Genomic DNA, 58,614 nt, shown 5'->3' on the forward strand with positions numbered 1-58,614 from the left:
TCGATGGCACAGCTGTGACAAAAGTGACGAGAGGATAAGGGAGATTTTGAATTTCTGCACACACTTGTGGACACTGGACACTTTTGGATTGTGTGAGGCCCACTGATATCTGAGCGCTATGTCACAGGCTCGATGGCACAGCTGTGACAAAAGTGACGAGAGGATAAGGGAGATTTTGAATTTCTGCACACACTTGTGGACACTGGACACTTTTGGATTGTGTGAGGCCCAATGAATATCTGAGCGCTATGTGACAGGCTCGATGGCACAGCTGTGACCAAAGTGACTAGAGGATAAGGGAGATTTTGAATTTCTGCAGACACTTGTGGACACTGGACACTTTTGGATTGTGTGAGGCCCAATGAATATCTGAGCACTATGTGACAGGCTCGATGGCACAGCTGTGACCAAAGTGACTAGAGGATAAAGGAGATTTTGAATTTCTGCACACACTTGTGGACACTGGACACTTTTGGATTGTGTGAGGCCCAATGAATATCTGAGCGCTATGTGACAGGCTCGATGGCACAGCTGTGACAAAAGTGACGAGAGGATAAGGGAGATTTTGAATTTCTGCAGACACTTGTGGACACTGGACACTTTTGGATTGTGTGAGGCCCACTGATATCTGAGCGCTATGTCACAGGCTCGATGGCACAGCTGTGACAAAAGTGACGAGAGGATAAGGGAGATTTTGAATTTCTGCAGACACTTGTGGACACTGGACACTTTTGGATTGTGTGAGGCCCACTGATATCTGAGCGCTATGTCACAGGCTCGATGGCACAGCTGTGACAAAAGTGACTAGAGGATAAGGGAGATTGGATTGCTTTTAAAAAAGCAGTTTGCAGAGCAGTGGGTGAACAGCAATGCCAGCCTGTCAGGAAGCCTTAAAAGGCAGCCCAACAACCAACACCACTGATACACCACAATATAGCCTCCCCTTGCACTGCACACACAGTGACTGGTTTGTTGTGCAGGCCAAATCGCTAGCAGCAGAAGCAGTTTTTTTTTCTTCTCAGCAGGACAAAAAAAAAAATTGGGATGGCTTTTAAAAAAGCAGTTTGCGGAGCAGTGGGTAAACAGCAATGCAGGAATGTCAGGAAGCCTTAGAAGGCAGCCCAACAACCAACACCACTGATACACCACTATATAGCCTCCCCTTGCACTGCACACACAGTGACTGGTATGTTGTACAGGCCAAATCACTAGCAGCAGAAGCAGTTTTTTCTTCTTCTCAGCAGGACAAAAAAAAAAATTGGGATTGCTTTTAAAAAAGCAGTTTGCGGAGCAGTGGGTAAACAGCAATGCAGGAATGTCAGGAAGCCTTAGAAGGCAGCCCAACAACCAACACCACTGATACACCACTATATAGCCTCCCCTTGCACTGCACACACAGTGACTGGTGTGTTGTGCAGGCCAAATTGCTAGCAGCAGAAACAGTTTTTTTGTCTTCTTCCCTACCTAACGCTCTCCCTACAGAATCAGCAGCAACCTCTACCTATACTGAGATCGGCAGAAGTAAGATGGCGGTCGGCGTGCACGCCCTTTTATACCCCCTGTGACGCCCACCAAAGCAAGCCAATCACTTGCATGCCCTTCTGAAAGATGGTGGTGACCCCTGCCTATGTCATCACGTTGCCCACAGTGTCCGTGGATCCTGATTGGCTGAAAAAGAGCGCAAAACAAACTTTTGAAACGCGACTTTGGCGCGTAAGTCGCCGACCTCATGGCCGACCTCATCCTAGGGTCGGGTTTCGTTTCATGAAACCCGACTTTGCCAAAAGTCGGCGACTTTTGAAATTTTTCGACCCGTTTCGCTCAACTCTAGTCCTGACATCTTCAAGTAGTTGTAAAAGACGAATGAACCGGAGCCGCCACCTGCTGGCCGGGAACAGTACAGCACTCGATTTACAGTAGAATCCAAGGCGTGCTACCAGCGACATCTTGCGGCCAGACTTGTTTATTGCATGTGAATAAATTGTATGAAGACGGGCGCCACCTACTGGCGCGGAATATGACTGCTGCTGTGCTGGTGATCGGACATGAGGCGTCACATATCTGAGCTGTGATTTGGGGTCACCTCAGGAGTCAGGTATAGGTGTAAGCAGGGCCAGACTGGGGCGAGAATTCAGCCGCGGCATTGTAGGTGCACAGGCCACGTGTGGGATGAATGTGAGACATCTCTGTGCACTTGTAGGTTGTAAGAAGTGAGGTTGGAGTAACACGACTCTATGGCCGGGGTCAGACTTGTGAGAAACTCGGACGAGCCTCGCATCAATACCCGGCTCTGCCGCCAGCACTCGGGACCGGAGTGAGCGCTGCATGTATTTCTATGTGGCTGAGCGCTCCAGGCCGAGTGCCGGCGGCAGTGCCGGGTGTTGATGTGTGAGACTCGTCCGAGTTTCTCACTTGTCTGACCCCGGCCTATAACACGGTCGCAGGTGGTCCAGTATCACAGCTCCGTCCTATTGCCGCTACTTTACCTACATATCGGGGTCTCGTAGCTAATGATGAGGACGCTGCGCTCTCCATGGTGCTGGGGGTCTTCATACAGCTCACGGGCCGGGATGTAGATACCCCCGGAGCTAATACTGATGACCCATGCTACAGACAGTGATCAGTCTCAAGTCCCCAATCATCACTTTTAACCCTTTCGAGACTTTACAATTTTCTGTTTTTTGCGTTTTCCTTTTTTTCCTCCCCTTCTCCCCAGAGTCATAACTTATTTCTTTTTCCACCAATACACCCACATGAGGGCTTGGTTTTTTGCAGAACGAGTTGTACTTTTGAACGACACCATTGATTTTACTGCTGCAGCCAGGATCATATTCCTCGCCAATCGTTACACCGATGCCTCTACCTTGTGCCAGTCATTACACTGGCTACCCATCCACTCCAGAATTCAGTATAAACTTATTACCCTCACCCACAAAGCCCTCCATGGCTCAGCACCACCCCACATCTCCTCCCTTGTTTCAGTATACCACCCTACCCGCGCCCTCCGTTCTGCTGATGACCTGAGGTTAGCATCAATGATCAGAACCTCCCACTCCCGTCTCCAAGACTTTACACGTGCTGCGCCATTTCTTTGGAATGCACTTCCCAGGTCAATACGATTAGTCCCTAATCCCTACAATTTTAAGCGTGCCCAGTAAGCACATTTATTCAGATTGGCCTACCGCCTCAACATATTAACCTATCCCTGTGTGGCACAGTCAAAAGTTTTACCATAACCAGGTTCCCCGCATCATGTTCCCACATGCTTTATGCATCCATTAGCCCTCTGTATCTGTACTGTTATGCACTTACCATTATGGCTGGTCCATACAACTAGGGCAACTGTTACCACCCACCTTTCGTGTCTACCTTTTTCCTCATAGATTGTAATCTTGCGAGCAGGGCCCTCATTCCTCTTGGTATCTGTTATGATCTGTGTGATTATTGTTATGCTGTAATGTCTATCGTCTGTACAAATCCCCTCTGAAATGTAAAGTGCTGCGGAATATGTCGGCGCTATAGAAATAAAATGTATTATTATGGGGGAGTGCTGCCTTACATTACAGTCTGCTTATTGGGGGCTGCAATATACTATACTACGTATATTGAGGACTATCTGGTGTGTTATACTATATGCAGGCTGTCTAGGGGGCCATCATACAGTGTGTAGATTACAGTAAGGGGGCCATCATACAATGTGGATTTTACAGTGAGGGGACCATCATACAGTGTTGGAGCCATCATTGGGGGATACTAAGGGGTCAGTATATATATATACAGTGAGGGGGCATTATACTGTGTATAGGGGAGCGGTACAGGGGGGATACTCAGGACATTATTAAATGTAAAGTGGGCACTTATTGTTATAGGGGAACTCAGGTTACTGTGACTGTCAAACGGGGCACACAGAGAGCATTATTACATTCTAGGGGACAAAATATGAGCACTGTTTTCTAGGTCACTTGCACCCGGCATTACTGTATTATAGAGGGATGCTTTAGAATTTAGAGGGCACACAGAACCACACAATAGGTGCAGTAATAGGGACACATACGGCAGCAGCGGCTCAGCATTGGGGTATCAGGTGCAGTAATAGGGACACATACAGCAGCAGCGGCTCAGCATTGGGGTATCAGGTGCAGTAAAGGGACACATGCGGCAGCAGCAGCTCAGCATTGGGGTATCAGGTGCAGTAATAGGGACACATGCGGCAGCAGCGGCTCAGCATTGGGGTATCAGGTGCAGTAATAGGGACACATACGGCAGCAGCGGCTCAGCATTGGGGTATCAGGTGCAGTAATAAGGACACATACGACAGCAGCGGCTCAGCATTGGGGTATCTGGTGCAGTAATAGGGACACATACGGCAGCGGTGGCTCAGCATTGGGGTATCAGGTGCAGTAATAGGGACACATACGGCAGCAGCGGCTCAGCATTGGGGTATCAGGTGCAGTAATAGGGACACATACGGCAGCAGCGGCTCAGCAGGATGAGGGGTTTGTGCAGGTTGGGGATACATGGTGATGGGGCTGGAATATTAGAAGTGAGACGTGTCAAATATTTTATATTTATTTATATGCATCTCCAGTTGGAGTACTGAGGGTTTTGTTTTGTTGTATAACTATATAATTTCACATTTTTTTACTTGTGGAATCTGCATAGCGATTATTTCCTAAATTGTGTTTTTTGTGTTGTGCCTCGGCTCTGGTTCTGTAGGAGGACCATGGGATTCGTAATGTATCTTATTTTATGCTGTTTTTGACTGTATATTAATTACTGCTGGTGTCTTTGTCCAGGACGCGAACTTGCGGTGTTCCTGCGGTGGTTCTTCTGAGCGATGGGTCCTGGCTTTCTTCTTCGGCGGTCAAATGGATATATTCCCTCTGACGCCTATTTTTTGAACTGACAATCTCCTCTTCCCCTTTAAAAGGTTATTTTTACCCAAAAAAGCTGATCCTTTCTATAATAATCTACAATATCGTCTTTTAAAATATTCCCCTATATTACAAATGGCTGAATGGTATAATTTATGTTTTCATATTCCCTTTCTATATATCAAAATTATCTCTGACGAAATTCTCAGTTATAATATTGAATTATCCTTCTCTTCTCTAAAATTTGCTTTTTGAATGTAACCTTAGATATAGATTCATTTCCATACGGATATTTTTTTTTGTCTACTAATTACTGATAGTCCTTTACTATGACATCATATATATATTTTTTATTGTTTTTAAAGAATAAGTTTTCTCTTTTGAAATGCTTTCACAATTATAAATATCTGCATGTCAGTACGTCGACAGCGAGGTCATTTCTCTCTGACAAGTCCATCTTTGTATACTCACACGCATATTATTTATACTTTTTAATTATGACGTTTTTTTCAACAATAAGTGATGATGGGTTTCTCCTTGGATATGATCTCGGCATAATATCGGCCCCAGTCTGGGAGTTTGCGATGTCTTGCGACTTTCCCTCACTCTAGAGCAGGGTTCCCCAACTCCAGTCCTCAAGGCCCACCAACAGATCATGTTTTCAGGATTTCCTTAGTATTGCCCAGGTCATAATTGCTTCACCTGTGCAATACAAAGGAAATCCTGAAAACATGATCTGTCGGTGGGCCTTGAGGACTGGAGTTGGGGAACCCTGCTCTAGAGCTTCGAACAGAAAAAATCCCCCTCCCCTTTTATATTGTCTTTCTCTTTTTTATATTGTTTGTACTGGGAAATTGATTTATTTTACATGGTAAAAACGATCACTTTATATTCATAATTATTAATGGACACAGTTCACTTAGATTTTTTAAATATTTATTAATTTTTTAATGTGTTTCTGCTCCGCAGGTTCTCATCCATATCTTCTCTTTTGAATAAAGCTGGGATCCACTCATTCATTTCTTCATTTTTTTCTTTAAATAATTTTTCAGTTGTTACCCGTTAATCTGTGAATAGAAATGAATTGATGATTAAGAAAGGGATCCTTAATGTATATGTTTAATTCTATACTGATCAAGACGTGTTAACCTTTTATCAACCATGAACTCTGACATCATGCGTCATTTGATCGTTAGGCGCCATTTTTTGAATTTAGCATGTGCTTAAACCTTGCAAGCACCTTGTCTCTTCATATTGTATGTGGTATTTCCTGACGAAGGGGTCATTGGAACCCCGAAATGCGTTGAATAAGCCACTGGAATATTTCAATAATTTCTGGAATTAATCTATTGCGGCAGCGCGGAGATAATCCACACTTCCTGCTATGCATATCTCTTCATAAGGTCGTGGATCGACCTGTGGATCTGCGGCAGCCGCCATCTTTACATGCCTGTAGTCACCTGCACCAGGTGAGCAGTTTTCTTGGTGTCTCATCTTTGTGATACGTGGGATAAGACCCTATTGCGCTTTGTGTCTCCCCTCTTTCTTTTTCTATATATAGCAAACTGATGATACCGCTTAGAGTTTGTAAATCTTTCAATAAAAAAATTATACTTACGTTTTATTTATTGTGTTCCCGCTCTGCTGAAGCAGCAGGTAAAAGCTCTGAGGAGCCAGCTGTATAGAATGGAGAAGAAAGGAAGGGAAGGTGTTGGTATCTTCCATTAAAAATATACTGTACAATATAGTATAAAGGGAAGAAACAAAGTATATCTACCCATATTATGGGCCTTAGTGTAACAACATGTCACATACAACAATGGGGGAAGCTTTTCCTTACTTTGTTGGACGTCTCTCTGTTTCTTTTTTATTACTTTTGCTGCTGGAGAAAAAGAAAAAGTGATCACAAATAAATATACAAATATAATAATCAGGAACAAATCCTAGTATCATAGGGATAGAGACAATAAATATAATGTATGCCCTGTCTCATATACTTCACCACATGATATAGATTGCTAATTATTAGCTCATTGAATACATTTCACATGCACTTGCAAGCGGACTGATCTGCCTGTGTAACTACCAGGACAAATCATGGTATAATTTTGCATCTAGAAGACAGCGTTTAGGACATAAGGGCACATCCATTTGTGGGAAGGGTTAAATACTTACATGTTTTTGATAGTAGTCTGGTTCTTTCTTCTATAGCATTTTGGCATCCACCATTTATGTTTGTGTCTTAAAAAATCCAAACAAACAAATTGAGACTCAGACAATTCACATCATCATTCTGATCAGTCTATGAGAATTTATACAGTGATATTGTCCTATGATAATGTCACAATTAGTGATGGGTGAACCTCTGGATGTTTGGGTCCTGCGTGTTATGCCAAACGGTTAAAAAAATGCTCGGTTTGGGTACCAGAACAGTACCCGAAACCGAACCTAGACCCCATTCAGATGCATGGTATGCCCGAACACCCATTGTTTGCCATGCTGTCATTTGCAGCACAGCACAGCAAACACTGTCTGTGATCAGTCAGAGAGCTGCGGTTTCCAACACCAGCTATGAAAGTTTACCTCTGTTCATAGAGGCGTCGGCTGATTAGAGAGTACTATTCCCATCAGCCTACGCCTGCTGCCGCTAATAACAGCGAGATCAGGTGTCGTTGATGGGAGTATTCATCAGTCAGTGCCTGCACTATAAATACAATTTTTTTTAAAAAATGACGTGAAGTCTTTCTATTTTTGATTACCAGTATGGTAAAACTGACAGCTGCGAGCTGCAACATTTAGCTGTCAGCTTTAGCAAAGATGGTTATCAACAATAGAGCGGTCCCAACGGCATTTAAAAAAATAATTAAAAAATATGGAATGGGATCCCCCCATTTTTAACAACCTGCCAAGAATTAATGCTTAGGAAACCTATGGATAAAGTTATTTGACTGGATATAACTGCTATCCATGTATTCTTGAGTACATTTTTTTCCAGGAGACTCGGAGATGTTCTGGGAGTGTTGGCAAATACATTATAATCTCACTATCTGTCTACTTACAAGCTGATATCCTCATTGCTGCCTTCTGATGTGGCATTAAACTTATCCACCTCTTCTTCCTCCTTTTCCTCCTCCTTCTCCTCCTCCTCGTCATCCTCCTCCTTCTCCTCCTCCTCGTCATCCTCCTTCTCCTCCTCCTCCTCGTCATCCTCCTTCTCCTCCTCCTCCTCGTCATCCTCCTTCTCCTCCTTCTCCTCCTCCTTTTCCTCCTCCTCCTCATCATCCTCCTCCTTCTCTTCATCCTCCTCATCCTCCTCCTCCTCCTCCTTGTCATCCTCCTCCTCCTCCTCGTCATCCTCCTTCTCCTCCTCGTCATTCTCCTCCTCCTCGTCATCCTCCTCCTCCTCGTCATCCTCCTCCTCCTCGTCATCCTCCTCCTCGTCAACCTCCTTCTCCTCCTCGTCATCCTCCTTCTCCGCCTCCTCGTCATCCTCCTTCTCCTCCTCCTCGTCATCCTCCTTCTCGTCATCCTCCTTCTCCTCCTCCTCGTCATCCTCCTTCTCCTCCTCCTCGTCATCCTCCTCCTCCTCGTCATCCTCCTCGTCATCCTCCTCGTCATCCTCCTCGTCATCCTCCTCGTCATCCTCTTTCTCCTCCTCCTCCTCGTCATCCTCCTTCTCCTCCTCCTCCTCGTCATCCTCCTTCTCCTCCTCCTCGTCATCCTCCTTCTCCTCCTCCTCGTCATCCTCCTTCTCATCCTCCTCCTCGTCATCCTCCTTCTCATCCTCCTCCTCGTCATCCTCCTTCTCATCCTCCTCCTTCTCCTCCTCCTCGTCATCCTCCTTCTCCTCCTCCTCCTCCTCGTCATCCTCCTTCTCCTCCTCCTCGTCGTCATCCTCCTTATCCTCCTCCTCGTCATCCTCCTTCTCCTCCTTCTCATCCTCCTCCTTCTCCTCGTCATCCTCCTTCTCCTCCTCGTCATCCTCCTTCTTCTTCTTCTCCTCCTCCTCCTCCTCGTCATCCTCCTTCTCCTCCTCCTCCTCGTCATCCTCGTTCTCCTCCTCCTCCTTCTCCTCTTCTTCCTCCTCCTCTTCCTCCTCTTCTTCCTCCTCCTCCTCTTCCTCACTATTGGATATATAACATAGACATTATTTAGCAATTCTCGTAAACTGCCATTGTTTTTACAATTACTCATTTTATGTGAGAATTTTCTCTAAAAATTTCTGAATTTCTATCCATCCTCACTGTTATCCTCCAGTTGCCAACTATTAGCAGAATGAAGGCTGCAATTTATAGTAGACTGTGTATGGAGGACATAAATGGTTTCATAAAACTCCCAGGCATGATCCGTAAAAATCTCTCTAAGAAAAAGTGTCCGTGTTACTGTCCGCCATGTCTGTCATGCCGCAAGATGCCTGGAGCAATGTGCACGCGCGCCTTACCTCATGGCTGTTGCTGGGTAACCATCCATCTCTGTCTGGTTTTGCAATCCGCTGTATTCCTGGAACACCTAATCATGTGACCTTTCCTATGTTCCAGCCCTGCTCTGATTCTGCAGTCCGCTGTATTCCTGGAAACCTCTGATCATGTGACCTCCTCTATGGTTCTACCCAGGCTGTTCTAGCGATGCTCTCTATGATCCTGGAGGATCTGAACACAAAGTTCCTCCCAGGTCCTGACCCGGAAGTACTGGTGCTATGGTGCTATATCAGACCGCCCCTCCCTATGGTCAGGGCCTGAGTATCGTGTTGCTTCCCTGCATGGCTGCTTGGCCTGCTGGGTCGCTCCTGTATTCTGTGCCCCTACACTTTGCTCTGTCGTGCGTCTCTGCACACGCTCTGTGCTTGTACTCTGACTCCTGTCTCGTGCCATGTCTTGTGTTGTTTCTCGTGACATGTTTGGCCTTGCCTTGTAGTACCTCCGCTGTTCTCTGCTTTAGCCTGTTTTGCCATGTCTGGTCTTTGCTATTCTGAGCCTTGTAGTACTTCTCATGTTTCTTGTCTCTGCCTGGTTTTCCGTACTCTGTCCTATCGTGCTCTCTTGCACATTTCCACGCTAGTCCCAAGGCTCTGCCTTGGCCCGGCTCTGGGCTTCGGCCTATGCTCCGCTGCTAGCTCTGTTCTTGCTCTGACCTGGCTCTGTTTCTGCCTATGTTCCGCACCCTGTCTTGCCTTGTTTCTCGCCTAGCCTTGTCTTGTTTCTTGCTTTGTTGCTTCGTGTGCCCTTTGCATGCACCTGGCATTCCTAGCTTCCTGCTTGTGCCTCAGCCGTGCCCGCCCTAGTCGTGCCCTCCTGCTTGTGCCTCAGCCGTGCTCGTCGGTCAGTGACAGCTGTGTCGCCTGCTATGCCTCAGCCGGGTTCGCTGGAGTCTTGCCTGCCTGTTAGTGCTGCAGAACAATCAGCTAGCCAGTGCCCCAGCCGAGCTCTCTGTGCTTCCCTGCACTTCACGCTGTTTCTGCACTGTGCTCTACGTGCTCTCTATAGCACGCGCAGGTCCTCGCCTGCCCTTGGCATACCTCCCTGTGCTTCTCTAAAAGTACGCGCAGGTTTTGCCATGTACCCTGTCGTGCCCTCTAGTACGCACAGGTCCTAGTCTGTACCATGCGAACATGAGGATGAGTGACCTCATGGAGATTAACATCCAACACTGCGGAGACACCATCACATGTTTCTCAACGCAGTGATTCTAGAGCAATGCCCCCATCCCTTATGGGAAATATGCAAAAACATGTAAATCAACAGCCGCGGAGACACCATCACATGTTTCTCAACGCAAGCAATGACTAGCCAGGTCTTTCACCGGGAAGGAACAACCACGGGAAGGGCAGTCTCCAATGAAGGAAACTACCTATGCCAAAACATGGTATCCATCCACAGACAGCTGTTTCGGCGTATTGCCCCTCATCAGTGTGTAGTAGGAAACTGGCTAGTAGGAGCAATGCCTAGTAAAAAGACTGCGAACATGAGGATGAGTGACCTCATGGAGATCAACATCCAACACTGCGGAGACACCATCACATGTTTCTCAACGCAGTGATTCTAGAGCAATGCCCCCATCCCTTATGGGAAATATGTAAAATATGCAAAACACTAGGCATTGCTCCTACTAGCCAGTTTCCTACTCCACACTGATGAGGGGCAATACCCCGAAACAGCTGTCTGTGGATGGATACCATGTTTTGGCATAGGTGGTTTCCTTCATTGGAGACTGCCCTTCCCGTGGTTGTTCCTTCCCGGTGAAAGACCTGGCTAGTCATTGCTTGCGTTGAGAAACATGTGATGGTGTCTCCGCGGCTGTTGATTTACATGTTTTTGCATATTTCCCATAAGGGATGGGGGCATTGCTCTAGAATCACTGCGTTGAGAAACATGTGATGGTGTCTCCGCAGTGTTGGATGTTGATCTCCATGAGGTCACTCATCCTCATGTTCGCAGTCTTTTTACTAGGCATTGCTCCTACTAGCCAGTTTCCTACTCCACACTGATGAGGGGCAATACCCCGAAACAGCTATCTGTGGATGGATACCATGTTTTGGCATAGGTGGTTTCCTTCATTGGAGACTGCCCTTCCCGTGGTTGTTCCTTCCCGGTGAAAGACCTGGCTAGTCATTGCTTGCGTTGAGAAACATGTGATGGTGTCTCCGCGGCTGTTGATTTACATGTTTTTGCATATTTCCCATAAGGGATGGGGGCATTGCTCTAGAATCACTGCGTTGAGAAACGTGATGGTGTCTCCGCAGTGTTGGATGTTGATCTCCATGAGGTCACTCATCCTCATGTTCGCAGTCTTTTTACTAGGCATTGCTCCTACTAGCGTTTCCTACTCCACACTGATGAGGGGCAATACCCCGAAACAGCTGTCTGTGGATGGATACCATGTTTTGGCATAGGTGGTTTCCTTCATTGGAGACTGCCTTTCCCGTGGTTGTTCCTTCCCGGTGAAAGACCTGGCTAGTCATTGCTTGCGTTGAGAAACATGTGATGGTGTCTCCGCGGCTGTTGATTTACATGTTTTTGCATATTTCCCATAAGGAATGGGGGCATTGCTCTAGAATCACTGCGTTGAGAAACATGTGATGGTGTCTCCGCAGTGTTGCATGTTGATCTCCATGAGGTCACTCATCCTCATGTTCGCAGTCTTTTTACTAGGCATTGCTCCTACTAGCCAGTTTCCTACTCCACACTGATGAGGGGCATTACCCCGAAACAGCTGTCTGTGGATGGATACCATGTTTTGGCATAGGTGGTTTCCTTCATTGGAGACTGCCCTTCCTGTGCTAGTCTGTACCATGTCTTGAATCCTGATCCTGGTGTGCCTCTCTGCATGCGCAGGACTCTGCTTTTAAACTCTGTCCCTGGCATGCCCCTCGGCATGCACAGGCCTCCGTCCGTGAACCTGACCCCGGCATGTTCCTTCGCAAGCGCAGGACTCTGCTCTGTACCTTTCTCTGGCGTGTCCCTCTACACGCGCAGACCTCCGTCCTTAAACCTGTCCCTGGCGTGCCCTTTGCATGCGCAGGCCTCCGTCCTTGAATGAACCCTGGTGTGTCTCCAAGCACGCACCCTGCCTTGAACCCTGGCTTGCCTGCCGGATTCCCGAAACCTGCCGACCGCTGCCAGAGGTCCAGAACCAGATGACTGCGGCCTGATGTCCGGACCTGATTTCCGTAGCCTGATGCCTGGATCCTGTCGGTCGTTGCCAGTAGTCCGGAGTCCGATGCCATCACACCCTGTCTTGGATCCTGGCGTGTCTCCTTGCACGCACCCTGCCTTGGACTCTGGCGTGTCTCTCGGCGTGCACCTTGTCTTGGACTCTGGCGTGTCCTAGCACGCATCCCTCCTAGGAACTCGTGTGGTCCCTAACAGGTACCCTGCCCTGGACTCCAGTATGTTTTCTGCACGTGTTATGTCTGAACTTTTGGCGTGCCCTTGCACGCACCTTGCCGTGTTTCACCGTTGGTGCCCTGCATCTGATTCTCTGTTTTTGCCTTGTATCTGATTAAAATGTGTAACCATGCTTGCTGATGAAATCCTGTGACTTCGCTTTATGTTTCGTTTCCTGTTCGCCCTGTTGCTAGACACTCAATAGTGTCTCCCTGAGCCGGCCGTCTGGTCCAGCTGCCGTGGTGGCTCACCCCCTTGGTCTTGCCCCTGACACTCCCTGTACACTCACTAGGTTCGCTCGCCCTAGGTGGGTGGGTGCCACGGCCCAGAGGGTTCACTCTAAAAGGAAAAACGACTCAGCGTAAGCTGACGCTTGTCACACTTACAGCAACCAACCAGATCACTGCTCTTCATTTTAAAGGAAATTGAGATGTTGAAATCTGGATTCTGATTGGCTGTGAAGGGTCACACTGATACTTTGTCTTAGAAGAGTATTTATACATGAGCGTGCCTGTGTCTGCTGATGGTGGCACAGTGACAATGAGGGGATGTGAAATCCTCATGAATTTCCAACTCTTTCTTACATCATTTCCCCTTGTAGATACAGTACATTGATTATGGCAATAGTATATCTGAGGGAACAGCTCAGAAATATGACTCTGTTTATAATACCAACTTACAAGATGGTCTCCAGGGTAGGCGCGCGGGATGCTCCTCCAAATTTGTTTTTCCTATAATAGAACATACAGCTCTGGTTAGAATCATATCACACTGGCTCATCATCTGCGGCTTTTTATAAGTCAATTTCCTTATATGTCTAGTGGTATTTGTTGCTGTTTTGGCACAGAATTCATCAAAATAATGTGCGTGATTCATGAATTTGTCGCAAAGTAAAAAATAGGCTTTTTTCGTCTTTTGAACTGCGTTTGTGATGTTTGGTCTCATATTTTGGAGTACTGAAAAACACACCAGAGGGAGGAAGAAGGAGACTAGAGAGAATCTGTGAAAAAACAGGTGAAAATATCTGGAATTGTTAAAAAACAGCCACAAAGCAGCAAAAATTAGTAAAAAGGCGAGCACATGTAAAATTGACTTAAAAAAGGTGCAAATAATGAAAAGGGTAAAAAACAACAAAAAAAGGTGCCAACACACAAAAGTAGACACAAAGGTGGTGATGAATCTGGGCCACGATCTATATAACCTGTCCCTCAGATAACAGCATGGACATAACCTCCAGAATCTCTCCAGCTCTGCCATCACATAGATTGTGCTACACAGAAGGATGATCCTTTAATCTCAGGCTCCAAGAAAACATTTGGTTGGTCAAGAGTCCGGATAAATTTGGGGCATTACTGTAATTGGCTCCTGACCGTATTGTTATTCTACGAATAAAAGGGATGAGGAACAGTATGAAGAATTAATTTGGGTCTAAGTTCTTTATTATTGAAAGCAATGTCATCCTTCTTATGGAAACAGTATAAATGCCCCTGAGTGGGAACAGTAACGCCATGATATCACCACCATGGAGTCCTCCCCTTATTGGGACACATACTACTCCTATATGAATGTGGAAGATATAATAAGATACATACTCGAATTCTACCTCCCATAGCTCTATGCTGACTCTCCATCTATTAAAGAAAAAGAAAACAGAATGAATAATATTACACATACACAGTCACCATGATGGTAGGAAGAGGAATGATACTATTGAGCCTTAATATAACCAATGCAGACTCATAGCGAACATCTCTGTGGTGGATCATTACAGGGAGAGTCCAGGAGGATCAATAATCCCAGTTATATGATATACATACAGCTCAAGCAGGAACTCCTTGTACTCCTTGTACTCCTCTTCTAACGTCATCCTACTGAAGAGAAGGAAGACTATTAGGAATTATTGTATCTGCTCAATAGCTGATAACAGATCATCAATGGTCACTAAAATGTACAACTGTTGTATGTCTGAAACTTGGCGTAGTGTAAGGCCCTGTTCACATGTACGTGTCTCCAGGGCGTCTGGCAGCCGTTTTCACCCGTACTGGAGACATATATCCACGCGTACCCATTACAACCTATAGGGCTGCTCATATGTCCGCGTTTTACCAGCAGCACAGATGACAGAGGCCAATAGCAGTCTATGGGTCCATGTACAACACATATAGCACACGAATGGCATCCATGTGTCATCCATGTGCCGTCCGTGTATATTTAACACTGCAAGTATAGAAGCTTTGGAATTGATTTTTATAAAGCCATACTGGAAAAAAACGGATGTCACATGGATGGCACATGGGTGACCCACTGACGAATCATTGATGATACACTGATAGCACTCGGGTGACACTGGGGACACACTAATGACACCAAGTCATCGCCAACTGTGGTACTTTACAAATCATTAAAATGTAATCTTTAATGCAATACTAGAAAAAATATTTATACAAAAAAACACTAATTAGAGTAATATGGGAGTAACTACTCCTTTTTTATACTATTTAATTAAAGTTTATATTTTAACAATTTGTAAAATATCACAATTGGTGGAGAATTGGTTTCTAAATAGTGTGTACTCTAATAACACAATAACGCTTTGAGCTTTCTGAAGGATGACACACTGATGGCTCACTGATACTACACTGACAGTACACTGATGGCACACTGACAGTACACTGATACTACACTGACAGTACACTGATGGCACACTGATACTACACTGACAGTACACTGATACTACACTGATAGTACACGGATGGCTCACTGATACTACACTGACCGTACACTGATGGCACACTGATACTACACTGACAGTACACTGATGACACACTGACAGTACACTGATGACACACTGATGGCTCACTGATTCCACACTGACAGTACACTGATGATACACTGACAGTACACTGATGACACACTGACAATACACTGATGACACACTGATAAGTACACTGATGCAAAACACTGATGACACCGATACTATTTTTTCCGGTATTGGTATTATATGGACGTGTGAAGGGGCCCACAGTTTCCTCCCACCATGAATGAATTTCCCAAAAATGGGACACTGTAAATCTGCCACATCTGAACTTGCCCTTCGGCTAATGCTCGGCAGTAATAGAGTCGCCCGGTCATTCTGACATGGAGCTGCAATGTTTCCCTGTGGGAAGCAGAATTGCAGGAGATTACGGGTGACATGGAAGGTGACTCTCCGCCATCCAGTGGCCCCAGTCTATCAGAGAAATTGCAGATTTAGGGTAAGTAAGCATTTACCTCATTCTCCTCACTAGATTCTCGCTCATAAACTATAAAATAATAGAAAAAGAAGAATTATAGCAGACATTGTATTTCATTCCTGTTTTGATATTTGTGAAGAATTGCAGGGATTAACTACATAACGATTCCATTATTAAAGGGAAGTGATGTCCTGACATTACAGGGTTAACACCTATACATAAAGGAGAACCTATCAAAACATAATAAAGGACATAAAAAAGAGGCTAATGCAACGTTTCCTTCCACTTTACTCCCGACTGCAGCCCTCTAGTGAGTGTCCCCTCGGCAGGCACCATGATGTCACTGTGTGATGTCATCCCATTTCATGGATTACTAATCCCCAGTAACAGCAGTAACTGTCAGGAGTGACAAAAACCTACAACCAATCCCATATCCATGTAATAGGGTTTTAAGGGATTGTGCAGGACTGGAAAAACATAACTGCTTCCTTCTAAAAACAGCGCCGCACCTGTCCACGGCTTGTGTTTGGCATTGTAACTCGGCTTCATAGAGATGAATAGAGCTGAACTGTAATACCGGACACAACCAACAGACAGGTGTGGCGCTGTTTTTTGAAGAAAAGAGACAGAATTTTTCAAATCTTGTACAACCCTCTTAGATTCTTTACCTTAAATCAAAATTTTATCAATGTAATCACCTAAATATAAAGCACATAGCCTCTTCACAGAGGAAGAGGACAGGAGCTCTAGAGCCACCCATTAGAGGAGGCAATCCTAAAAGTCAATATCGACCCTTTCATGAGCCTTGGCACATGACTTTGGATAGGAAACCAAACCAGAAGCTGCATTTACAATCAAGTACTTTGGATTTTTTACTCCTTATTAGCACAAAGCTATCGCCAATAGGTGGCGCTAGAGCTCTTGTCCTCCTCCTCTGAACAGGCGCCCTGCATATTAAAATTACAAGAGGAGCATTACTTGGCCTATAAGTCTCCCCACACCAACTTGGCGCCTCCACAAGGGACAACGTTACCCCTTAGACCCTCTAAATGTTATGTAACTGTTACAAAATGGTAAAAATTAAATATTTATGGCAGTTATTTCTATATTCCTAATTATACCTAATCTATACATTGCACTGTATTGTTCACATGGATGGTGGATGATACAAAGAGAGAAGGCCGGTTACATAGATGACACAGTTTAAACATTAGCAAAAAATAAAGTTGAGATATTAGAGAATGAGGGAAATGAGGAGCGAGAGTCACAGACACATGGGATATAATAGGACATAAATCAGGAGCGAGAGTCACAGACACATGGGATATAATAGGACATAAATCAGGAGCGAGAGTCACAGACACATGGGATATAATAGGACATAAATCAGGAGCGAGAGTCACAGACACATGGGATATAATAGCAATTAAATCAGGAGCGAGAGTCACAGACACATGGGATATAATAGGACATAAATCAGGAGCGAGAGTCACAGACACATGGGATATAATAGGACATAAATCAGGAGCGAGAGTCACAGACACATGGGATATAATAGGACATAAATCAGGAGCGAGAGTCACAGACACATGGGATATAATAGGACATAAATCAGGAGCAAGAGTCACAGACACATGGGATATAATAGCACATAAATCAGGAGCCAGAGTCACAGACACATGGGATATAATAGGACATAAATCAGGAGCTAATATAAATGATGTTACTCACACTCCACTGACTGAAACCCTCAGAGAAGTTCCGTTCGGCAGTTGATTCTATGTCATCGTGATGTCACAACATTCCGTGACCTCATAACCGGCAGCCACCTATAGCCGATGCTCTATACATGAAATAGGCTTCTCACGACTTATGGGCACAACTGGTTTTGGCCTTAAAGGGGTTCTCCGAGAAATGTAATAAATAAATAAATACACAAATAATAAACAGTTTTCTAAATACTTTTATTTAGCAAAAATCTATGCTTTATGGACTGCGCCCTGTCAGGATTTTTGCATGAAAGAGTGGTCCAAAATTCAAGTTGAGAGGTGTAAGAAGCTCTTGATGGTTATGGGAAGCCACTGATTGCAGTTATTGTTTCCAAAGGGTGTGCAACCAAGTATTAAGATGAGGGTGCCAACAATTTTGTCAAAACTTCAGTTTCTGGAACAATTTCAAGGGTTCCAACACTTTAGGCCATTATTGTGTGTGTAATATGTATACACAGCAGTCTCTGCGTCTCCTATGTGATGTAGCCATATATACACCATTCTAGGTGTATCCTGTCCTGTGTCATGTACAGTATATAGCTATAGTGCGGTGTTAACATAGTGGGTAATATTTGTATATTGAGCTTTTTTTCTCATACCGAGTCAGTATGGGAAAAAAATATTGCACTTCCTCATTCAATAGTATCTGATAAAAGAAAAAATCTGATAAAAATAAAATATCGAATAGCACACACCCAATTTATACGTTTGTGTGCATAAGCCCTTATTCCATGTATATATACACTGCACAGTACGGGTTATCCTGTCCTGTATACTGGGTATAAGGGCTCATTCACACTCCTGTATAAAATATTGATCTGATGTTGCTTCAGAAAAGTTGGACAAGTGGAATCCGTATGGCTGAACTTATGCCATGCGAGTGTGCAATTTGTTTTCTCCCCCAGTCTCCGTGTGACATCTGTGCGACATGCATATGCAATGTGTTCTTAACATCATCTTTTACATACTATAATTCACTATGTAAATTAAAACTAGTTTACAAACTAATGAAGCAATCTTATATACAGATATAGATAGAATAGATATAATAAACTCTAAAGTTGGCTCTGAAGGATCTTTAGCCTTGTTTAACCCCTTTCTGACATCGGATGTAATATTCCGTCCACGTGCCCTGGGCCAATTTGACCATGGACAGATCATTACTTCATCGAGATCGGCCGCGCTAACGGGGAGTACGCGGCCGATCACAGCCGGGTGTCAGCTGATTCTAACAGCTGAAACCCGGCATTAGGTGCCAGGAGCGGTCACAGAACGCTCCCGGCACTTTAACCCCCAAAATACTGTGATCAAACAAGATCGCAGCATTCCGGGAGCCGACGCAGTGCTAACAGCCCCTCTGTCTTTATATCAGAGACCCCGCAGCGTAACATGGGGTCCCGATTGTTGCCATGGTGAGTTACCAGAGCTGGGAAACTTGTTGATCATGCACAGTGCAGCGCTGACAGCTTCTATGGCATGCAGATGCTGTTTCATCAGGATGCTATAGAAGCGATCAGCCTGCAAAAAAATGATTGTCCCATAGTGGGACAAAGTGTAAATGTTAGGAAAAATTAGAAAAATATTTTTAAATAATTGAAAAAATATTTAAAAATAGAATAAAAAATAAAAATAAAAAAAATCAATATACAGTGTGAGCCATTTATATAAATACACCAAAATAAAATGGGAATGGTTGGTGATATCAACTTCCTGCTTGTGACACATTAGTATATGGGAGGGGGAAAACTTTTCAAGATGGGTGGTGACCATGGTGGCCATTTTGGTTCCAACTTTATTCTTTTCAATGGGAAGAGGGTCATGTGACACATCAAACTTATTGCTAATTTCACAAGAAAAACAAAGGGTGTGCTTGGTTTTATCGCAACTTTAGTCTTTCATGAGTTATTTACAAGGTTCTTTTTGTTTACAGCCATTGACATGTCACAGAGGTTAACACGTAAGGAGCGGATAGAAATTGTGTTGATGTCTGGTGAACGCAGTACCCGGGTCATTGCAGCAGATTTCAATGCAAGACACCCTACGCAAGAAAACGGTCACCATTCCCATTTTATTTAGGTGTATCCATAAAAATGGCCCACCCAAAAAAGTTTGCCTCATCACTGAGCATAATGTTCTGTGTAAACTGAGGGTCCTATTCCAATTTTTGTTTTGCCCATTCTGCAAATTCAGCACGCTGATCTAGGTCACCAACCACTCCCATTTTATTTAGGTGTATCCATATCATTGGCCCACCCTGTATATTCTATCACTAAATAAATATTTGAATGAAGAAAAAAATCTAAACAATAAAAGTACACATATTTGGCATCACCGTGTCCGCAACAACAAGACCTATAAAACTGTCTCACTAGTTAACCCCTTTAGTGAATACCATTAAAAAAGGCAAAAAAAATGATCTATCATCATACTGCCTAACATAAAGTGGAATAATACGCAATCAAAAAGATGGATATAAATAAAAATGGTACCGCTTAAAACGTCATCTTGTCCCGCAAAAAACGAGCCGCCCTACAGTTCCATCAGTGGAAAAATAAAAAAGTTAGAGCTCTCAGAATAAAGCGATGCAAGAATAATTATTATGTCATTGTAATCATACTGACCCAAAGAATAAAACTGCCTTATCAATTTTACCATACACGGAATGGTATAAACCCCCCCCACAAAAAAAAGAAATTCATGAATTGCTTTTTGCTCTTTCTGCCTCCCAAAAATCTGATCTTAATTCCAGCCAATTTTGCATTGAAAAAGTAAAACGGCGCTCCTTCCCTTCCAAGCTCCGCCATGCTATACCATGGGGTATCGGCGCACTCAGGACAAATTGCACAACATCTTTTGGGGTCCAATTTCTCCCATTACACTTGGGAAAATCAAAAAAATTGGATCTGAAGTAAATTTTTTGTGAATAAAAGTTAAATGTTCATTTTTTGTTAAACATTCCAAAAACTCCTGTGAAGCACCTGAAGGGTTAATAAACGTCTTGAATGTGGTTTTGAGCACCGGGAGGGGTGCAATTTTTAGAATGGCGTCACTTTTGGGTATTTCCTATCATATAGACCCCTCAAAGTGACTTCAAATGTGATGTGGTCCCCCCAAAAAATGGTGTTGTAAAAATGAGAAATTGCTGTTTAAATTTTAACCCTTATAACTTCCTAACAAAATAAAATTTTGGTTCCAAGATTGTGCTGATGTAAACATGTTGGAAATGTTACTTATTAAGTATTTTATGTGACATATCTCTGTTATTTAAGGGCATAAAAATTCAAATAAATTTTACCAGTATCATTAGGTACAATATTTCATGAGAAAATAATGTCAGAATCACCAGGATCCATGGAAGCGTTCCTTCAGAGTTATTACCTCATAAAGGGACAGTGGTCAGAATTGTAAAAATTGGCCTTGTCATTAACATGCAAACCACTCTTGGGGATAAAGATAATAAATAAATAATTTACAAGAAATATGTGGGTGCCCCCTCTGTTTCATAACCAGGAAAGGTAAAGCAGACAGCTGTAGGCTGCTATTATCAGGCTGGGAAGATCCATGGTTATTTGGCCCTTCCCAGCCTAAAAATACCAACCCGCAGCTGCCCCAGAATTGGCTCATCACATTAGATACGCCAATTATGGCGCTTTCCTGATTGCCCTAGTGTGGGGGGGATCACTGGTATTTCCTGCTAGGCCACAAGTCCAACTAACAAAGTCAAGTAATGCTCTATGGGCTTCCCTCACACTAGCTGTCCCTCGTTCCATTTACTGCACAGACCCGGACTGAACCCTAACAGGTAATCTCTGCATGTGTTTTGGCTGTCGAACAGTCGCAAGACCTGCAGGCGCGAAAACTAGAACATAGTATTTGAGCACGCAGAAGTCACTTGGTTAGTATCCAAGCATGCTCGGATAACACCTTAAGGCTCTTTCACACTTCCGTTTTTGACAATCAGTCAAGATCCGCCGATTTTCAAAAAAAACGGATCCGCCATTTTTCTTTGCGGATCCGTTTTTTTCCCCATTGACTTTCATTTTTGGCGGATCTTGACGGACGGGTGGCATCCGTTGTCATCAGTACTAAAACGGATCCGCTATCCATCCTTTTGGCGGATTTTAACTGACACAAAAAACTGAAGTGTGAAAGAGGCCTTATCTGACCACGTTTGCTCATCACTAGCAGTAATGTTACTTACCGCTATTCACATTCACAGTCACCGGATTTGGGGGAATGCTGAATGTTATGATGAGTCACCAAAGGAGGAAAAAACAAAATACCAGCTAAGTCCAGAAAAACCAGAGAGGTTGGCAGCTATCGGATTGCAGACCCCTGGACCTATCCACAACAACTAGCAGTAGCCGTGGGGGGTTCCTATGGTGCCCTAGACCCCTCAATCACAGCCGAGAACTACATAGCCTAAAGACAGAAAGGGGAAAAACTAAACTGCCCCAGAGCAGACCCCAAAGCAATAGGCAGCCCCCAACATATAATGACGGTGAAGCAAGATGAAAACACTAACAAAGATAGAAAGATAGGTTGAGCAAATGATGGGGCCCAAGCTAACTACATAGGACAGGATAGGAAAGCTGCTGTCTGCCATTCGCAAAAACCCTATCAAAATGAGCCAACCGACTGATAGGAAAAACAGGCCCTGAAGTCGCTAGGCTTCAAAAGATTATATTAGCACTCAGGTATATTCTGAAGACAGAGCAAAAGATCAACAGATCAGAGACAAAAATGCAATTCAGCTCACCCCCGGCCAGGGATGGCAGAACTCCCAAAAAACAAGGCAAAACAAAAACAAAACTGAAGAGTACAAAGCAGAGCAGAAAAACTTAGCTTTGAGAAGCAGGAATCAGACTGGTCTCCAAGAATCCAGCAGGAAAATCACCAGCCAGGAAGAAGGGCGTCGGCAGCCTTATATCCAGTCCTCAATTCCAGCCACCCAGTCATCATCTAGCTGCCCAGGTGTTTGGTAATCAGCCTCACTACCTTCCTTCACCAGAGGAGGGAGTTCATCAGACCTCAATGGTGAAGGGAAAAATGAACTCACGACAGTACCTCCCCCTTGAGGAGGGGTCACCAACCTCTCATCCATGCCACCAGGGCGATCCGGGTGAGCCCGATGAAAGGCACGCACCAATTTTTCGGCATGAATATCAGAGGCAGAGACCCAGGAATTATCCTCCTGACCATAACCCTTCCCTTAACCAAATACTGGAGTCTCCGTCTAGCCAGACGGGAATCCAGTATCTTCTCTACCTCAAATTCCATGTTACCTTCAACCAATATAGGGTCAGGAGGTGCCACCACAGGAACTACTGGTTCAACAAACCTCTTCAACAAGGACTTATGAAACACATTATGAATTTTAAATGTGACAGGAAGAGCCAACTGAAAAGAGACCGGATTAATAATCTCCAAAATCTTGTAAGGTCCAATAAATCTAGGCTTAAACTTAGGAGAAGCCACCTTCATAGCGATATTTTTTGATGACAACCAAACCATATCACCCACCTTAAACTGGGGACCAACGGTCCTACGCCGGTTGGAAAACCGCTGGGCCTTTTCCTGGGAGAGAGACAACTTATCCACTACTTGGTCCCTGATCTGGTGCATTCTCTCCACCACAGTGTCAACACCTGGGCAGGCAGAAGGCTCCACCTGCCCTGAAGAAAATCGAGGGTGAAAACCAAAGTTACAAAAAAAAGGTGACATCAAAGTGGCAGAACTAGCTCTATTATTTAAAGCAAATTCGGCCAAGGGCAAAAATGAAACCCAATCATCCTGATCGGCAGAAATAAAACATCTCAAATACGACTCCAAAGTCTGGTTTGTTCTCTCCGTCTGCCCATTGGTCTGAGGGTGAAACGCAGAGGAGAAGGACAACTGAATTCCCAGCTTGGAACAGAAAGTCCTCCAAAATCTAGACACAAACTGAACTCCTCTGTCAGATACAATGTTCTCAGGAATCCCGTGCAAGCGAACCACCTGTTGCAAAAACAAGGGCACCAACTCAGAGGAAGATGGCAACTTAGGGAGTGGTACAAGATGGACCATCTTAGAGAATCTATCACAAATCACCCAAATAACTGTCATTCTCTGATAGACAGGAATATCAGAGATAAAATCCATTGAAATATGGGTCCATGGCCTCCTGGGCACCGGCAAAGGCATCAACAAGCCACTAGAGCGAGAACAAGGTTTAGAACGGGAGCAAGTCCCACAGGACTGCACAAAATTCCTGACATCATGAGACAAGGTGGGCCACCAAAAAGACTGACTCACCAGATCTCTAGTACCAAAAATACCTGGATGACCAGCCAATGCAGAGCAATGAACTTCAGACATCACTCTCTTCCTCCACTGGTCATGAACATACAACTTTCCACTGGCACAACGCTCAGGTTTGTCCTCCTGAAACTCTTCCAGAGCACGTCTCAAATCGGGCGAGATGGCAGAAAGAACTACCCCCTCGCCTAAGATGGTAGCAGGCTTAGTCACAACAGGAGAATCAGCAAGGAAACTCCTAGAGAGGGCGTCTGCCTTGACATTCTTAGTGCCCGGAAGAAAAGAGACCACAAAATCAAAACGTGTGAAAAACAAGGCCCACCTAGCCTGTCTAGGATTCAAGCGCTTGGCCAACTCCAGGTAAATCAAATTCTTGTGGTCAGTAAGGACCACGACTTGGTGTTTGGCTCCCTCCAACCAATGTCTCCACTCCTCAAATGCCCATTTCATGGCCAACAGTTCCCGATTCCCCACATCATAGTTACGTTCGGATGGGGAGAACTTTCGGGAAAAGAAAGCACACGGATTTATTTTAGATGTCACAGGATCTTTTTGGGACAACACCGCTCCTGCACCAATCTCAGAAGCGTCCACCTCCACCTGAAACGGGAGTGAGACATCAGGTTGCCGCAAAACCGGAGCAGAAGTGAATCTTCGCTTCAGCTCCTGAAAGGAAGAAACAGCCTCCGGAGACCAATTCAGCACATCAGCACCCTTCCTAGTCAAATCCGTCAATGGCTTGGCAATACCAGAAAAATTAGCTATAAATTTCCGATAAAAATTAGAAAAACCCAAAAACTTCTGGAGGGCCTTCAAAGAAGTGGGCTGAACCCAATCATAAATGGCCTGTACCTTGGCCGGGTCCATTTCAATAGTTGACGGAGACAAAATAAATCCCAAAAATGAAATCCTCTGTACCCCAAAAAGGCATTTCGATCCCTTGACATACAGGGAATTCTCCCTCAAAATCCGGAACACAGTCCGAACATGTTCCACATGAGAGTCCCAATTCTTGGAAAAGATCAAAATATCATCCAGATAGATAATCAAAAATGTATCCACAAAGTCTCGGAATATATCGTTCATGAAACACTGGAAGACAGAAGGGGCATTAGTGAGCCCAAAAGGCATCACCAGGTACTCAAAATGTCCCTCCGGAGTATTAAACGCAGTCTTCCATTCATCCCCATGCTTAATGCGAATAAGATTATACACCCCCCTGATGTCAAGCTTGGTAAACCAGCAAGCACCTTTAACTCTGGAGAATAGATCAGAAATCAGGGGTAACGGATACTGATATTTAACAGTAATTTTGTTGAGGGCACGATAGTCAATTCCAGGCCTTAATGAACCATCCTTTTTAGCCACGAAAAAAACCCAGCACCTAAGGGTGAAGAGGATGATCTAATATGACCCTTCTCCAATGCCTCCTTAATATAGGATCACATAGCCTCGTGCTCGGGTACAGATAAATTGAAAAGCTGACCCTTGGGGAATTTACACCCTGGGTTCAGCTCAATTGCACAGTCATAACTCCTAGGAGGAGGCAAAGACGCAGACTCATTCTCACTAAATACATCATAAAAGTCAGCCAAATAGTCAGGAACATCATGCGACTGGGGAGAGGTGGAGAAAACAGGAGCATCACTAAGGGCACACCGACAACCCCAACTCACCACAGATAAAGATTTCCAATCCAGAACTGGATTATGGATTTGCAATCAGGGAAACCCCAGAACAATGGTATCATGCAAATTATGCAACACCAAAAATCTGCAATTTTCTTGATGGTCTGGGGCAACCCGCATTACCACCTGGGTCCAAAACTGAGGTTTATTCTTCGCCAAAGGAGTAGCATTAATACCCCTCAAAGGGATAGGCATCCGCAGAGGTGTCATAGGAAATCAAAAACGTTCAGCAAAATCCAAGTCCATCAGGTTAAGAGCTGCTCCTGAATCCACAAAAGCCTTGGCGGAAAATGTGGACAGGGAGCAGATTGGAGTAATTGCCAGAAGAAACTTAGGTTGAACACCACCCACAGAAAACGTGTGTGCACAACGTTTCTCTCGTTTAGGGCAGACAGAAATAATATGCGAGGCATCTCCACAAAAAAAACACAGCTTATTACGCCTTCTGAACTCCTGACGTTGCGCCCTAGACAAAACTCTATCACATTGCATAGGTTCAGACATTTGTTCAACAGGTGGCAACACCTCTCGTGTGGTCCTGTGTTCACGTAAACGCCGATTCACCTGAATAGCTAATGACATAGAATCGTCAAGACCAGAGGGAACAGGAAATCCCACCATAGTATCTTTTACAGTTTCTGACAAACCCTTCCGAAAGAGGGCTGCCAAGGCACCATCATTCCAGGTAGTAAGGACCGCCCACTTTCGAAATTTTTGACAGTACAACTCTGCCGAATCCCGACCCTGGCTTAATGCCAACAGGGTCTTTTCAGCCTGATCAATAGCATTAGGTTCATCATACAACAACCCCAAGGCTTTAAAAAATGCGTTCACATTATTCAGAATAGGATCATCAGGTTTCAAAGAAAACGCCCAATCCTGGGGATCGCCGCGCAGCAAAGAGATGACGATTTTAACCTGCTGCGCGGAGTTCCCCGACGAGTTAGGCTTCAAGGCAAAAAATAATTTACAATTATTCTTGAAATTCAAGAATTTATACCGATCCCCAAAAAACACATCAGGAGTGGGAATCTTTGGTTCAGCAGCATGTGAATGAGCAAGATAAGCGGAAATTCCCCGCACTTCAGCAGCAAGCTGCTCCACACGATCAGACAATTGCTTCATGTCCATTGAGAGAAAAATTCCCCCTATGGCCTCAGAGATATAGAGGAAAAAATATGCACAAAAAAAAAAAAAAAATTCTGACACTTTTTTCTCTTTTTTACAATTCTCTCCTGCTATTGAGTACCCTAGGATCTGCGGTATGGCTGGTGATTCTGTTATGATGAGTCACCGAAGGCAGAAAAAACAAAATACCAGCCAAGTCCAGAAAAACCAGAGAGGTTGGCAGCTATCGGATTGCAGACCCCTGGACCTATCCACAACAACTAGCAGTAGCCGTGGGGGGTTCCTATGGTGCCCTAGACCCCTCGATCACAGCCGAGAACTACACAGCCTAAAGACAGAAAGGGGAAAAACTAAACTGCCCCAGAGCAGACCCCAAAGCAATAGGCGGCCCCCAACATATAATGACGGTGAAGCAAGATGAAAACACTAACACAGATAGAAAGATAGGTTGAGCAAATGATGGGGCCCAAGCTAACTACATAGGAAAGGATAGGAAAGCTGCTGTCTGCCATCCGCAAAAACCCTATCAAAATGAGCCAACCGACTGATAGGAAAAACAGGCCCTGAAGTCGCTAGGCTTCAAAAGACTATATCAGCACTCAGGTATATTCTGAAGACAGAGCAAAAGATCAACAGATCAGAGACAAAAATGGAATTCAGCTCACCCCCGGCCGGGGATGGCAGAACTCCCAAAAAACAAGGCAAAACAAAAACAAAACTGAAGAGTACAAAGAAGAGCAGAAAAAGTTAGCTTTGAGATGCAGGAATCAGACTGGTCTCCAAGAATCCAGCAGGAAAATCACCAGCCAGGAAGAAGGGCGTCAGCAGCCTTATATCCAGTCCTCAATTCCAGCCACCCAGTCATCATCTAGCTGCCCAGGTGTTTGGTAATCAGCCTCACTACCTTCCTTCACCAGAGGAGGGAGTTCATCAGACCTCAATGGTGAAGGGAAAAATGAACTCACAACACCTGGACAACCTCAGGGCTGCATGGGGAACAATTTTTAAAATAAATTGGTGAACAAGTGACATTGTGTTGTTGTTTTTTTCTGTTTGTGTTTTTCCATTAGTGGACTACGGCGGATTTGGTGGACTGTGGCAGATTCCCTTGATGACGGCGGACCTGTGTGGCTTTCTTTTTTTTTCAAACAGAAATTGGTGAACCGGGAAAAGTGTCAGAGTGTTTTTTCAATAAAATTTATTTTTCTGTCTGTGTGTATTTTTTTCCATAACTTTGTTAGTAATGGGGGTGTCTGATATACACCTCTCCTTTGCTAACCTCAGGGCTTGATGCCAGCTGTGATTTTTGACATGCGCAGCTCATTGTCTTTACTGAACATCCGGTAGGACGCTCGCATCATGCCAACATTCAGCATGACACCATGGTGCAGGGCCGCCATCAGGGCATTACTGCCCTGATTGACGTATGGGGCCCATAGTATCGGGCCCCCTCTCTTCTGCTCACCGGATCCCAGCGGCAGGATTCTGCTCGTGCAGTAACTCAACCTGCCCTCCGAGACTCAGGTTCAGTTAATAGAATGTTCATTTCATACAGTTCCTAGTTAACAATTAATGGCTGGTTATCGATTAATCATATCTTCTTTATCATTTCTTGCAAAGCTGTATAAGAACATTTCGACTGAGATTGTAAAATGCAGAACCCAGCCTTCCTCCTCCAAAACCAACTTCTCCACCATTACAGAAGATTGACTCTCCACTCCACTCTCAAGATCACATCTCACCACCTGTGCACTTGACCCGATCCCATCCCACTTCATCCCAAACCTCACCACAGTCTTCATCCCAACCCTAACCCATCTCTCCAACCTATCACTAACAACTGGTGTTTTCCTTTCAAGCTTTATCAGATTCAAAGAAGGAATTTTTATGGATTAAACGTGCGCTGCCAGACCATCACTCCTCACAAATTGTATGCTTTATACATTTAATTTCCAACGCGTTTCAAAGTTAAAAACTTCTTCCTCAGGGGATGACATGTATAGACAGGTATAGACATCACCGGTTTTATATATACACAGTTCAAAAATTGGCGCCAAAGGTCACATGTTGCAAGGGAGGCAAGAGTCAAAGTTCATCAGCATAGCGATGTTAAAATTGATTAAAAACTTATTATTTCCAGCGAAATTAATACTTTTCATAAATTTCCAGGTAATTAAAGAAAGAAAAAGGAAGAAAAAGGAAAAGAAAAAGAAAAAAGAAAAAAAGGGGGAGAACTCGGACAGAACCAGAGAAAGGAGTCGGAAAAGAGCAGTGGCCAGTACCCAGACCACCACTCTGAATGAGCAGATTAGATATCACAAAGAAAAATAGGGGAAGAAAAAAGGAGGAAAAGAAGAAGAGAAGAAAAGAAAAAAAGAAAAAGAGAAAGAGAGAAAAAGAAAAAAAGAAAAAAGGAAGAAGAAATAAGAAAAAAGAATGTATGAGAAGGAGAGTGTATATATAGAAAATCCTTTGTATAAATATATAAATGTTTAATAATCCGATTTAAAAACCTGATAAAAACAATTTTATCTAAAAAATAAAAACTTTATTAATTATAATAAAAATAGAAATGAAAAAGTGTGTTTAATCAATTAAAAAACGTCGTGGGAAATGGGACACAATATAAAAGAGGTGGTTTATAAAAATAGGGACAACCATAAAAATCAGATACACGTGAAAAAGGAGGAAAACCATGTCGGAGACCAGGTTGTTAAAAGCGGGAGGGAACGCTTGGGAAAAAAAAGAAACACATTTCTACAGACACAGGGTCAGTGGCGTGTAGGGGAGGGAACCGAATCTGAGAAGAAAAGACATCCAGATCGTTCAGAGAAGAAGGATCGCATCCAGAGGGAGGAAAGAAAGAAGAGTGAAGAACGGAGGAGTCCCACAAATTGACAGCGCGAAATACAAAACCCTGGATATGGGAGACAAATAATTTGATGTAACAAAGAAATGATTTTTAACTAAGAACGCTGCACATAGCACAACATAGGGAGGTTAAGACAGATAACAAATGCAGGGGACAGTGACCAGAATTAACCATAAAGTCGCAATAATAAAAATGCATTATAAATAGAAGATAAATAAAAATCAACATTATTAAATAGGATATCAGTCCACAATAATTATTCCAACCGGAAGAAAAGATATTAATTTGACTTCACAGAAAAACCTCAGTAATTTCGCTAAGACCATTAGGTCTTAAGGTATTCAACCTGTAGATCCAAAAGATCTCCTTCCTATTTAATGACCCTATTCTATCAGTAATATTATCCGGAATATGTTCGATGGGGCTGATTTTCAAACTATTTGGATTTTTATTATGTTCAACCGCACAATGTCTAGAAAGACCATGCTTTAAAAAACCTTTTTTGATATTGTATCTGTGGGAATTAATTCTTAGATGTAGTGGCTGGACTGTCCTACCCACATATTGTTTCCCGCATTCACACTCAATCAGATAAATCACAAAGTCAGTGGTGCAGCAAAGAAAATCCTTAATAGGGAAAACTTCGTTAGTGCTGGTAGATTTAAAACTCTTATCTTTATGTGCAATACACGCACAGCATAGACAGTTTCTCTTACCGCATCTAAATGTCAGAGACACCGCACTACACTTGCTCATAGAGCCAGTGCGCGTGTCCTGAGTACAGAAGCAGTGCTAAACGAGGTACAGGAGGAATAAACAGACGGGAGGTCAGACAAAGCCAAAGGTCATACACAGGATCACAGTACAGTACCAGGGATGAGACAGAGCGGGTAATCAGGGCCAAGCAGAGATCAAAACCAAACAGACATAGGAGGTACCAGGCAGAATCCAAAGCGATATCCAGAGAACAGACCGAGTCATACACAGAGAATCAAGCAACCAGAACACAGCACAAACACACTCAGGGGTCACCACACAATGCCAAGGGCGAAAGTATAACTGACAGGGATGGGAGCGTCCTGAGGCTATAAGAAGCCTCCCCCAGAACCAGGGAGAGGCCACAATCATAGCCCCAGGTGTGCAGGCAAGCCTGCATCGGGATCACAACCTTTAACCCCAGAAATGCCAGTCATCAGCACTGGTTCCAAACATTAACCCCACGTGTGCGAGTCAAACCCGCACTGAGATCATGACACTAAAAATACCCTTGAGTGGAGTCTTAAATGCAGATAAAAGCTCATTATCATTTTTTACATTTTTTAACCGGCTAGGAGCCACCACACTTTTAATGGTGGGAGCTCTTCTGAACGTCACACCCGGGATGCTTGGGAGGAATTTCTGCAATATTAGATCATTTAATAAAATATGCCAGTTGCTGCTCAAAATCTTCCTAATTTCTGTATGTTCAAAACAAAATTGCGTAATAAAATTAGTCATGAATTTATTCTTTTTAGGTTTAACCATTTTAGTGCCACTAATGAGACTATCCTGAGATAAATTAATGCAGTTATTGAAGGCATTCGTAAGCAAATTATCAGGGTATTTTTTATCGATAAACCTATTTCTTAATATTCCAGCTTGATCCACAAAAACCTTCATATCTGTACAATTCTTTCTTATTCTTCTATATTGGTTTCCGGGAATGTTCCTCAACCATTTCCCGAAATGACCACTACTAAAAGGAATATAGCTATTTGTGTCAACATTTTTAAAAAAGGTTTTTGTTAAAATTCTATTATTCTCAATATAAATAGTTAAATCTAAAAAATTAATATTTCCTTTATCAAAAATTGCTGAAAAGGTCAGACCCCAAATATTATTATTAATATCCCGAATAAAATCACCAATATTATTTCCGGAGTTGTCCCATATGAGGAACAAATCATCTATATATCTTTTGTAAAGAATGCAATTGCTGTACCATCTAGATTTAAAAATATAAAAATCTTCAAATACCCCCATAAAAATATTAGCATAGGTTGGTGCTACTTTTGAGCCCATCGCGGTCCCGAGTTGCTGGTGATATAAAGTCCCATTAAAAGTAAAATAATTATTATTCAGTATAAAATCCATGCCTTTTAATAAAAAGTTTTTTTGTCCTTTACTAAGTCTTTCATCTTTCAATAAAACCTTGTTGAAACAAGCCAAACCCAAATTATGCGGAATGTTTGAATATAAAGAGGATACATCCATGGTTACCAGTACATATTGTGATTTCCATTCAATTTGTTGTAAAAATTGAATTAATTGGGTGGAATCTTTAATGAAGCTTTTTAATAAAGGAACGTGAGAGACCATTATTCTATCGATGTAATGTGATAAATTACTGGTTAATGAATTGATACCAGAGATAATAGGTCTTCCTGGGGGATTGACAAGGCATTTATGGATTTTAGGCAAATGGTAAAAGAAAGGGGTCCTTGGATTCGTTATATGCAGGAACTTCAGTTCATTCTTATCAAATATATTGTTATTTTTGCCTTCCAGGATTAAATTGTCATAGGCTACTCTGGATCTGGTTAGAGTATCAAAAGGGACTTTGGTATAATATTTCTCATCTGATAATATACTAAGGGCTTCGTTACAGTAATCTTTTCTATTCTGGATAACTATCCCTCCCCCCTTGTCTGCTGACCGAATCACTATTTCAGTATTGGATTTAAGTGTTTTTAAGTGTTAACAACCTGGTCTCCGACATGGTTTTCCTCCTTTTTCACGTGTATCTGATTTTTATGGTTGTCCCTATTTTTATAAACCACCTCTTTTATATTGTGTCCCATTTCCCACGACGTTTTTTAATTGATTAAACACACTTTTTCATTTCTATTTTTATTATAATTAATAAAGTTTTTATTTTTTAGATAAAATTGTTTTTATCAGGTTTTTAAATCGTATTATTAAACATTTATATATTTATACAAAGGATTTTCTATATATACACTCTCCTTCTCATACATTCTTTTTTCTTATTTCTTCTTCCTTTTTTCTTTTTTTCTTTTTCTCTCTTTCTCTTTTTCTTTTCTTCTCTTCTTCTTTTCCTCCTTTTTTCTTCCCCTATTTTTCTTTGTGATATCTAATCTGCTCATTCAGAGTGGTGGTCTGGGTACTGGCCACTGCTCTTTTCCGACTCCTTTCTCTGGTTCTGTCCGAGTTCTCCCCCTTTTTTTCTTTTTTCTTTTTCTTCCTTTTTCTTTCTTTAATTACCTGGAAATGTATGAAAAGTATTAATTTCGCTGGAAATAATAAGTTTTTAATCAATTTTAACATCGCTATGCTGATGAACTTTGACTCTTGCCTCCCTTGCAACATGTGACCTTTGGCGCCAATTTTTAAACTGTGTATATATAAAACCGGTGATGTCTATACCTGTCTATACCTGTCTATACCTGTCATCCCCTGAGGAAGAAGTTTTTAACTTTGAAACGCGTTGGGAATTAAATGTATAAAGCATACAATTTGTGAGGAGTGATGGTCTGGCAGCGCACGTTTATTCCATAAAAATTCCTTCTTTGAATCTGATGATTTATGACCACAGCGCGGTCATTTGGATGTGCAGCAAGCTGACCTTGTTCCTTTATGTCTGATACTCTCCTGCACAGGGTGAGTATAACTAATTATTTTATATTCTTAATTTCTCGGGTAAGACCCTATTGCGCTCTTTTTCTTTCAGTTTTCTCCTTTCAAGCTTTACACATGCCTCAGTCACACCTATCCTCAAAAAGCCCTCTCTTGACCCATCCTCTGTATCTAGCTATCGCCCTATACCACTTCTCCCCTATGCCTCAAAACTACTGCAACAACACGTCCATCTTGACTGTCCTCCCACCGCTCTTCCTGCTTCCTTTTTGACAGCTTACAATCTGGCTTCCAGCCACAACACTCCACTGAAACTGCCCTGAGGTCACCAATGACTTATTAACCGCCAAGGCCAAGCGACACTACTCTGTCCTCCTCCTCCTCCTGGACCTGTCCTCTGCCTTTGACACAGTGGACCATTCCCTATCACTACAGACCCTCTCATCTCTTGGCTTCACAGACTTTGCCCTATCTTAAATCACATCATACCTAACCAACCGGACATTCAGCGTCTCCCACTCGTACACCACCTCCTCACCTCGCCCCCTATCTGTCAGAGTCCAGCAAGGTTCAGTCCTAGGGCCCCTGCTCTTCTCCACCTTCGGTCTCGGACAGCTCATAGAATTTCACGGCTTTCAGTATCACCTCTATGCTGGTGACACACAGATCTACATCTCTGGACCAGATATCACCTCCCTACTAACCAGAATCCCTCAGTGTCTGTCCGCTATTTCATCCTCCTTCTCCACTAGATTTCTAAAACTTAATACGGACAAAAGAGAATTCATCATCTTTCCCCGATCTCATGCGACCTCCCCCCACGGACCTATCCATTAAACAGCTGCCCACTCTCCCCAGTCCCACAAGCTCGCTGCCTTGGGGTTATCCTCGACATTAATCACTCTTTCAAGCCACATATCCAAGCCCTTTCCACTTCCTCCTGACTTCAACTCATAAATATTTCACGGATCCGTACATTCCTCAACCAAGAATCTGCAAAAACCCTAGTGCATGCCCTCATCATCTCCCGCCTTGACTACTGCAACCTCCTGCTCTGTGACCTCCCCTCTAACACTCTCACACCCCTCCAATCTATTCTAAACTCTGCTGCCCAACTAATCCACCTGTCCCCCCGCTATTCCCTGGTCCTCTCTCCCCCTGTACTAGTCGTGACTTGTATTGTTTAAGATTACTGTATTTGTATTTATTATGTATACCCCTCCTCACATGTAAAGCGCCATGGAATAAATGGCGATTTAATAATAAATAATTATTATATTATAATAATCAATCCGGAAGTTTGGACTGCCATCTAGTGGTGGTAAAGCTTACCTGCGCATAGGAAAGGAACTTTTTTTTTTCTTTTACAAATTTTATAATAAAAAAGAGACATGTAACAATACATACGTCTGTATTGCATGTTTGACCATCACTCTGGAGAGTGTATGGATCAATATAGTCATTTTTTTATGAAAACCAATAGTAAAGAATGTTAATAATAATTAATCATGTCGGTTTTCAAATCGATCAGCTGCAATCAGGTTTGGCAGGATATAAACTTTGAACAGAGCTGGAAATCACAGCTCTGCTTAATGTGTAATGGCCGATGCCACGTACTGCACATCAGATTTATGACAATAAGGATAGGTCATTGATATTATATGCCTGGACAGCCCCTCTGCATTGGATCTATCACTGCTACCTTCTTGGATAGTTAGCTGTATAGCCTAACTACTGCAACTGTAAAGAAGCCTTTCCTTTACTGATGTCTGAATTATTTTCCTCCACTTATAATGAATGTCCCCTTTTCCATTGTTTTAAATACATCTGTATAGACGTGTGTACTATCAAGAAAGACCACCTAGGAAAGGGATCACCCCTCTAAGGGTAAGTTCACACTAGGCATTTTTGCAGCTTTTTTAATGCAAATTTTCAGTTCCGTTTTACACTACCAGAAAAGTCTATGAGATTTCAGAAATCTCATGCACACACAGTTTTTTTTTTGTCATCAGGATTTTGTGTGTTGTATGGTTTTTTGCACAATGGAGCAAGTCACTTTCAGCGTTTTTCACCCATTGAAATGAATCATAGAATCGTAGAGTTGGAAGGGACCTCCTGGGCCATCTGGTCCAACCCCCTGCTCAAAGCAGGATTCGCTAAATCATCCCAGACAGATGTCTGTCCAGCCTCTGTTTGAAGACTTCCACTGAAGGAGAACTCACCTCTTCTCGTGGCAGCCTGTTCCACTCGTTGATCACTCTAAGTGTCAAAAAGTTTTTTCTAATATCTAATCTGTGTCTCCTCCCATTCAGTTTCATCCCATTGCTTCTAGTCTTTCCTTGTGCAAATGAGAATAAAGATGATCCTTCTAGAATGTGACAGCCCATGAGATATTTGTAAACAGCTATTAAGTCTGCTCTCAGTCTTCTCTTTTGCAAACTAAACATTCCCAAATCCTGCAACCTTTCCTCATAAGACAGGGTTTGCAGACCGGTCACCATTCTGGTCGCTCTTTCCTGAACTTGCTCCAGTTTGTTGATGTCTTTTTTAAAATGTGGTGCCCAAAACTGGACACAATATTCCAGATGAGGTCTGACCAAAGAGGAGTAGAGGGAAATAATGACTTCACGTGATCTAGACTGTTTGCTTCTGCTAATACATCCTAGAATTGCATTTGCCTTATTTGCTGCTGCATCACACTGTTGACTCATATTCAGTCTGTGATCTATTAGTATACCCAAGTCTTTTTCACATGTGCTGTTGCTTGGCCCTATTCCTCCCATTCTGTATATGCTTTTTTCATTTTTATTGCCCAGATGTAGTACTTTGCATTTTTCCCTGTTAAAAATCATTCTGTTAGTTGCTGCCTACTGCTCCGGTTTATTTATATCTTTTTGAATCCTCTCTCTCTCTTCTCTAGTATTAGCTATCCCTCCTAGCTTTGTGTCATCAGCAAATTTAATCAGTTTACCCTCAATTCCTTCATCTAAATCGTTGATAAAGATGTGGAACAATACAGGGCCCAGGACAGAGCCCTGTGGTACCCCACTTGAGACATTCTTCCAACTGGATGTGCAGCCATTTACGACCACTCTTTGGGTCCGATCACTAAGCCAGTTATGAATCCACCTAACAGTTGCCTTGTCTATTTCATACTTAGTCATTTTTTCCATAAGGATTGTATGAGAGACTTTGTCAAATGCTTTGCTGAAGTCAAGATATACTATATCTACAGCATTTTCTTGATCAGTGATTCCGTCATAGAAGGAAATTAAGTTAGTCTGACATGACTTATTAGTTACAAACCCATGCTGGCTCTGTTTAATCACTACATTCTTATCCAGGTACTGACATACATGTTGTTTAATAATTTGTTCAAAGATCTTTCCTGGTATAGAAGTCAGACTCACCGTCCTATAGTTGCCTGGGTCCACCTTCCTCCCCTTTTTGAAGATAGGAACAACATTTGCTCTTCTTCAGTCTTCTGGGACTTCTCCTGTTCTCCAAGAATTTTCAAAGATTATGGAGAGGGGTTCAAAAATTTCTTCTGCTATCTCCTTCAGCACTCTGGGGTGTAATTCATCTGGACCTGGAGACTTGAATTCATTTAGATTAGCTAAGTGTTTCCTCACTATCTTTCTGTTTATAGATATCTTGGATTCTTCTATTCTGTTAATAGGACAGTGAAGAACAGTTGATGTTACATTTCCTTTCTGAGAGAAAACAGATGCAAAATAGGAATTTAAAAGTTCGGCTTTCTCAAGATCCTGTCTTACCATTTCATTATTTTCATCCTGTAAAAATCCTATAGCATCTTTGACTTTTCTTTTACTTTGGACATAGCCTCAAAATCCTTTATTATTGCTTTTGATATCTCTTGCAAGCCTCAATTCATTGTCAGCTTTAGTAATCTGATTTGTGCCCTGCAGGTTCTGCAGACAGCATTATATTCTTCTTTAGATATGCCTCCCTCTTTCCATTTCATAAACATTTCTTTCTTCCTTTTTAGCATGTGCTTAAATTCTGTGTTCATCCATCCTGGTTTCCTTAAATGCTTCCTATTCTTCCCTCTTTTCGGAATTGTTAACAACTGTGCTTTGAGAATTTCATTTTTCAAGATTTCCCATCCTTCCTGGACATTTTTGTCTTTAACCCCTTCCTGACATCCGATGTACTATCCCGTCCATGGGACCTGGGCCCCTATGCCCATGGACGGGATAGGACGTCTACCGCGATCAGCGGCGCCCACGTGGTGAGCGCAGCTGATCGCGGCCGGGTGTCAGCTGATTATCACAGCTGACACCCGGCACAATGTGTCAGGGGAGGTCACGGCCCGCCCCCGACATGTTAACCCCTTGCACACCACGATCAAACATGATCACGGTGTACCGGGGGTTAAAGGGAAGCATCGGCAGGGAGGGGGCTCCCTCCGTGCTTCCCTGAGCCCCCCACGGCAGCGCAATGTGCAGCGCTGCTGCGGGGGGCTCCTTTCCTGCAGGCCCCCGAATCCAAGGTGGCGACGGGGGCCTTCGGGGGCCTGCAGGAAGCTGGCTTCCTCAGTGCCTGCAAAGCGCAGACATGAGGAAGCCTTCTTCACTACCTGTGACAGATCGCTGTCACAGGACAGTGATGGCCCACATGGGACTATTTAATAAAGTTAAAAAAAATTCAAAAAAGTGTTAAAACAATTTAAAAAAAAATCGCCAAATAAATTAGAAAAAAAAAAAAATATTCCCCCAAATAAATCCATTTTTTGGAAATAAAAAAACAAAAAAACAATAAAAGTACACATATTAGGTATCGCCGCATCCGTAACGACCCACCCTATAAAACTGTCCCATTAGTTAACCCTTTTAGCGAACCCCTTAAAAAATAAAAATAAAAAACCAAGCAAAAAATAATGATTTAGTATCATACCTCCAAACATAAAGTGTAATAAAAAGCGATCAAAAAGACGCATATAAATATCCATGGTACCACTGAAAACGTCATCTTGTCCCGCAAAAAACGAGCTGCCACACAGCATCATCAGCGAAAAAATAAAAAAGTTATAGCTCGCAGAATAAAGCGATGCAAAAATAATTATTTTTTATATAAAATAGTTTTCATTGCATAAAACCGACAAAACATAAAAAAACGACCTAATTGAGGTATCACTGTAACTGTACTGACCAGAAGAATAAAACCGCTTTATCAATTTTACCGCACACGGAACGGTGTAAACGCACCCCCCCAAAAGAAATTCATGAAACGCTGGTTTTTGTTCATTCTGCGTCACAAAAATCGGAATAAAAAGCGATCAAAAAATGTCACGTGCCCGAAAATGGCACCAATAAAAACGTCAACTCGTCCCGCAAAAAATAAGACCTCACATGACTCGGTGGGTCAAAATACGGAAAAATTATAGCTCTCAATATGTGGTGATGCAAAAACTATTTTTACAATAAAAAGCGTCTTTTAGCGTGCGACAGCGGCCAAACATAAAAACCGCCATAAATAGTAAATCAAACCCCCCGTTATCACCCCCTTAGTTAGGGAAAAATGATAAATTAAAAAAAAGTATTTATTTCCATTTTTCCATTAGGGTTAGGGTTAGGGCTAGGGTTAGGGCTGAGATTAGGGTTAGGGGTGTGTTGGGGTTCGGGTTGGAGTTAGAATTGGGGGTTTCCACTGTTTGGGCACATCAGGGGCTCTCCAAATGCAACATGGCGTCTGATCTCAATTCCAGCCAATTCTGAGTTGAAAAAGTCAAATGGGGCTCCTTCCCTTCCAAGCTCTGCCATGGGCCCAAACAGTGTTTTACCCCCACATGTAGGGTATCAGCCTACTCAGGACAAATTGCAAAACAATTTTTGGGGTCCAATTTCTCCTGTTACCCTTAGGAAAATAAAAAATTGGAGGCAAAAATATCATTTTTGTGGAAAAAATACGATTTTTTAATTGTACGGCTGTATGTTATAAACTTCTGTGAAGCCCTTGGGGGTTAAAATTTCTCACCACACATCTAGATAAGTTCCTTAGGGGGTCTAGTTTCCAAAATGGTATCATTTGTGGGGGCTTTCCACTGTTTTGGTACAGGGGTTTTCCAATCGTGACATGATGTCCGATCTCAATTCCAGCCAAAAACGTCAAATGGCGCTGCTTCCCTTCCGAGCTCTGCCATGCGCCCAAATAGTGGTTTACCCCCACATGTGGGGTATCAGCGTACTCAGGACAAATTGCACAATAACTTTTAGGGTCCTGTTACCCTTGGGAAAATAAAAAATGGGGTGAAAAGATCATTTTTGTGGAAAAAAATATGATTTTTTAATTGTACCGCTGTACGTCATAAACTTCTGTAAAGCCCTTGTGGGTTCAAAGTTCTCACCACATATCTAGATAAGTTCCTTGGGGGGTCTAGTTTCCAAAATGGGGTTACTTGTAGGGGGTTTCCACTGTTTAGGTACATCAGGGACTCTCCAAACGTGACATGGCGTACGATCTGAATTCCAGCCAATTTTGCATTGAAAAAGTCAAACGGCACTCCTTCCATTCTGAGCTCTGCCATGCGCAGAAACAGTCGTTCCCCCCACATGTCAGGTATCAGCGTACTCAGGACAAATTGCACAATAACTTTTGCAGTCCAATTTCTTCTGTTACCCTTGGTAAAATAAAAAAAATTGAACCTGAAGTATTTTTTTTGTGAAAAAAAGTTAGATGTTCATTTTTTTAAAATATTCAAGAAAATTCCTGTGACGCACCTAAAGGGTTAATAAACTTCTTGAATGTGGTTTTGAGCACCATAAGGGGTGCAGTTTTTAGAATGGTGTCACTTTTGGGTATTTTCTATCATATAGACCCTTCAAAGTGGCTTCAAATGTGATGTGGTCCTAAAAATAAAATGGTGTTGTAAAAATGAGAAATCGCTGGTCAACTTTTAACCCTTATAACTTCCTAACAAAAAAAAAAATTTGGTTCCAAAATTGTGCTGATGTAAAGTAAACATGTGGGAAATGTTAGTTATTAAGTTTTTTGTGTGCCGTATCTCTGTGATTTAAGGGCATAAAAATTTAAAGTTGGAAAATTGCGAAATTTTCAAAATTTTCGCCAAATTTCCGTTTTTCTCACAAATAAACGCAAGTTATTTGAATGAAATTTTACCACTAACATGAAGTACAATATGTCACGAGAAAAAAATGTCTGAATCACCGCGATCCATGGAAGGGTTCCAGAGTTATGACCTCATAAAGGTGCAGTGGTCAGAAATGTAAAAATTTCCCCGGTCATGAACGTGCAAACCACCCTTGGGGGTGAAGGGGTTAAGGATATCCAGCCATCCTTAAAGACAAAAATGTCCAGGAAGGATGGGAAATGTATCAGGTTTTGCTGATTTTTTGTGCCAAAACCTGATTCTAAAGAACAGAACTTTTTTTTCAACACTAAACTTTATCAGCATGCATAAGAAACAAGTCTAGCATGCCAGAAACACAGCAAAAATGAGAGAGATCAGGTTTTGCTGCAGGAATTGGAAAACTTGCAAGGTCAGCAGTCTATCAAATACTTAATTTTCCCCACTGTATATACTGGCCCAAAGTACGCTCTGGCTGGCCTCCATTACATGAAGAGAGTCCTATGGATAAGTCATAAGAATGTAGGCAGACATATTTTTAGGTATGTGCCAACTATAAGAATAACGTATATTGAACACCATGTAAATCTAACTTCAAAGGGAATCTGTCACCAATCTGTCAGAAGGTTTTTGCTACCTCATCTGACAGCAGCACAAAATTAGGAAAAGACAGATTCCAGTGATGAGTCACTTAGCTTACTGTGGCAGATGTGACACAGAGTTCTTAGATACAGCACATACAATAGAAGAGCTGAAAAGCTGCCACAGGCCACACCACAGCTATGTACATTATCTATAGACAGTGAGCTGCTTATCACAGGAGGGGCGGAGTCGAACTTGGTGTCACCTGTTGCTGCAGTCTGAGCAGTGATAAAGTCCTGGTGATAAAACCTTCATTATAAGTAAACAACAGCACGCAGCCTCATAAGGGACACATCGATGAGTTACCCATTTAAACCCTACCTCATACTTTATTCAGATTACATAGCGAAAGCCTGCTGATGGATTTCTTTAAATCTATAGATGTATTTCCATCCTTTGGCAATTAAAAGAAAACATCTGATAATCCCTGATGAGTTGGTAATAATGGCCTGGTATCAATAGTCGTAGCCGCACAAAGCGAACACTCAGACGGCAGCAAGATTTCTCCCCCTTCATGAGTCCGGAAGGGAGTGATCACAGCCTTCTTGGTCCGGCTTACAGACCGACCCACTGAATAATGACAAATGTAACGTTTTTTTCTATGATTTATTCCCCCCATTTTTTTTTTTAAGTACTTTACAAAAGTCCTCATTTAAAGGGATTTTTCCTTGTTAAAGGTCACCTTTACAGATTCCTGAGCAAAGAAAAATAGAACTTGGTTCCATGTGATTATGGGCCTTGTAACATGCAGCTATGACTTGTTACCCTTGTCTTCCGTCTCGTACAGTAACAGTCTCACCAGACTCCAGTTCATTCTTCTTCTGTTCATAAAGTTCTAACAGATACCGGTCCGGCTTTATGTTGGCCTCACGCAATTCTAGCATGATCTTCTCCACTTTCTGGAGGCTTCTTGCATTCTTCATGCTCCGTCCTGCAATGTATAGTTTGAACTCTTCTAGTTCAATAAGCTTACAGGTGTCCTCCTCACAAATGTTCTTCACTTCTTTTGATTTGTCCACTTGAGGGAAGAAAACAAGACCAGATGACTTCTCAAGTGTCTCAAGAGGGACCTGAAATTCTGGCAACTGATGCTGAAAGCTGATGGGGACGTTGGGAACAATAAAAGCTCCTTCAGCTAGAGTCTCCTCAGAGGGCTTCCTCCTGGCGAGGATCACCTTATACAGATGTGTGGGCACGACTACATCATCACTGCCAATAACCTGAAATAAAAAATTAGCAAGAACATCTTCATTACACCAAAAAGATCACAGTGCACCACCACAAATTGCAGTAGGCCTCTGTGCACCTACATGGAGATTTCCACATCGCCTCTCACACACCCCACCCATCTTCACTATTAAAGTTTAAACTTTAAGGACTTGTAAGATTTAGAAAACAAATATTAAAATGCCATCAAATAGCAAAAGCGAAAGAAGCTGTGGTGGGCATCTCTATTCCTGGAGACCCAACTTGCCCCCAATAATATAAACTTTCAGCCCACTGATTTCACTGTTATCTGACAATTGGGTCCCGGGAAGCGGGGACTGCATTAATGGATAAATAGAAAATCATCAAATACCCTTATTACAAATTAGATTGTTTAAAAGTGCCACCAACAAGGTGCATTCATTCTCACTAACCTGTCCGTCCAATGCCTAATGTCAGGTCTGTGGCAACAGAAAGGGAACCTGTCACCAGTAGTGTCATAACAGCTAAAACTATGACTTTACTCAGCGTCTGTGCTGCATTCCATAAATGCTTATATACCCCCTGTATACTCCCAAAAGAACATTTAAAGTTCTCCCGCGTTGTATGAAAATCGGGTCGTTCCTGTCCGATGACCATGGTTTCGGGCCTCTTGATCCCTCTTCCCCGACTGCTGCTCGCCGCCCTCTTCCCCGACTGCTGCTCGTCGCCCTCTTCCCCGACTGCTGCTCGCCGCCCTCTTCCCCGACTGCTGCTCGCCGCCCTCTTCCCCGACTGCTGCTCGCCGCTCTCTTCCCCAACTGCTGCTCGCCGCCCTCCGCCACGACTGCTGCTCGCCGCCCTCCGCCCCGACTGCTGCTCGCCGCCCTCCGCCCCGGCTGCTGCTATCCACCCTCCGCCCCGGCTGCTGCTCACCGCCCTCCTCCTTCAACTGACATGGATGATGCATCATGTCAAGATTTCGCCAGGCAATGTGGATGCATCAAGGAATCACCTACGTCAATTAAAGAAGGAGAACAGTGAGCAAGAGCCAGGGGGAGGGATGGGGAGGCCTGAAACCACAAATCCAGCCTTTATAGTGCCCACAGAATGATAATGAAATGTGGCAGCCCACTAGAAAAAAATCTGATGCAAAGTTACAAAGCACCAGAATTTTATAGTGCTCACAGAATTATAATAATGACATTGAGCAGCCTACTGAAAAAAAAAGTGGAAGCCAAGTTACAGAGTATCAAAATTGTGTATTCTAATAAAGGAAGTTCCAGACTCTATAGTGCTGACAGAATGATAATAAACTGGAGTATCCCACTGGAAAAAAAAGAAGCCACGTAAGAGAGTGTCAGAAGGGTGTACTCTAGTAAGGGAAAAAAGGAAGTTCCAGACTCTATAGTGCTGGCAAAATAATAATGACCTGAAACTGACCATTGAAAACAGAGTGGTAGCCAAACTACAAAGCATTCGCTTTGGAACAGTTCCAGCTTGACTGGTACAGTTAGGTCCATATATATTTGGACAGAGACAACATTTTTCTAATTTTGGTTCTAGACATTACCACAATGAATTTTAAACAAAACAATTCAGATGCAGTTGAAGTTCAGACTTTCAGCTTTCATTTGAGGGTATCCATATTAAAATTGGATGAAGGGTTTAGGAGTTTCAGCTCCTTAACATGTGCCACCCTGTTTTTAACCCCTTCACTACCAAGGGTGGTTTGCACGTTAACTCCCGGGCCAATTTTTACAATTCTGACCACTGTCACTTTATGAGGTCATAACTCTGAAACGCTTCCATTGATCCCGGTGATTCTGACATTGTTTTCTCGTGACATATTGTACTTCATGTTATTGGTAAAATTTCATTCAAATAACTTGCGTTTATTTGTGAAAAAAACTGAAATTTGGCGAAAATTTTGAAAATTTCGCAATTTTCCAACTTTGAATTTAAATCACAGCGATACGGCACACAAAAAACTTGATAACTAACATTTCCCACATGTTTACTTTACATCAGCACAATTTTGGAACCAAAATTTTTTTTTGTTAGGAAGTTATAAGGGTTAAAAGTTGACCAGCGATTTCTCATTTTTACAACACCATTTTATTTTTAGGACCACATCACAATTGAAGCCACTTTGAGGGGTCTATATGATAGAAAATACCCAAAAGTGACACCATTCTAAAAACTGCAACCCCTCATGGTGCTTAAAACCACATTCAAGAAGTTTATTAACCCTTTAGGTGCGTCAGGAATTTTTTGAATATTTAAAAAAAAAATGAACATTTAACTTTTTTTCACAAAATAAATACTTCAGGTTCAATTTTCTTTATTTTACCAAGGGTAACAGGAGAAATTGGACTGCAAAAGTTAATGTGCAATTTTTCCTGAGTACGCCGATACCTGATATGTGGGGGGGAACCACTGTTTCGGCGCATGACAGACCTCAGTAGGGAAGGAGCGCCGTTTGACTTTTTCAATGCAAAATTGGCTGGAATTCAGATCGGACGCCATGTCGCTTTTGGAGAGCCCCTGATGTACCTGAACAGTGGAAACCCCCCCAAGTGACCCCATTTTGGAGACTAGACCCCCCAAGGAACTTATTTAGATATGTGGTGAGAACTTTGAACCCACAAGGGCTTCACAGAAGTTTATAACGTACAGCGGTACAATTAAAAAATCATATTTTTTCCACAAAAATGATCTTTTCACCCCCAATTTTTATATTTCCAAGGGTAACAGGACCCTAAAAGTTATTGTGCATTTTGTCCTGAGTACGCTGATACCCCATATGTGGGTGTAAATGACTATTTGGGCGCATAGCAGAGCTCGGAAGGGAAGCAGCGCCATTTGACGTTTTTGGCTAGAATTGAGATCGGACACCATGTCGCGATTGGAAAACCCCTGATGTACAAAAACAGTGGAAACCCCCCACAAATGACACCATTTTGGAATCTAGACCCCCCCAAGGAACTTATCTAGATGTGTGGTGAGCACTTTGAACCCCCAAGGGCTTCACAGAAGTTTATAATGCCCAGGCATAAAAATAAAAAAATCGTATTTTTTCCACAAACATGATCAGTTAGTCTCCAATTTTTTTATTTTCCCAAGGGTAACAGGAGAAATTGGACCCCAAAAGTTGTTGTCCAATTTGTCCTGAGTACGCTGATACCTCATATGTGGGAGAAAACTACTGTATGGGCACACGTCAGGGCTCGGAAGGGAAGTAGTGACGTTTTGGAATGAAGACTTTGATGGCATGGTCTGCGGGTGTCATGTTGCTTTTGGAGAGCCCCTAATGTACCTAAACTATTGAAACTCCCCACAAGTGACCCCAATTTGGAAAATAGACCCCCCACGGGACTTATCTAGATGTTTGGTGAGCCTTTTGAACCCCCAAGTGCTTCACAGAAGTTTATAACGCCTGGGCGTGAAAAGAAAAAAAATCATTTTTTTCCGCAAAAATGATATTTTTGCCCCCAATTTTTTATTTTCCTAAGGGTAACAGGGGAAATTGGACCCCAAAAGTTGTTTTGTAATTTGTCCTGAGTAGGCTGATACCGCATATATGGGGGTAAAACACTGTTTGGGCGCATGGCAGAGCTTGGAAGGGAAGGAGCACCATTTGACTTTTTCAACGCAGAATTGGCCGGAATTGAGATTAGACGCCATGTTGCATTTGGAGAGCACCTGATGTGCCCAAACAGTGGAAAGCCCACAATTATAACTCCAACCCTAACCCCAACACACCCCCAACCCTAATCTCAGCAATAATCCTAGCCCTAACCCTAGCCCTAACCCTTGCCCTAGCCCTAACCCTAGCCCTAACCCTAATGGGAAAATGGAAATAAATACATTTTCTTTTAGTTTTATTATTTTTTCCCTAACTAAGGGGGTGATAACGGGGGGTTTGATTTACTATTTATGGCGGTTTTTATGTTTGGCAGCTGTCGCACGCTAAAAGACGCTTTTTATTGTAAAAATAGTTTTTGCATCACCACATATTGTGAGCTATAATTTTTCTGTATTTTGACCCACCGAGTCATGTGAGGTCTTATTTTTTGCGGAACGAGTTGACGTTTTTATTGGTACCATTTTCGGGCACGTGACATTTTTCAATCGCTTTTTATTCCGATTTTTGGGACGCAGAATGAACTAAAACCAGCGTTTCATGAATTTCTTTTGGGGGGGTGCGTTTACACTGTTCCGCGTGCGGTAAAATTGATAAAGCGGTTTTATTCTTCGGGTCAGTACGGTTACAGCGATACCTCATTTAGGTCGTTTTTTTATGTTTTGTCGGTTTTTTGCAATGAAAACAATTTTATATAAAAAATAATTATTTTTGTATCGCTTTATTCTGCGAGCTATAACTTTTTTATTTTTTTGCAGATGATGCTGTGTGGTGCTCGTTTTTTGCGGGACAAGATGACGTTTTCAGCGGTACCATGGATATTTATATGCGTCTTTTTGATCGCGCGTTATTGCACTTTTTGTTCGGTGGTATGATAATAAATCATTATTTTTTGCTTCGTTTTTTATTTTTATTTTTTAAGGGGTTCGCTAAAGGGGTTAACTAATGGGACAGTTTTATAGGGCGGGTCGCTACGGACGCGGCGATACCAAATATGTGTACTTTTATTATTTTGTTTTTTTTATTTTGAAAAAATGGATTTATTGGGGAATATTTTTGTTTTTTTTTACTAATTTATTTAGCGATTTTTTGTTAAATTATTTTTAACACTTTTTTTTTTTTTTACTTTATTACTTTGTCCCAGGTGGGACATCACTGTCCTCTGACAGATCGCTGATCTGTCACATCACAGATCACTGTGGGGAAAGAGAGGGGAAAGAAAGAGACCCCCGCAGCAGCGCTGCACATTGCGCTGCCGTGGGGGGCTCAGGGAAGAACGGAGGGAGCCCCCTCCCTGCCGATGCTTCCCTTTAACCCCCGGTACACCGCGATCGCATTTGATCGTGGTGTGAAAGGGGTTAACATGTCGGGGGCGGTCCGTGACAGCCCCTGACACATTGTGCTGTGATCAGCTGACACCCGGCCGCGATCAGCGGCGCTCACCACGTGGGCGCCGCTGATTGCTGGGACGTAATATTCCGTCCATGGTAATTACGTCCATTGTAGGTAAGGGGTTAAAAGGACCAAAAGTAATTGGACAATTGACTCCAAGGCTATTTCATGGACAGGTGTGGGCAATCCCTTCGTTATGTCATTCTCAATTAAGCAGATAAAAAGGCCTGGAGTTGATTTGAGGTGTGATGCTTGCATTTGGAAGGTTTTGCTGTGAAGGAAACATGCGGTCAAAGGAGCTCTCCATGCAGGTGAAACAAGCCATCCTTAAGCTGCAAAAACAGAAAAAAAACCATCCGAGAAATTGCTACAACATTAGGAGTGGCAAAATCTACAGTTTGGTACATCCTGAGAAAGAAAGAAAGCACTGGTGAACTCATCAATGCAAAAAGACCTGGGCGCCCACGGAAGACAACAGTGGTGGATGATCGCAGAATAGTCTCCATGATGAAGAGAAACCCCTTCACAACAGCCAACCAAGTGAACAACACTCTCCAGGAGGTAGGCGTATCAATATCCAAATCTACCATAAAGAGAAGACTGCATGAAAGTAAATACAGAGGGTTCACTGCACGGTGCAAGCCACTCATAAGCATCAAGAATAAAAAGGCTAGACTGGACTTTGCTAAAAAACATCTAAAAAATCCAGCACAGTTCTGGAAGAACATTATTAGGACAGATAAAACCAAGATCAACCTCTACAAGAATGATGGAAAGAGAAAAGTATGGCGAAGGCGTGGTACAGCTCTCATGATCCAAAGCATACCACATCATCTGTAAAACACGGCGGAGGCAGTGTGATGGCTTGGGCATGCATGGCTGCCAGTGGCACTGGGTCACTAGTGTTTATTGATGATGTGACACAGGACAGAAGCAGTCGAATGAATTCTGAGGTATTCAAAGCCATACTGTGTGCTCAGATCCAGCCAAATGCAGCCAAACTGATTGGTCGTCGTTTCATACTACAGATGGACAATGACCCAACACATAAAGCCAAAGCAACCCAGGATTTTATTAAAGCAAAGAAATATTCTTGAATGGCCAAGTCAGTCACCTGATCTCAACCCAATTGAGCATGCATTTCACTTGTTAAAGACTAAACTTCAGACAGAAAGGCCCACAAACAAACAGCAACTGAAAACTACTGCAGTGAAGGCCTGGCAGAGCATCAAAAAGGAGGAAACACAGCGTCTGGTGATGTCCATGAGTTCAAGACTTCAGGCAGTCATTACCAACAAAGGGTTTTCAACCAAGTACTAGAAATGAACATTTTATTTACAATTATTTAATCTGTCCAATTACTTTTGGTCCCTTTAAAAACAGGGTGGCACATGTTAAGAATCTGAAACTCCTAAACCCTTCATCCAATTTGAATGTGGATACCCTCAAATGAAAGCTGAAAGTCTGACCTTCAACTGCTTCTGAGTTGGTTTGTTTAAAATTCATTGTGGTAATATCTAGAACCAAAATTAGAAAAATGTTGTCTCTGTCCAAATATATATGGACCTAACTGTATTTGCACTAACAGCAGTGATGAGGGCAACAGGTCCAAGCATTTACCCTGGATTTGGATATTATACCAAGTACGCCCCCCAGATTACGATTACGGCTGATTGCTGGCACAAATCACACATAGGTGCAAAAACGACAAAGAATATTTGCCCAGAATCACCCATGATGCCAATGATCATGCCATGGAGGTGTTGCAAACCTGCCATTCGCTGCCCCACGAAGCCTTTTATTGCATATTATGCCCATAGCTCCTCATTTAAATTCTGAATTTATAATTTATTAAATTAGAATCTCACCCTGGTTACTGAGCAAACAGGTAGCTCTTAGTGAGAATGTGCGGTGTCTTTCACCCTGAACTAAGAAATTTAGTGGATCGGAGGCTGCCGATTAGAGGAACTTCATTTCACGACTGAACGCTTCTCAACACAATCAGGCAGGAGCAGAAAGCAATGATCAGCCAGACTGAAGGAGGCTCATTGTTTTCTAGAACACGGCGGCCGACCGGTCATCTCTGAAGTCACTACATGAACATGTGGTGGTAAACAGCGGCTCACCTGATAAGTGACACTTTTCTTGCCGTCCTCATTCTGCACGGGTAACAGCAGGGGGCCGCTCACAATCCAGATATCATCGAATCGCTGTGTCAGGTCTCGACAATACATTTCAAACCTGGATAAAGATTTCAAGCAATGAGAAAAATGAGCCGCCATTACTCCATTGTAGGACTGATCTCATTACACTACACATGCAATGGCCTGGCTGATGACTGTCCCCGGAGAACATGTCCACCTCAAGCTGCCATCGGTTATGTCATTCGTTGCAGATATTTCTACATATCTGTGTCTGAAGCTCCAGATACGGTTCTCCTAGACCTGTGAATAGGAAATTTACCTAGTTACATAGTAATCCAGAAGCAGAGGGGTGTCACCATACAAATAGATGCCATCCAGGACAGAGTATGAAATCACCGTGAATAATGACATTTATGATATGGGGTATTCCCATCCCATAAAGTGATGGCATGTTACTTTATGATCGGTGGAGGTCTGACCTATGGGCCCCTCACCGATCATGAAAATGTTGTACTCTCTACACAGTGACGCCAGAGGGGAACTACAGCTCAGCGGTATACCACCACCTTCCTCAGCGCCTGTGCTGCATTACAGAAAGTTGTATACTATGTCCTGACTCCCCCTTATATCTCCAAAAAAAAACTACTGAAGTGCTCCAGCAAGTAATACAAATTAGGACGGTCCGGTCCGAGGGGTGTCATTACAGCGGGGCCTGTCCCTCCTCTCCCCTGCTAAAAGCCGTCTTCCAGCTTTGATTGATGTGGATGACGTGTCCTGTGTCATCCACATAGCTGAATGAAATCTCGTGCCTGAGCAGGGACATTGCCGGATCGCACAAACGCACTTTCCTCTTCTCTACTGCAGGCCGAGCCTAAAATCTAACTGCGCATGCGCCGGCACATGTCTTTCCGGCTCCTGCTTACCAAAACCATTTTAGCTATATTGTTTTCTGGGCAAAATGGTTCCGGTAAGAAGGAGCCAGAAAGAAAGGAAGGCTGTAGAAGGCAGCCATGTCTCGTCATATCTTTGTGTCTGTGACATTGAAGGCTCAATGTGGGTTCAAGCTGCAGTGGTCCAGGAAAGACCACGATATGTTAAAAGGATTGTCCATTACTGAACAGCCTCTCATTAAATGCTAAAGGACCCCAGATTTTATCAAAATAAAAAATATATTTCTAGATATTTACACACACTTGTCGGATGGAGGTTATTCCAGCAATTTTTAATCGCTGGTATAACCCGAGTCTTTTGATAGAGGACACTGGTGTCACAGGAGCGTTGCAGACTGCCACACCGATCAGCTGCAGCCTTCAGTCAGGTGGAGCCATTTAGTCTGATGCCACGATGAAGGCTGGAGCCGACTGTCATGTCACATAACCTCTGGAAGACAGCTCCAAAAATCACTGAGATGTTGAGTCCGGGTGGCAAGGAGGTGATTTTTGCTATTGACAACCCCTTTAATCTTTGAACATGAGGCAGGACTGCATCTGCATTTCAGATTGTAAAGTAAATCCCTGTTGACCATGGACCTTACCGATTCCAGAAGCCGGCGTTGTTTTTATAGTTTTGGGGCACAATGTTTGACAGGTAAAATGTTTCAGCCATGGCCTCCTGTGGACGTAAAAGAGAACTGATGTAAATAGTCAAAATAGTAAGGGTCTGTGCACACGCTGCAGAGTTATCACTTTTTTTCTGCACAGATTTGTCATAAAGTGAATTAGAATCCTGAAGTCTCATGCACTTATTGCTTATTTGTGACTTGCAGATTTCACTCATATTAATGAGTGGGAAAAATCTGCACCAAAAAAACATTTAAAAAATGGGTCAAAAATGCATGTATTACACGCTGTTTTTCGTGCCAATCGATGCCGAAATGGTACAGAAATTTCTGCACCAAACATTTAATGTCTGCACACACCATAAAGCTTTATGACAAGTCAAAGTAATGAACTTTATATTCCATATTCTTATATAAATACAAAAAGAAAAAAAGACGAATTTTTATAGATTTTCTTCTTCAGATAAGCAGAAAACAGATTCTTACTGTAGAATATTTACTGTCCCCCGCTGGCGCCATGTGACCCCGGGACCACCCGCTACGTAAATAGTCTTCATTGCTGGCACTAAATAATTGCGGAATGTTTGGATCCGGTTTAAATCGGCAGTGTTTCCGGTCAGCAACGCCTAAGGAAAAGATAAAAAAAGAAGAACATGTTCTAAAACCTAGACAAACAAAATAAAGCACAACACCCCCTGAATTGGGGGGCAACTATATTTATACTGAGCCGTCCTGCTGTTTACAGTCCCAAGAGGGGCCTTTCCATTGGCAGCTGTATACGACCATTAGGGCTCGCTGCCACTGGCGATTAAATAATAATAATAATCAGATTGCATTCGTACCAATTTAATCCTATATCTCATTATTTATCAATGGCGCGTTTTTGCCAGCGCTGATCGGATTGCAATCGGACAGGAAAAAAAAATGGCAGCATGCTGTGATTGCACGCCAAATTCGGTTCTCACGCACCCATACAAGTCTAGAGGAGAGTGTGTAACATCGCACTGCACTCGGATATCAGATGATCATTTCCACTGTGGATTTGGTCACTAATCCACAACAAAACGTGTAATGATTCCACAGAAGGAACCAGCATTTGTTGATCGTGGATTCCACCCTGCTCCGTTACTAAGCATTATTGAATAGGGTGAAATCCACAATCAAAATCTGTACATGAATGAGCACGCTGCAGATCTGACGTCGGCACCATGCTTTCATTTTTTTGCAATGTGTGACTGAGACTTTCAAGTCTTCTAGACTGCTGCAGACTAAACCACAATTCCGCAAAGTGTGAACTTGGCCTCAGGACATGCCGCAGCCTCACTTAAAGAGGACCTGTCACCTGTGTGTGGCTGCACGTACGATGTAAGAAAAGAGAGAGCAGCCACAGACCGACGGTTTTACAAATCATAACTCATTAAGAAAGACGTCCAGCAGTGTCCCTAATGACAGGCTAAAGGTCCGGACTGTCTAGAAAAAAAATCAGGTCCGAACTTCCGGGTTGTGGGATCCCGACATACAGAGCGAGATCCAACAACCCTCCGTGGCCGCCGTGACAGTAAAGTGCGAGGCCGATGATCTACACCAGAGCGGATACATCATTTACTGAGAGGCGAGGTAACCGCTCTAATGATGTTACCGACTGGTAACTGCTACGTACCGGACGGGGCGACACTGGTTTGGCTCCAACGTGAGATTTCATGACACCTCACGAGGTCTCACACTGTGGGAATCTGAATGCCACGATCTAACAACATGCAAGTTTGAACCTGAATTTTGCTAGAAAGTCGGGTCTTTTAGGTTGGTATTAGCAACACTTTTTTTATTTCATTTCTGCCCATAGGTTGTTTAAAAAAAAAAAATTAAAAATCACCAGTCGGAGGCTGCCCGCTGTTCTCTTAAATAAAAAGGGCGACCTGAGACTGGTGACAGGCGCTCTGTAATGTGACCGCTCTAGACAAATGTCTAATGCTACAGTTTTCCCAACACTGAAGTCAGTAAGTGAAAACGGAGTCAAATCAGAAACAAATAGAAGAGGTTTGAAAACTTTTTTTTTTACTGCATGGGAATAAACAATAAGAATTCACTACAACGTTGTCTGGCCTAAGTGGTGAGTTGTCAGAAAAAATACTAAATGCATCAAAAATGAGATGTGTAAAAGTGCCACTAAAAATGGATAACTGTGATCCTGACATATTGTTAGACCTCTGGGAATCCAGTGCTGAATAAAGGGGGCTGTCCCACTCTCTGTCTTCAGGGGGGCACAGCTCCCGGTGAGCATGAAGTCAGAAAATAGGAACGGCACTGAGCGCCCGATACATTGTGACAGATGAGACGAGCCGCATGTTTCCACCGCTCACTGGAACGGAGCGCTCAGCTGCTGTTACAGGAGGCGGCTCTGGCTCCGCTTGTAAACATTATTATTATGCTTTAGCTTATATAGCGCCATTAATTCCACAGCGCTTTACAAAGCTTGTCTTCACTGTCCCCATTGGGGCTCACAATCTAAATTCCCTATCAGTATGTCTTTGGAGTGTTGAAGGAAAACGGAGAACCCGGAGGAAACCCACGCAAACACGGGGAGAACATAAAATCGCCTTGCAGATGTTGTCCTCGGTGGGATTTGAACCCAGGACCCCAGAGCTGCAAAGTAAAAGTGCTAACCACTGAGACACCATACAATGCTAACCAGTGAGCCACTTTGTTGCCCATTGTGCTCCTTACTAGGAGACCAGCCGAGGTAATGGAATTAATTCCCTTTTTACTCACCAACTATTTTCTCTTTTATAAGATGCTCAATGACCCAACGTGGGGTCTTCTTTGCTTGATCATAAGATAAAGCATGACCGATATATTGCCTGACCTCCACTCTGCGGGAATCCAAACTCCTCCAATGGAGACTTCTGTACAGGTTCTGGGGCAAAAAAAAGGCTAATATTAACATTATATCTAGTTCAGTAGGATCAACCCTCTTAAGCCATCTAGATGGCCACGCAAGTAAAAAAAAAAAAAAAAATTAATAAAATGATAACGTGACGTCTTCAATCTTATCTTATTACCTAGAAATCTACACTTGTCTTTATATGTAAATGAACGGTTAAGATCTACGGGCCGGACATAGATCTCCCTGAGAATCTGCCTCCAGAGACTTTTTTAAATGAAAGGAGGTGTTACCAGTGTAGATCAGGAGAGCTGTCAGTCATTACATGTCTCACACAGCAATGCCGCATTTCATGTAAAGTTGTCCACTGCTAGGACAACCCCTTGTCATACCCCACGCTTTGCCCCAATAAGATAAAAAAGCCTATACTCACATCCCGTGCCTGCGCTGCTCCCACGGTGTCAGCACGCGCGCTCTGCAGGGCTCTCATGCGGTTTGACACTGACACACAATCAGCGCTGGCATCACTGTCCCCACCCTTCATATGAATCGAACATGAAGAGGAAGTCGGAGATCAGCCGCAGTCCGGACTTACTCTTCATGTACAATTCGTGTGAAGGTGCGGACAGTGACGCCAGCGCTGATTGGGCACCGGAGTCACGTGTCACATCGTACAAGAGCCCCAGGACCGCGCGTACCGGCCCCGCGGGAACAACGATGGCACAAGGGGCGAGGATAAGCTTTATGTAATCTCTGTAATCATTCTGCACCAAAATACTAGCTGTGCCAACTGTTGGCGGCATAAACTTAAAATGAAACAAACAATGGTGTAAATTGCTGTTGTTTCACAATACAATGCAGCCTGCAGAAAAAACACCAAATATCAGAGCTACAGAGAAAAAAAGAAAAAAACTGTATAAAAAACAGAACAGAAGAGATGCTGAGCAGTGATGAGCGTGCTGAGGTGTTATCTGGGCATGCTTGAGCGCTAACAGTGACTTCGGTGTGCTGAATAATATGTTCTAGTCCCTGCGTCTGCATGTGTAGGGTCGGTGGGCTGAGCTGGGGGTTGGTCCCTCTATATACCGCGCAGAGACAAAACAGAGACAAGATTGAGGCAGGTTCTGGGTGCAACAGGTCCAAGTTTATTCCACTCGCCGTCCGCCTGACGGCCTCTGCAGTACACCGCAGTTCTCTTCACCTCACGGCCCTCCGTTTCTAGGGCCCGTTATACACACCGTACTTTCACACTAGGGACGTACATGCACGTACTGTCCTTCTTCACTGTTTGACGCTCCTGACAGGTCCGTCACTGTGGCCGCCTTAGGCCACTAAACCAACAGCAATTTTACTGGTCAGGCGTCGTGTCAAATACGGTGTCCCACACCCGGTGTCTCGTCTCCACTGCAGTACTTTCCTGTCAGGACCACCCCTCTGACGTTCTCTCTCCTCAGAGCGCACAGACTGTCGTAGTCCTCCTGTCACCTGACCTCCCTATGGGGACTGGAACTTTCTGGAACCCTCCCTCAGTATTTATACCTTTCCTGGTTCCCTGTAACTCCGCCCCCATGACCAACGGTTTCCTAAGCCCTAAGCTGATGTCAAGTCCTTTGCTCACACTCCTCCCTGCCCTCTAATGGTCAACCCAGGTACTGCACGTCCACTACACTTTCCCAGCTTTTTCCCCACTGTAGTAACTGACAACTATCTGAACTGTGCAAACCTTTCCTTCTCTATACTGACAGGGCCGTCCGGTCACCTTCCCTACACATGTCTCGTGACAGCCGTGACACATGTAAGGGTATGTTCCCACGGTCAGTGGACGCTGTGTACATCCGCAGCGTCCAGATGTTACAGCACAGTGGAGGGGGTGTCATCATATCCCACGCCCACTATGCGGGCAGACGCCTCTGGCTTCCATGTGGAGCGTCTCTCCCGCCCGCAGCATGTCTATATATGTAGCGGAGACGCTCTGTCTCCACAGGATAAATCTCACCCGTACAATGTAATGGGAGCCGTGATCCCGCACGGTTCAGTGATCACATGTGGAATCAGCGGCGTTCAGAAGCCGGCAGCGCTGTGGATGGAGCGGACATGTGCTGCCAATACTGACCGTGGGAACATCCCCTGAGGAGTGACTGACAATCCCTGCATGTGCCGCTGCTGTCAGCCACGAGACATGCAGCCGCAGGGACCAGAGCATAGTATTCGAGCACGCCGGGCACTACGAGCACTCGAGCATGCCCAGATAACACTTCATCCGACCCCGCTCACTCATCACTGATTCCACGGTGTGGACGTTGCGCTTTTTTACTTCTCTCCTATAAACCGACACAGAACAGACCCCAGACAGACCCCAGAACGATCCATGGCCCCTCTGCTCCGTCCTGACATGAGGGGGCGCTGCAGTAAGGCAGAGGGTGAGAGGGGAGCTTGTACTGACGTCACTGGGAACTAGGGGGTGACACATACACTGTACCCTGCTCGGACCGGTCACTCCCACGCGTGAGCGCGGACACGAGGCCACGTGACTCCGCCCTGATTCACTGTGGCCGCAGTTTCGGCGTTAACCCCTCCGTGCCTGTTGTTGAGGCCCCCGGATGCCATGAGGAGTGTGCACAGAGCAGGGACCCGGATGCAGGCCGCAGCACACGCGTCTATGACAGGGCCTCCCTCCACAGGGGTAACGGCGCACACTCTCCGCCAGGGGGCGGCTTTCTCACCTGGCTCGGCTAAATACAGCGCGGCTAAGCAGGACGATGTGCTCAGTGTAGCCCCCAGCACGAAACCCCCCAGAAAGCGGCGGCTTATAATCCTGTAGGAAATATGTCCTGACTAGAGTTGAGCGAAACGGGTCGAAAAAATTCAAAAGTCGCCGACTTTTGGCAAAGTCGGGTTTCATGAAACGAAACCCGACCCTAGGATGAGGTCGGCCACGAGGTCGGCGACTTACGCGCCAAAGTCGCGTTTCAAAAGTTTGTTTTGCGCTCTTTTTCAGCAAATCAGGATCCACGGACACTGTGGGCAACGTGATGACCTAGGCACGGGTCACCACCATCTTTCAGAAGGGCATGCAAGTGATTGGCTTGCTTTGGTGGGCGTCACAGGGGGTATAAAAGGGCGTGCACGCCGACCGCCATCTTACTTCTGCCGATCTTAGTATAGGGAGAGGTTGCTGCTGATTCTGTAGGGAGAGCGTTAGGCAGGGAAGAAGACAAAAGAACTGCTTCTGCTGCTAGCGATTTGGCCTGCACAACACACAAGTCACTGTGTGTGCAGTGCAAGGGGAGGCTATATTGTGGTGTATCAGTGGTGTTGGTTGTTGGGCTGCCTTCTAAGGCTTCCTGACACGCTGGCATTGCTGTTTACCCACTGCTCCGCAAACTGCTTTTTTAAAAGCAATTCAATCTCCCTTATCCTCTCGTCACTTTTGTCACAGCTGTGCCATCGAGCGTGTCACATAGCGCTCAGATATCAGTGGGCCTCACACAATCCACAAGTGTCCAGTGTCCAAAAGTGTACGCAGAGATTCAAAATCTCCATTATCCTCTCGTCACTTTGGTCACAGGCAGCTGTGCCATCGAGCGTGTCACATAGCGCTCAGATATCAGTGGGCCTCACACAATCTACAAGTGTCCAGTGTCCAAAAGTGTACGCAGAGATTCAAAATCTCCATTATCCTCTCGTCACTTTGGTCACAGGCAGCTGTGCCATCGAGCGTGTCACATAGCGCTCAGATATCAGTGGGCCTCACACAATCTACAAGTGTCCAGTGTCCAAAAGTGTACGCAGAGATTCAAAATCTCCATTATCCTCTCGTCACTTTGGTCACAGGCAGCTGTGCCATCGAGCGTGTCACATAGCGCTCAGATATCAGTGGGCCTCACACAATCTACAAGTGTCCAGTGTCCAAAAGTGTACGCAGAGATTCAAAATCTCCATTATCCTCTCGTCACTTTGGTCACAGGCAGCTGTGCCATCGAGCGTGTCACATAGCGCTCAGATATCAGTGGGCCTCACACAATCTACAAGTGTCCAGTGTCCAAAAGTGTACGCAGAGATTCAAAATCTCCATTATCCTCTCGTCACTTTGGTCACAGGCAGCTGTGCCATCGAGCGTGTCACATAGCACTCAGATATCAGTGGGCCTCACACAATCCACAAGTGTCCAGTGTCCAAAAGTGTACGCAGAGATTCAAAATCTCCATTATCCTCTCGTCACTTTGGTCACAGGCAGCTGTGCCATCGAGCGTGTCACATAGCGCTCAGATATCAGTGGGCCTCACACAATCCACAAGTGTCCAGTGTCCAAAAGTGTACGCAGAGATTCAAAATCTCCATTATCCTCTCATCACTTTGGTCACAGGCAGCTGTGCCATCGAGCGTGTCACATAGCGCTCAGATATCAGTGGGCCTCACACAATCCACAAGTGTCCAGTGTCCAAAAGTGTACGCAGAGATTCAAAATCTCCATTATCCTCTCGTCACTTTGGTCACAGGCAGCTGTGCCATCGAGCGTGTCACATAGCGCTCAGATATCAGTGGGCCTCACACAATCCACAAGTGTCCAGTGTCCAAAAGTGTACGCAGAGATTCAAAATCTCCATTATCCTCTCGTCACTTTGGTCACAGGCAGCTGTGCCATCGAGCGTGTCACATAGCGCTCAGATATCAGTGG

The 58,614-nt window shown here is 43.7% G+C and overlaps 1 protein-coding gene across 3 annotated transcripts; it reads right to left on the bottom strand.

Annotated features, from left to right (window-relative positions):
• Positions 1–5,863: 5,863 nt before the first annotated feature.
• LOC141088062 (nuclease EXOG, mitochondrial-like) lies at positions 5,864–56,772 on the bottom strand. Of its 3 annotated transcripts, XM_073573933.1 has the most exons (13): positions 56,660–56,772; positions 53,825–53,969; positions 51,542–51,681; positions 51,032–51,108; positions 49,480–49,594; positions 16,028–16,059; positions 14,575–14,628; positions 14,350–14,388; positions 13,438–13,488; positions 7,050–7,115; positions 6,715–6,756; positions 6,493–6,551; positions 5,864–5,941 (listed from the first exon to the last, which is right to left on the bottom strand). In XM_073573933.1, exons 3-12 carry the CDS (start codon positions 51,572–51,574, stop codon positions 6,500–6,502), a joined length of 561 nt encoding a protein of 186 aa, XP_073430034.1. In that variant the 5' UTR covers positions 51,575–51,681; positions 53,825–53,969; positions 56,660–56,772; the 3' UTR covers positions 5,864–5,941; positions 6,493–6,499. The 3 variants fall into 3 exon arrangements, with proteins under 3 accessions (XP_073430034.1, XP_073430032.1, XP_073430033.1); XM_073573931.1 differs by lacking the exons at positions 5,864–5,941; positions 6,493–6,551; positions 6,715–6,756; ... (4 more) ...; positions 16,028–16,059; positions 56,660–56,772 and adding exons at positions 41,728–42,350; positions 56,409–56,621; XM_073573932.1 differs by lacking the exons at positions 5,864–5,941; positions 6,493–6,551; positions 6,715–6,756; ... (6 more) ...; positions 53,825–53,969; positions 56,660–56,772 and adding an exon at positions 41,728–42,350 and having other exon boundaries at positions 49,480–49,797.
• Between the last annotated feature and the right edge of the window lie 1,842 nt (positions 56,773–58,614).

This window comes from Dendrobates tinctorius, unplaced genomic scaffold (genome assembly GCF_039654945.1).
Source record: "Dendrobates tinctorius isolate UK_male_01 unplaced genomic scaffold, ASM3965494v1 ptg000037l, whole genome shotgun sequence".
Lineage (NCBI taxonomy): Eukaryota > Metazoa > Chordata > Amphibia > Anura > Dendrobatidae > Dendrobates > Dendrobates tinctorius.

Excerpts from the sequence above, each read along its gene's own strand:
- LOC141088062 (XM_073573931.1), bottom strand. The coding sequence starts at position 51,574 with ATGGCGCCAGCGGGGGACAGTAAATATTCTACA. Across the intron at positions 49,595-51,031 it reads AACGCCGGCTTCTGGAATCG|GTTTGAAATGTATTGTCGAG; the intron begins GTAAGGTCCATG and ends ATCTTTATCCAG. Across the intron at positions 42,351-49,479 it reads AGAAAAGTGTCACTTATCAG|GTTATTGGCAGTGATGATGT; the intron begins GTGAGCCGCTGT and ends TTTTTATTTCAG.